A 72,089-nucleotide genomic window follows, 5' to 3' on the forward strand; every position below is an offset into this window, starting at 1 on the left:
GAAAGAAAGAATCGTTCGGCAGTATATGGTGAAGTCCTCTGAATCGAGCATCTATCAATACTCGGAGACACACAGTAGACCAAAGGAATTACTATTAGGTGTAGAGCACAGTAGAAGTGAAAGCGGTAAGTTCATCGACATTTGACCACAACTGTAGATCAATATCTTTTAGATTACAAAACAAAGAAATAATGGACGTCTTATATCCATGTGGAGAGAACAGATCCAATGACTAATGGAAAGACTATCAAGAAACATGCAGCAATAATAACATGATATAGCAATGGAAGCTAAAATTACCAACCAGAAGACAATAAGAACTTGCACCAACTCTACCCTAGTAAGAAAAAAAAAGTAAAGAAAAAAAAGAAGCCTAACTGTAAAACGAGACCCAAAAAATAAGAGGCAGCAGGTACAGAAAATAACATCATAAAAAAAAAACACAAACAATGGAGATAAGGCATCGAGGGGTTACGGGAAGCGCCAGAGTCATGGAATTTCAACACTTGCTCAGATAGTGATCTCAGTGTACTGCTCGCCGCGCCATCGTCCATCCACCACCACCATCACCACCACTACCACCACCACCACCGCCACTGCCCCTCCTACCTCCATTCGTGACCCTCCACCCCGATGCTTCCCACACACACACACACACACACACACACACACACACACACACACACACACACACACACACACACACACACAAAGCGAAACACATACACTAGACACATACAAGCATGCATACATACATGCATGCAAATACACAGACAGACAGACAGTCTCACATACACACACACACACACACACACACACACACACACACACACACACACACACACACACACACACACACACACACACACACACACACACACACACACACACACACACACACACACACACACACACACACACACACACACACACACACACACACACACACACACACACACACACACACACATTTGGAACGTAATGATAATGAGAGAAACAAAGTCTTGATAAATGAAGGAGGGTTAGCTACTTAGTTGCGAGGACAAGGAAGGGTTCAAGAGGAAAAGGCGGAGGAGGAGGAGGAGGAGGAGGAGGAGGAGGAGGAGGAGGAGGAGGAGGAGGAGGAGGAGGAGGAGGAGGAGGAGGAAGGAGGGAGGGATGGAGGAAGGGAGAGGTAGGAGACTTCAGGGGACGGCAGGTGCTGGCTACCTCAGAAAATCTACAAAACATTGCAAGAACATCTCACTCTCCATTTTAAACCCTTCCCTTCACGAATCCATCATCTTCTGAGCCCTGGAAAGCACATATTAAGTTTACCGTGTGGTTCAAAAACGCATAGCAAGACTCGGGGTGTGATGGGCAGAGCGAGACGAGGCAGACAACAGAGAAAAGCATTGAACACAACTTCACCATCAGACATCGTGCAGTATCCGCTAGTGAGAGTGACATTGACCTTGTTGTGGGCGAAGCGGGAAGGGGAGCACCGGGGGAGGGACGGAGGGAGGGTTGGGGACGGGGAATAGAGGACTGGAGAGGTAGGAAGGGTAGTAGTAGTAGTAGGAGGAGTAGGAGGAGGAGGAGGAGGAGGAGAACGAAGAAGAGGAAGAGAAGGATGGTGGGAGGGATGGAGGGAGGGAGGTAGGTAGGTAGGAAGGAAGGGTTGCCTACTGCCATTACCACCAGTGTTTTCTCCTTTCAAATCACGCTTCCTGCTTCCTGCGTCACCAGCGGCGTGGGGAGGGGGACAAAATTCACGAATATCGAAGCGAAGGTATCAAGGTGTTTTATGTGGACAGGTGCAGCGAGGGAGGGACAGGAAGGTGTATTGCAGGGAGTAAATGAGGATGAGACAATGGTCGGAAAGGGGACGGGGAGCCAGGGAGCAGAGAGAGAGAGAGAGAGAGAGAGAGAGAGAGAGAGAGAGAGAGAGAGAGAGAGAGAGAGAGAGAGAGAGAGAGAGAGAGAGAGAGAGAGAGAGAGAGAGAGAGAGAGAGAGAGCAGAGGAGGAAAAGACTCGCCGCTGCCTCCACCGTTGCTCCGTTTGGTCAGCATTGCACAAGGGAGAGGGAGAGAGAGAGGGAGAGGGAGACGGAGAGAAGGAAGAGCTAACGAGGAAGGGATGGAAGGAGGAAGAGAAAAGAGAGGAAGTTGAAGGAGAATGAAGGAAGACACGATACGGATGAGATATAAAAGATAAAATACAGGAAGAGGAGGAGGAAGAGATCAGTAAAAAAAAGAGGATAGAATGGAACAAAGGCTACAGACAGAGCCGAAAATATAACATAAGGGGATAAAGAAAGTAAAAGTATAATTGGACGCCGCACTGAGAGAGAGAGAGAGAGAGAGAGAGAGAGAGAGAGAGAGAGAGAGAGAGAGAGAGAGAGAGAGAGAGAGAGAGAGAGAGAGAGAGAGAGAGAGAGAGAGAGAGAGAGAGAGAGAGAGAGAGAGAGAGAGAGAGAGAGAGAGAGAGAGAGAGAGAGAGAGTACTATATGAAAAGAAATGTAAAATGAAGTACAGGAAAGTGAAACGTGATAAATGAAGAGTAAAGAGGAGGAGGAGGAAGAGGAGGAGGAGGAGGAGGAGGAGGAGGAGGAGGAGGAGGAGGAGGAGGAGGAGGAGGAGGAGGAGGAGGAGGAGGAGGAGGAGGAGAAGGAGAAGGAGAAGGAGAAGGAGAAATAGAAGGAGAAGGAGAAGGAGAAGGAGAAGGAGGAGGAGGAGGAGGCGGAGGCAGAGGCAGAGGCGGAAGAGGACAAGGAGGAGGAGGAGGAGGAAGAAGAGAAGGAGGGAGAAAAGGAGGAGAAGAAGGAGGAGGATATTATAAGAGAAACCACTTTTAATTACTGATCAAAAAGGTAGAGCAGTATAGTATGATAGGAAGAGAGAAAGAAGAGGAAGAGGTCGAGGAGCATGAGGTGGAAACAAAGCACCTAATTCAATAAAGAAAATAAATGAAATGAGGTGAAAACAAGGCAAGTAGTAACATTATATAGAACTGAAGTGAATTATCAATGAATTATAAGAATATGAAAAAAAAATGTGTTGAATCGAGAAACATGAAAATATAAAAAAAGTGCTGAATCAATGAACATGAAATATAATATAGCTACATTAACTCCTCCAATATTGAGACATATTTTTACAATTAAACTATTTTATTGACGTTAGGAAGGGTCTATGGAGGTCAGAAGATTAATGACCACTGTCGTCACTATTCTAATCTCCCATATAAGTTTTTGAAGGTGTAAAAAATCACCAAATAGTAAGCGGAATGAATAAGGAAATGCGTCATGGTACTGAAGGGGTTAAGTGCATGAAGGTCAATGAAAGATAACCCGTGTCGAATGAAGGAGTACGAAACTGGTCTGTGTTGAGTAAAGAAACAGGAAAAATCATCAGTGTTAAACCAAAGAACACTACAAATAATCAGTGTTGAATCAAAGAACATTAGAGATAATATGTTCTGAATCAAGAAACATTAAAAACAATCAGTGTTGAGTTAAGAAATAGCGAAAAACAATCTGTGTTCAATCAAGGAAAATGAAAAATAAAGTATCAAATCAAGGATGAGAATAGCAGTGCATAGGTGAAATTTCCAGTCACCCTTACCGCCAGACCAAGCATCCCAGCCCAGCCTCGCTCCAGGACATGCCGCGGCCACTCCCACACCCACACCACACAAGGCACCGAGTGGCTGTCATTACCTCCACCCCTGACTTACGAGTCCTCGAAGCGCTTCTCGAATGTCCCCAAAAGAAGGAAAATCGTGCGGAGAAATTATTTAACGGCAGGACTGTTATGGGGAAAAAACTTCCGATCGTAAAGTGAAGTGAAAGAGATTATATACAATTAGGAAAGTATTAGGTAGTGGGATAACGGCTCGCTGACGTGGACAGAAAGGTGTGGTCTTCCAAGATCAGCAAAAATAGCAGCAAATAAGGTAACAGTGTTTATATAGTGACGGTCATGGTACCTGAAGGTTGCATTGTTGTACTTTGGCAACACTGCATCTGAATCCATCTACGCCATACAATTTCGGAATACTTTTAAAGAAAATATGTTGGTTGAATACACCATCTATCCATTCACACTCAAAACTAATTGTATTTAGCGGTATTTCACATCGCTGTATGATTTATATGTATATGTATATGGTAACGGTGATAGGTATTCTTGTACGCATTCATGGGATAAGCCGTGATGATAATGGGTTGATTGCCAGAGTGCGATGATTCATCTTTCAATACCCCCATGACCACAACTACTACATAATACTTCTGACCTTATTCCTAAACGTAACATTCTCTCATCATGTATATTTTCAAAGAACACAAAGAAGGCATAATCAATGAGGCCGTCATGTATATTTTCTTCCTAGCGATGATATAGAATACTTCTGAAAACAATCACTAGAGTCTTGGAGTACCCTTGAAAGTTTCCAGTAACTTCCACAGTAAAGGGTGTTGAAAAGTCGACAAAATAAGACGGAGAAATGATTATGAACACATCCTTTTATCTCAAGGTTACAAGTCCTCAGCGTGTACTGGTAAATTTGTAACGCAAGTACAGGTTTTAGACTTTGTAAAGCCTTAAAGATACCTGACGATACCTTCCGGCAACGCAAGCAGGAGCGAGGGCGTGGCAGGGAGGCCGCCGCCCATCTTACGCCTTGCTGCTCCACTTGTCCAGCCAGGAAGGTGTGGATACTGATTTTATTCACTTTGCATGAGACTAATATAAGTAATTAAGTCCTCCAGCTCCCGAATCCCACAATAATCATCCACAGGAAAGGCAAGGGGCACACACCCACACGAAAGCGCACTCAGTCACACACACACACACACACACACACACACACACACACACACACACACACACACACACACACACACACACACAATCAATACTACTCCACCAACAGTTGAGCAGCTCGACCTTCGATTCAGCAAGACCGTTGCAGATAATTTATATGTGTGTGTGTGTGTTTGTGTGTGTGTGTGTGTGTGTGTGTGTGTGTGTGTGTGTGTGTGTGTGTGTGTGTGTGTGTGTGTGTGTGTGTGTGTGTGTGTGTGTGTGTGTGGGGGGGCACGAAAATTTTACGTTTATCTATTAATGGGCTTGACTTTTGAGTTCATCACTAAAAACGACTAATAAAACAAAAATATAAAATGATCAACACATGTACCCTAACTTCCATAAGGGAAAAAAAAGAACAAAAACAACAGCAGTAACTCAAGCAGAAAAGAAAGGAACTGAATGCGCGGTAAAACAACTTTAAATCGAATTTCTTAACACTACAATATTCACCGTAGCTTATCATTACAATCTTTTCTATATATGTCGGACGAAAAGAAAGATTTACAGTCATAATCGGACATTGAGCAACACACCACACTCCCTTCCTTTGTGCACTGCGTCTTTCCTCATTCATAAGACCTCTCTCTCATCCGCTCACCAACATTTATCAGCTTTTAAAGATTGTCAGCAGATCACGAGACTTTAAATTGAGGGGAACCTATAAAACATACTTCAGTCTTACATTCTCTCAACTGATAAGAGTCAACCGATAATAAAGTTCTATGAGGAAATTTCTACCGGATCAGAGTCTTAATAAGATTGAGGCAGAATATAAACGATAGTGGGAGCTAATAAAACATGTTACTGGAGTTTTCATCACTGCTGTTACCCACACGTTTTAATCTTACGTCCTTCCATACAGTAAGACGTAGCCAGTTTTTTTTTTTTTTTTACGTCTAGAGCTGCAAAAATTTTATAGAATGAAAGGTCCACTGAACATACCAGTCACAATGCAGTACAATGATAGAATAAAGGTAATCCAAATTCGAGATTTTTGAAGTACTTCTCTTGAAGCAGTTATCAGGATATATAAAGAGACTATCAGTAAATCAGAGAATTTATAGTAGAGAGAACGTAAAGCACAGAGGGAGTGGATGCAGCAAGTCACTGGAGTTTTCACCATGACTATTTTTCACATGCTTCTCTATTAAATCCTCTCATCTGCTAAGACTCAGCCAGTTATCAGGCTCTGTGAATAGACCATCACAGGATCAGAGGTCATAAGATTGAGGGAGCACAACAGCACAGCAGGAGTTTAACAGGTTACTTGACTTCTGACCACGAACATCTATCACCTCCTGTACCCTCCACCACCTTACCTCACTTCATCCCCCCGCATTGCCTCATTACATCTATATAAACACATATTTCTACGACAACCTATTACATTGAGAGAGGCCAGCTGCTTTCATTATCAACTTCTATCATTACCCTCGTCCTGTTAATCATTTTCTCCACTCTGTAATCGCTGCTATTATGTCGACCATTATGATAGCCACAACACGCTTTTACTCGCTCCCTCACATTACGTCCTCACAAGCAAAGGTTGGCAGAGCAGGGCGCCTATCAAATGCCCGCCATCATCCTCTCAGCAGGGTATTATATAAATCATTGGTGCTATTATTAGTATGTTCGAGTAAGAAGCCACATAGGAACCCATTGTGTTGCTTAAACGGTGATAATGATGAAATGATAGTAGTGGTAGTGGTGGTGGTGGTGGTGGTAGTAGTGGTGGTGGTGGTGGTGGTGCAAATAATAATAAAAATAATGATAATGATGATGAAGACGTTGATGATGATGATAGTAATAACAATAACAATAATAATAACAACACCAAAGAAACAACAACAATAGGAAAAGCAGCAACACCACCACCACCACCATCACCAATACTAACAGTAGTAACAGTAGCCTCAAACCTAACCTAACCTACCACAAGTGATTAATCTTTTTCCCAGACTTTCCAAACACACACACACACACACACACACACACACACACACACACACACACACACACACACACACACACACACACACCTGAGCCTTTTATTTATTACCTGACTGGAAGCGTTTACCTGCCAAGCTAGCGCCACCTGCTGTGTGCCCCGAGGCTGCGTGTGGCCAGGGACAAGAGTGAGGCACGCGAGGCCACAACACACACCCGAGTAACAATAATCAGTAAGCGTTCTAATTTCAAATAGACAACAAGCCTTCGCATTACACAGTGTAAGGCCAAATTGCTAACACTGCTGCGCGAGGTGGAAGGTGGAGTGTTTAGTACGTAAGGAAAGGATGATGCGTAGTTCTTCGTGGTAGTTGAGGGATTTTGAATGGAGTTTATCGTCGAAATTACTTTGTGGTTTGTTGTTGTCATATAGTGAAATGGAAGACGAGGAGGAGGAGGAAGGGAAGAAGAAAAGGTGAGGCTGAATAATAATAATAGGTAGGAAGGAAAAACAAGAAAGGAAGGAAGGAAGGGAGGAAGGAAGGAAGGGAAAAAGAAATAAAAACAAGGAAAAAAAAACTTAAGAAAGATGAAATACGAATAAAAAATAATAGTAGAAAGCAACAAAGAAGAAGGATGGCAACTAAAAAAGAGAGAGAGAAAAAAAGAAAAGAAAACAAAACCAACATGAACAACAAATAACAACAGCACCACTACTACCACCACCACCACTAACAACAACAACAGCATTAGCAATAGGAGGAGAAGCAAGAGTAAGAGGAAAAGTAAGAATCTGGATCGCAAGTATTTCCTCTCCTTTGTGTTGAGGGCGACCACCCGACGCCAGGAGAGGAAAAACAGTCTTTCCAATAATTCTATGAGGTGAACCTTAACGTCATGCTCTTTCTTGGACCCGACAGCCCCTCGTAAATCAACTTTCGGCGTGAGCGTGCAGTGTGAGAGCGAGGTGTCTCCTGGAGTGAGAGAGAGAGAGAGAGAGAGAGAGAGAGAGAGAGAGAGAGAGAGAGAGAGAGAGAGAGAGAGAGAGAGAGAGAGAGAGAGAGAGAGAGAGAGAGAGAGAGAGAGAGAGAGAGAGAGAGAGAGAGAGAGAGTAAAGAGGGATGGAGGTATCGAAGGTGTGGTGTAAAGGGGTGGTTTAAGGTAAGTGTGTGTGTGTGTGTGTGTTAGAATGAAAGAATGAGAAGGTCCATGACACTCTCTCTCTCTCTCTCTCTCTCTCTCTCTCTCTCAACGTGGGTTCGTGTATGTACGTAGAACAATGATCCATGAGAAAATGTGTGTGTGTGTGTGTGTGTGTGTGTGTGTGTGTGTGTGTGTGTGTGTGTGTGTGTGTGTGTGTGTGTGTGTGTGTGTGTGTGTGTGTGTGTGTGTGTCTGTGTGTGTGTGTGTGTGTGTGTGTGTGTGTGTGTGTGTGTGTGTGTGTGTGTGTGTGTGTGTGTGTGTGTGTGTGTGTGTGTGTGTTAACGAGACGAATTTTCCTCCTACATTAAAACAGGTGAGCAAGTTTACCTGAATAAAAACAAAACAATCATGGTTATCTTTATCTTTTCCTCCTAGCTGCTCTTTTTTTCGTACCCATGACCTTTAACCCATTCATTACTACTCACAATATTCAAACCTCGCATATCTGTCGCTACATGGAATAAAAAAATAAAAAAATGTACCACTAGAGATTAGCGTGTTACGGGTTAAGGGGACGAGAATAAGGGCAGTGGGACAAGGTATGGTTGGGAATGTTTGATAATGGGTGGGAGTCGGGTAAAGGTGGTGGTGAGGGTCAATAATACAGAAGGATGAATAAAAGTGGACGGAATAGTGTGCTAGGTTAAGGTGGGTATTGAAAAAAAAACCGCTTTGATCTCTCACCACGATAATTTCTAAAGGCCACTGAGATTCGATACTGATTCGAGTTTTCAAGAGTGTTTCTCCTGTTCATAATGTAGAAATATCATCAATGTCTCACTGCAACCATAAAAATACATTTGAAAACCTATGTAACTTCAACAACGGCCTTCGAAGAATTACCGGAGTGAGTAGAATTATATGCCGCTGACCATACTAATTCGGCTTCTCAAGAGGGTTTCTCCTGTTCATAATGTAGAAATCTTATCAATCTCTCACTGAAACAATGAAAATACACTTGAAAACCTACCTAACTTCAACAAGGGGCTTTGGAGAGTTACCGGAGTGTGCGTAGAATTGTATCTTAAGAATCAAGGTACCCAGAAAAAGGACTAAACTTTGGTCTTGTTATTGGAGGAGCTGGAATGGCCCGGCAAACAAACAGCGGGCGTCGCGTGCTTACATAACTGTGCCTGTGTCTGGAAGAAGGCGGTGGCGGCGGCCGGCGATGTGCTTGGATGGACATGTTGCAGCTTCTGACGAGCCACTGAAGGGTTATTTCCTCCTGAACGAGCCGTAACACTCACTCACTCTCATACTCTGCCACTCCGCCTCCCGTCACGTTCTCACTCTCACTCCTTTACTTTCACTTGTACTCCTTTACTTGGTCCTTTTATATTATTCTTTTATATCTACTCTTGAATTCATCTTCTTATCTCTCAATCTGCCTTTATTTATCTATTTATTTGTTTACCTACCTACCTACTTATCTATCTATCTATCTATCTTCAGGAGGCTTTGCACAGGAATATGATTGTGCTTTACATACAAAGTTGAAATCACTGCATTTTTCTCTCATCTAATCTGTCGAGACCGCGCCACATTTCATACGTCACATTTCCTACAAGACACATCTTCTACAAATCTAGCTGTTTTTAGAGTAGTGACATATTTCTAACAATGATCCGCAGGAATACTGCATATCTTCTACACACAGTAGGCATAGGATACGAGTATATGGTGGATGGTAAGATGCTGTGTAAGAAATATGACCACTTATGTGTAGGGCATTTGGCAGTACAATATTTATAGTACATTTGTAGGAGAGGTGACTCCTACACTTATACTGTCATATCTCCTACAAACACTAGAAATGATCATCGGCAAGTAGAATATGGATGCATACGAGATAAAACTGTAGAAACTGGAAAGCACATTAATTAAAATGGAACTTTTTATTTCTTATTAAGATGATTAAAACATCTTACAAAGGCACTTTTAAATGAAAACCTTATGCCTGTCATCAATGTCAGTACAGGTGGAGCATATTGCAGGATTGTTATTATCTACTGCTGACACAAGGATTGTCACGCAATTTGCTCAAGTGGAAAGTGAATCTTGCTCCAGGGGCAGTAGTAAGTACAAGATTATGCCGTCTGTCTGAACGCACATATAAGAAGCTAGAGAAGTGCGCCCTACAACGTGTATAGATTCTTGTGTGTAGGAGATATTCTGTATCATTGTAGGATTTGTAACAGAACAGATTTTTAAGTGTAGTAAACATGTCACTAATCTAAAACGGCTAAAGTTGCAGTGGTCTATAGGGTAATCAGTTGTTCTGTGGGAAATGTGATGGATACTTATTTTTGTGTAGGAAATATGACCATCTATGTGCAGGACATGTGACAGTACTCCAATTATTGTAGATTTGTAGGAGAAATGACTACTTCCCTCGAGACCCACCTACGTAGTACAATTTTGTATATCTATTTATGATATAATCTACGATATTACGTCAATACATTTCATTACCATCATAAATCACAATGTCCTTATTTCTGGTACTATAAATTTGTATATTTATATGCTAGTCTATTATCTATTCATTCACTTATTCAACACTGCTAATAAAAACATTTAAAACAAGCTATTATGTTGCTCTTCAGACTCAATTCAATGTCGCAAAAGAATTCTAAGAAGGAAGACTAATTTATTTTGCCGTCTTTATATCTCGCCAACAAATTAGTTCAGGTCCTGAGAAGATAAATGCATAGTGATTAACAAGACAGGTAAAATATTCCATAGTTTACTAATGAAATGATTCAAAATGAAGATGTAGCTCCCTGTATAACATCTTGAACTAAATTGAGAGCAGCCTAAGCTGTTCAGTCTGACACACTAATGATTTTAGTAAGACAACCTGCCTCTCATATAAACACAAGGCCTGCTTCAGTGGAATGATAATTAGGGCTTCTGCAGCCCAACGAGTGCTTGGTATCTCAAAGTTAAAGTTGGACAGGTTTAATTTTTTCTTACTCAAGCACCCTAACAAGTTTAGCAACATCCTATTACGTACTTTGTGTTTTCTAATTCCCGCCAAGTTCGTGATCTTCAGCCTTGTTCCTGATGTTTGGTGCTCTGATTGTTGATCTACACATAAATAATTTGTTTATTTGTTCAGAGCAAGGTTTAGATTCATTCAAACAGTGCTTCTACATTTCCATCAGCACACTATGCATAGTGATGATGCGACAGACACTATGATGATGTTCACGCAAGGTTTATTTGCTCTCCGTGTTACATTGAGCTCACAGAATATCAAACGGGAAGAAACAAATATGATGTTAAAAAGTGATTCCTCGCTTCTTGTAGCACATTAAAGATAAGAGACACTTGACAATGTGGCAAACACCATAATGATGATCAAACAAAAATGTTCTAGACATCAGAAACTATACTTAGCAATGGCTGGATTGGCCGAGGAAGTGTTTATATAAGAGAGTCAAGAAAAAAAGAAAAGAAAAAAAGCATGGACACATACCCCTTTCCGATAGTAACAAGAGTTAGTACATTAAAAAAAGGCGTTGAATTTATTTTTCTGGGAATAACTTATCTCATACTACACAGTTTTCTTACTTGTCACTTTTAACTCCCTAGCAAAAAATTCACACATCAATTATACTGATGAACGATGACTTCAGAATACAATACAACGTGATGTGCATGTGGACGTGGCCACGAAGGGCAGGATTTAGAGTTAACAATGGACAGGTGAAAACATTACCTGAAGAAGGCGGTGAAGGAGAAGTGGTGATGCTGGAGAAGGTGAGAAGAGTGTAGAGGTGTTTTTGGTGGAGACAGATGAGGAAAACTACGAAGGAAATCAAGTAAATGAAGGACACATGAAGGAAGAAGGTAATGCCAAATACAATGGAGACTGAAGTTTAATACGAAAAAAATTGTTATGGCGGTTACATTAAACGATTGGAAAAAAAAAAAAAATGGGCGTGGGCAAATTATGGGATGGCATTTAGACAAGTTAGTGAGGCGACATCACAAGATTCGCTTCAATGATTTGTGAAAGAAAAATAATATCTGGAGACACTTTTATCTTACTGCAAAATGGCTGTCAGCGTATGTATGTACGAGTATGTATGTATGTATGTAAGTATTCATGTATGTATGCTTATAGTCTGCTTACATTACATACATTGGACGGCAAGCTTTAAGTAGAATTATCGTTGCCCCTGTAAATAAGTATACATATGATTAGTTGTCTGTCCCATCACCAATATGCATTCTCCTTCGCTTCTCGGTCCTAGCAAGCAGTGAGCATCGTATATAAATTAATTATCTTTCCTATAAGCAAAAATATAAATAACCACCCTTCGTTTCTATCAATACAAATACAATAATTTCTCCTTCCTCTCAAAAATAAATAACTTCTTAATCCTATCAGCAAGAATGCAGTAATATTTCAAGAATGTAGTAATTTTTCCCTATCAAAACTACCGTCACTTCTTGTTCCTATAATCACAAATAATGGCGTGATACATTAGGCAAAGACCACATTGCATAAATTCAAATTCATACACAATACTGTCTTTCTTCACCGCATCCGTCTTTCCGCCCAGACGCTGCTCGGGAAAAGAAAATTGTCGCAGTATGTTGTAGAGGGTATGAGGAAAGTTTGTGGCAGCATCAGGTGGAAGGGTTTAGGAGTTATCGTCAAGCAACCTCTGGGTTATAAGAATGCCAGTACTCCTAGCGGCGACACACGAAGACACACTGACTTCTCCTTCCAATCAGCAAGAACACGGTAATTTCATCCTATCGAAAAGTACGCAGCCTCTTCTCGCTCCTGTCAGCAAAAATACAGTCAGTTTTCGTTTCTATTCCCAAAAATACTTCACTTTTCATTCCCCTAAGATAAAAACAGTCACTTCTCGCTCTTATCACCATATAGTGATTTCTAATTCCTATTAATAAAAATAGTCACCTCTCATTACTATTATCATTAACATAGTCATTTTTTTTTCTAACCATCAGCAAGGATACAATAATTTCTTCTGATCCATAAATATACAATCTTTTCTTCTTCTTATCTGCAAAATATGATCACTTTTATTTATTGTCATCAGGAATACAGTCACTTACTAACATGTATACAGTCTTTTCTTATTTCCACAATTCGTTCATAAAGAAAATATACAGTCACTTCTTCCTCTCTTCTCATCTCCACAACTTGTTCTTAAAAGAGAATATACAGTCACTTCTCCTTCCTCTATTTTCACTTCCACTATTCATTCCTAAAAGAAAAATTACAGTCACTTCTCCTTCCTATCAACAAAATACAGTCACTTCTAGTTTTCATGAACAATACAGTACATTTTCCTTCTTATAAACCAAAATACAGCCATTTTTAGTTCCTGTAGAAAAATACAATCACTTACCATTCCTGTCAACAATATATAATCACTCCTTCCCTCCATCAGTAAGAATGCAATGTTTTCTCTTGTTCCCATAAAAGGATATAGAGCCATTCCTAATTTCTGTAAAAAAAATAATCACTCCTCGCTATTGTTAATGATAATACAACCAATTTTCACACTTATGAAGACGTCAGCAATATATAATCACTCCTTCCCTCCATCAGCAAGAATGCAATGTTTTCTCTTGTTCCCATAAGAGGATATAGAGCCATTCCTAATCCCTATCGAAAATACAGTCACTTCTCGTTATTGCTAATGAAAGTACAGCCAATTTTCACACTTATCAAAACGTCAGCAATATACAATCACTTCTTCCCTTCGTCAGCAAGAATACAATATTTCCTTTTGTTCTCACAAGAGGATATAGAGCCATTCCTAATCCCTATCGAAAAATACACTAATTTCTCGCTTTTGTTAATGAAAATACAGCTAATTTTCACACTTATCTAGACGCATGCGTGGAATCACCAGCAGACGATCATTTGAAACCAATGCATGGGTGTTTAAAGTATCCGGAATGTTTTTTTTTTCCTGCTGCCATTCTTTACAGAAGTCAGTTACAGATAACGAAAACTTTATTTGAGCGGATGATTTAAGTGCAGAAGAATGTCCACGGATCGAGTTACAATTGTGGGGTATGACATCAAGTTTCCTCGGCTTTTATCTATCTATTTTTTCTGCTCTTTAATGACAGCTCAAAGTTCAGCCTCGTGTTTGAGACAGAAATCTACTAATGGCTTAATACTGTTTTCTTTTTTATTAAGAATAAATAAATAAATAAATAAATATATATATATATATATATATATATATATATATATATATATATATATATATATATATATATATATATATATATATATATATATATATATATAAATTAACGGATTATCACATTTTATTTCTCTCTCTCTCTCTCTCTCTCTCTCTCTCTCTCTCTCTCTCTCTCTCTCTCTCTCTCTCTCTCTCTCTCTCTCTCTCTCTCTCTCTCTCTCTCTCTCTCTCTCTCTCTCTCTCTCTCTCTCTCTCTCTCTCTCTCTCTCTCTCTCTCTCTCTCTCTCTCTCTCTCTCTCTCTCTCTCTCTCTCTCTCTCTCTCTCTCTCTCTCTCTCTCTCTCTCTCTCTCTCTCTCTCTCTCTCTCTCTCTCTCTCTCTCTCTCTCTCTCTCTCTCTCTCTCTCTCTCTCTCTCTCTCTCTCTCTCTCTCTCTCTCTCTCAGAAATATGAACATGATTAATATTTTCGTGTTCTCGACCCAACAGACACGACAGATGAGGTGTAAGTGTGTGTCTTGCTTCGTCTGTCTGTGTGTGTGTGTGTGTGTGTGTGTGTGTGTGTGTGTGTGTGTGTGTGTGTGTGTGTGTGTGTGTGTGTGTGTGTGTGTGTGTGTGTCCCTTTAGGCCCCCCTTCTGACTGTCGCCTCTATAAAACATCAGTCCTTAAGGCCGCGTGTTATCGAAATATCATCTCAAATAATTTAATTAGCTGAATGCCTCCCTCCCACTGCGCGTCCCTCACTCCCTTGTGGCCGTAAAAAAAAAAGGCGCCGTTGGGTGTGGGGCGTGACATTTTATTCGCCGTCAATCCGCCTTTGGTCGCATCTCACCAACACTATGCTGGCTCAGACATCACAGAAAGGATACGCATATGACTGTTTGGGTCAGTGCAGAGGAGAATGACTGGGAAGGTCCAAAGCAAGCGTAATATTCCTGATGCGAGGAGAATGAATGATTCCCAACCTGTGCTACGCGTACCACTAGTGGTACGCGAAGGCTTTGCAGGTGCTACATGAGCAATTTCGGGATCATATACGATTTTTAATTCAATCAAATGAATGAGTTTTTCAGAAAAAATGGTTATTGCCTTACACAAGATAATCTGTCTGCTATCTATCAGCTGGTAGAGAAGAAACAGATGCATCACACACATTAAATTGAGTTGTGTTCCTTGTTGCTAGTTCATTTGTGTTTTACTTGCGAATAAATATATATTTGCTGGAATTGAGTTTTCTGGAACCAGGTGATACGCGGGGACTGTTCGGGACCTCCAAGTGGTACTCGCTCAGGAAAAGTTTGGGAACTCTAGAGGTACAGATTAAGATTCTGTGTAATTAAGGTATATAAGCGTTATAAGAGATATATCGTAAAGGTGATAACATAAGCGGTAAGACTTGAAGTAATGCGATGAAGCTTGATAATGTTAGACTTAAAAGAAATAAGAAAAATCAAATATTAATAAATGACTACAAAAGAGAAGATGCAAGGAATGCAAAATATTCCTTAAAGAAGGACATTCAGTATAGATTTTAAATCCATATTCTATAGAAAGTCCTTGATTGACTCGAGGTTTGATGGAGTTATTTTAGATACATAATAGATATAAGAAGAGTGGTATAAACAAAGTGTTTCTGATTAGTAATGAAGCCAGATAAGGCTAGGACCAAAAGAAGAAGCAGGAAAGAAATGATTCCCAAATACGATTGCAGGTGACTTGAAAAGACTCAGTAAGCAGACGGTCCGTTACGAGTCAAAACGAAGCTTTCAAGTCTTGCAAAAATTGATAGAAGTTGCCACGTGCAGGTGTACTGGCTTCCAGGAATTCTTATGTTCTGATGTCCTTCAATAGCAAGTGAATCTGACACCACAAGGAACGGTCTGGACGAGGATATATATGTGAAAAAAAAAAAAAATTCCCCCAAGTACCCACACAATTAAGAGCCGACAATTCAAGTACATCCATGCGACAGACATTCAAGCTGACAGGAACAAAACATAGATACTAAAGACTTGGAGAAAAAAAAGATTGCACTCACCGACACGTATCCTAACGCCCTCACGCCCCTTCATGTGACGTAAAGGAGCGGAGCCGAAGGTCGGTCGTTCAGATCTACAAGGAGGAAAAAAAAAAAAAAGGGAATTAACCTTTACCTGTCGTCAGCGTGCAGATAATGTGGAGAAATTAGTATAGCAGTGACACATATGTTAGCCTTCATATCTACAAAACATGAGAATAAAAATAGCAGTAATGTAATAAATACTGTTGTGATAATAATGACTAAGATGATAATGGTACATATCAGTAGAATAGAAGTATTGGTGATTGCATAGGGATTATGATGATGATTAAGACAACAATAATAATATAATAGATGCATTTGTGATCTCAGTCATCATCGTGGTGACACCTGTAGCCACCTTAGTAATACCTGCAACACACAGTCAGGTGATGAAACACACCATTCAGTGAAACAAGTTACAAATTTGGCTCACCACCCACGGCTTCTCAGCCAAATGCCGCCCCGCCCTAAGTTACGCCCTACGCAGCTCGGTTCCCGCCTCTCATGTCCACCCATCCGTGGATCACACTGACGTTGTAACGCCACAGCAAGGGCCTCGTGGTGCTGCTGGTGCCATGGTAACGGTGACGGTGACGTGCGTATGACGTCCAGATGGCTACGTTGCTGGCATTTGCTAAGTAGTAGGACTTAAGTTTAGTGGTACATCACACAACTGGTGTCTTCAGTATACTGGTGATACTAAGGAGCTGGTGAGACCTGGGTGTTTGTCTTGCCACTCTCCCATTACGGGCTGACTGACTAGTGCCGCGGCCCGAAGGTTATGGATTCGTTCATTGTAGTATCAGGGGGGAGAGGTGGTGCCCTGTGGTAACTTGAGCCAGTGTTATCTGACCTTGTGTTGCGGCCCTATAACTCAATCAGTAGCCAATGTGCACTTCCCCACACCAAGAGGACTGTTCTTGGTTCGACTAATTTATACACAAGCGAACAAGTTCCAATCTGGTTCTTACAAGTTGTTTTTCCCCTTTGGTAACTAATTAATTCAAGACAGCACCTTCTCGCCTCACTTCAATCCAGGTGAATAATGCATCGCTTTATTCTCATTACGACGACGGCACACTAATCTACTTAAGAATATAGGAGCATGATAAAAATTGCAAGAGGCCATCATGACTACGCGTGGCAGTTCCGTTATGAAAACAGAGACATCTACGCATCTCTTATAACCAAAAATTTATCCAATTCTCAAAAGCTTACAACTGACTCTTCACAAACAACCTGATGAATCTATTGTAGTGACTCACTAATCCTTGTAAACTAATTTTGAACTTTGACAATATACCTTTGGTGGGAGCTTTATCAATTTCACTTTTATTTTAGTTAACAGACATCTGCAAGTAACGATGATTGGACTAAATAATGAGTTCAAGATTGATAAAATTAGAATAAAAAAGAAGACGATTGAATTGGTAGTCAAACAGAGCAATAGATGAATAGTTTTAAAAAGACACAGGGATCGATTTGTTAGTACTGAATCATTAGAAACTTCATATGAAGACTGGATACATTTGTGAATGATAAATACGTAGATATGTTTCATGCACGGACAACTATGTGATGATTTCATGCAATTTCCTTTATTTTTCTAATGTTTTAATGACTACTGAGACTAATTCATTCATCCACCAATCTTTCTGAACGCAATCTTAAGTTCCTAAAGTAACAGTTCTCTTGTGTGACTGTTGCCCTTCTTTTCACTTTAATTTTCGCTTTAGTTATGAGCGTGAATTACATTAATCACTCTTTTCCACGTCTTTCAAATCAGCGCTCCCAGTTCATCCTATATTCTCGTTAAAGTCCAGCATCAGTTATCATCTTAAAGCACATGAACTACTCTTTTTAACATCTTGACTAGCATCTACCATTCATCCTTTATTCTAGTTAACATCACTAAACTATATCAACTCCTCTCACGTCTCTTGAAATATTGCCTTCTATTCATAATTACTTTAGTTAGTAACCCTTCCAATAATTAACCTAAGCTACATTATTCTCTTTCCGCGTCCCCTGAACCAGCGCTTTTCTTTCACCCCTTTCCTAAGTGATGCTGTGAATCGCCACACTCCTAAAACCAGAAACAACCCCGTGGGAAGACTGCAACACTTGTACTGGGATGTCACCTTCCCTTCACCTTCAGAAAAGTTGGCTGAACTCAAATTGCTGCAACGAGGGAGGAGGTGGAGATAAGGGAGGGAGAGAGAGAGAGAGAGAGAGAGAGAGAGAGAGAGAGAGAGAGAGAGAGAGAGAGAGAGAGAGAGAGAGAGAGAGAGAGAGAGAGAGAGAGAGAGAGAGAGAGAGAGAGAGAGAGAGAGAGAGAGAGAGAGAGAGAGAGAGAGAGAGAGAGAAGGAGGAAGCGGTACAGGAGAGGGGTGAGGAGTTGCATGGAGGAAGAGAGAGACAGGAAGTTGGAGGGGAAGGCTCAGATGGAGAGGGAGAGAAAGAAAGGAAGGGAGAAGCAGGAGGTAGTAGGAGACGTAAGAAAAATATGATGGACACACACGAACATTAGGAATAAGGAGACTGCCAAGAGATCAGCTAATCTACACGAAGGTTCTCCTGAGGACATACAATTTGGCATCTGCAGTCTTTCCCCAACACATGAAGGGAAACTTAAGGTGTTGATGATAGAACAAAACAAGAAAGACCAGCAAGAGAGGAAGACAAAATTAACCAGGCAGTGAGGATATTTAAGGGGAGTGAAGGGAAACGAGAAAAATATGGACGTAGAAGTAATTGGGCAAAGGAGATAAAAAAAAAAAAGAGAGGTAGGAGAGGATGAAAAGACGAAGGTTAAGGTGTTGGTGATAGAGCAGAACAAGAAAGACTAGAAGAGGTGAACAAATTAACCAGGCAATGAGGAAATTAAAAAGAAGTAATGGATAGCGGGAAAAAAGATGGAACTAGAAGAGTGTGGGAAAGAAAGTTGAAAAGAAAAGTAGGAAAGGATGAAATTATAAAACTTGAAAAAAAAATTAAGGAATTGGAGAAGGATGGATACAAAGACGACGATGACGACAACGAGAACGGCAATAAAGGATGAAAAAAGACTTAGGAAGAGGAGGAGGAAGAGGAGAAGAAAGATGAAGAGGAAGAGGAAGAGTAAGAAGAGGAAGAGGAGTAGGAGGCGATGAAGAAGGGGGCCCAATCACTTACTGGAGCAGGATACGCTTGTTAAGTCCAGTGGCTATGAAGACAAAGTGCAGACCGCTTCCTCACACACACACACACACACACACACACACACACACACACACACACACACACACACACACACACACACACACACGTCACTAACCCTCAAAATCCACAACATTCCGCGTCTCATTTACTAACGTCTTCCAGCTGCACACCTCGCCCTTCACTCTCGCCTACGATGGAGAGAGAGAGAGAGAGAGAGAGAGAGAGAGAGAGAGAGAGAGAGAGAGAGAGAGAGAGAGAGAGAGAGAGAGAGAGAGAGAGACTAAACACGATCATCAAACATTCATGACTTGGGTCCGTATTGACAAACGTTTCCTCGTCTTATCTTAATAACTTTTAACAAGGTTCATGGAGTTTGTTGCTTGTTTTTAGGAGTGCTTCCATGATTCTGGTAATAGATTCAGGAGCATTACTCATTATCACCAACAAAAACACCATGAGAACCAGATTAATAATTTACGTGGCCTCCAAATTTGAAGTCTTGTTAAAAGCCCAAAGCGTTTATTAATATAACATCTCACTATCTATTTTCAATCAAGGAGTGGTTCAACCCTAGAAAAGAAAGACTGGAAAAAAAAGCTTCTCAAGTTGTTAATGGCTAAAAATTACATTCAGAATGATTATCACACATTACAAGCAATATCTTAAAAACCTTCCTTTAGAAACAGTTCATGTAATAAGCAATTTATCTGGTTTCTTTCCTCCTCTCAGTGTTAAGGAAATGAAATATCTGATGAGGGAACAATCAGAGGGAGCCTTCGACCTGTATGCAGTGTCTTGAAAAATCTCCCTTTTGGTACAGCTCACGTCACAGTATACTATTCACCTGCTGTCTCTCCTGTGCAGTGTTAAAAAATATGTGATGATCTAGGCCTCCAGTGACAACCAGCGCTGTATATCTTTGTGTGCGTACGTAGTGTCGCTCTCTCCTCTGAACGGTACCTAACGTGACACACTGCAGCGGGACAAGGAAGGCTTGGGATGCTAGTTGCACATTAAAGTTCCCCATGGTACTGAAAGCGGCGCACAGTGGGAGGGGGGGGGATGAGTCATGGAGTCTGCGTGTCCGTCTGTCTGTCTGTCTATGTTTCTTTTTCCTTATGTATGTTTGTCTGCGTTTCTCGTTCTGTCTGTTTCTTTGTTCCTGTCCATTTGTCTGTGTTTCTTTGTCTCTGGTTCCCTCGGTCTGTCTGTCTGCTTCTTCATCTATTTGTCTGTTTATTTATCTATTTGTATTTTCGTCTCACTCTCTCTCTCTCTCTCTCTCTCTCTCTCTCTCTCTCTCTCTCTCTCTCTCTCTCTCTCTCTCTCTCTCTCTCTCTCTCTCTCTCTCTCTCTCTCATGCGAAGGAAGGAAGAAAACTACAAAAAGTGAAGTACAAAACCAAGCCAAGCCTCACTGACTGCTACAAGGCTAGAGGTGTGACGCCGCATGTCTGGGAAAGGCGGGGGGAAAAAATCAATATTAAGTAACAGTTGAGTCAGTGAAAAAAAAAAAAACTTGAAACTTGAAACGGTAACCAAGGATGCTTTGCTCGGCGTGTGTATTACTTCATTACTTGGAGAGACATTCACTTGGGAAAAGACTGCAGAGGATGATAACCAGAACTATAGTGACTTGGAATTATTATTTTTTTTTGTATGTGAGAGGTAAAAGGTAATACAAGCAGCTAAAAAGAGGTAAAAGAGGTAAAGGTATCAGAAACAGCTAAGATGAGGTAAGAGGTAAAAGGTATCAGAAACAGCCCAAAAGAGGTGAGAGGTAAAAGGTATCAGAAACAGCTAAAAATAGGTAAAAGAGGTAAAAGGTAACAGAAACAGCTAAGAAGAATTAAGAGGATCCGATGACGATGTAAGTCCCAGAAGAGAATAAAAGAAAGGAATATTTAAACTTCAAGAGGAAAAATGTCTTTAAACTAAACACCTTCCGAACTACATCCAGTCATCCATTAGTTAATTACAGTAGTAAGAAAAAAATGATTAACAGAGCTAAAAAAAAAAAAAAGAGCTGATAGTCTAAAAGAATTATAAAAGTTACGAGGAAAAATTACACTAGCGAAAAAAAAAACTAAACGACTTATAACCCTTTGATATCGAAAAGAAAAATCCTCCTTAACGTTATCGAAACCCTTCAGTGGCAATCCAGACCCTGAAGAAAAGGATCAAACTGTATTTTGTTTTCCACCAGAGAATTGACTTCAATGTTGCTTACGGTTTGTGGACTTTTACTGAGAGCGCAAGTGAGTCTAACGGCTTTCCTGTCTGTCTGTATGTGTGTCTGACTGTCGGACACCTACTTCTCTCTCTCTCTCTCTCTCTCTCTCTCTCTCTCTCTCTCTCTCTCTCTCTCTCTCTCTCTCTCTCTCTCTCTCTCTCTCTCTCTCTCTCTCTCTCTCTCTCTCTCTCTCTCCCTGTCTATCTCTTTATCTATGTATTTATCCATCTACCCATTCATTCACCCATATATTTGTCTATCTATTTACCTATCAACCTATCTATTTATATATGAATTTATCTAACTCCATAGCTATTTATCGTCTTACCTATAAGTCTGTCTATTCATCTATCTATACAGCGATCTCTCTCCTATTAAGACAAACACGCACCTCCCCATTCACCTCCTCGTAAGTCTGCACGTGAGCCACACTTCCATTACACAAGAACATGACGCCCTAGATTCAAGCATTATATCATTTTCCCTCTTGTTACTTTCCCTTTCCTCCCTCTTGTTGATGGCTACTCTCTCATTCTCTTTCTCGCTCTCCGCCACTCCCTCCTACTATGGGCCTCCTTTATTTTTCTCGTATATCAGTTTCCGTCTTGCTACTTTCCCTTTTCTCCCTCTTGTTGATGGTTCGTCTCTCCCTCTCCCTCTCTCTGCCACTCCCTTCCACACTGGTACTCCTTTAATTTTACCGGCAATGAGCTCCAATCAGTCAGCCATTTTTCCTCCTCCTCTTTTTCCTCCTCCTCCTCTTCCTCCTCTCTACCTTTCATTCATCCCGTGAGATCTGTGAACTCACGGAAAGTAACGGGGACTGACCACTACACACATACATACACAAACATACATACACGTGCACACATCTTACTTCTACCCATGTAAGCACTGTAGTCTCCCATGAACACTTCTGAAAGTATTAATAGGGATTGAAGGGATGAATGAAACGTTTGTACTGGGAATGAATGGAATATGTATTTGTTTGTGTATAAATGTTTGGGTGTGTGTTTTGTCCGTCTGTTTGTATGTAGGAGTTTATGAAGTGAATATATATTTAGCGTTCAATGTAAATCTGTCTTTTTTATTCATCTTTTTGTCTATTATGTTTGTTTTAATGACTTTCTGTTTGTCTGTCTCTGTGTTTCAGTTTTTGTGTCTATGTTCAATATTTATCCGTCAATCTCTCTCTCTCTCTCTCTCTCTCTCTCTCTCTCTCTCTCTCTCTCTCTCTCTGTCCCTGGGTGTCCCCGTTACTCTTTACACAATGTCTGGGTTCATTATCTGGCGAGGACACGGGGATGAGGGGGGGGGTGAACATCAGTATTGTCCTCACCCCCTTCCCCCTACACCCTCTTTCCCCTCACTCAAGTCCTATTGCTTCTAATGGTCCCCTAGTGATTGGTGGTGGTGGTGGTCTGTATGTGCATGTGTGTGAATGTAAGAGGAGGAAAAAGATAAACGGTTATATGATTTATTGTCCCCCTTGCAAACTGTGATGATGCCTATCGGTAAATATACAGTAATGGTATTATTGATTATAATCCACGTCCAATTCTCAAGAAGGACGAGGAGGAAAAGAAGTGGTAGTAGTAGTAGTACTGGTAGTGGTGGTATTGGTGGTGGTGGTGGTGGTGGTGGTAGTGGTGGTGGTGGTGGTGGTGGTGGTAGTAGTAGTAGTAGTAGTAGTAGTAGTAGTAGTAGTAGTAGTAGTAGTAGTAGTAGTAGGTCGCGGTTGTTAAAGATTGTACAGTATTTTAGGGACCACAAAGGAATAAGTACAGAAGGAGGAAGAGGAGGAAGAAGAAGAGGCGAAGGAGCAAAAGAAAATGGAGGGAGAAGAGGGTACTCCACCTCTGCCTACTACTACTACTACTACTACTACTACTACTACTACTACTACTACTACTACTACTACCACCACTACAATCACGACAACCACCATCACTACCAATACCGCCATCATCATGCGCATTTTTTACCGCACCAATCATCCAAGCACAACACCACACACACACACACACACACACACACACACACACACACACACACACACACACACACACACACACAGTTGAGCAGGAGATGTGGCCTTCCATTCTTGCAAGCCGGCAAGGACACAAGAGGTAGACCTACAGTGGGTTGGCGCGTAGTACCTATTATCCACCTGGTGAACGGTACAAAGTTTGAGGGCCTCCGTCTGACGCGATTCGAGAAGGGAACTTAGTGGGTCTGAGGTGGATACAGTCTGCTCTTACTGTTCATTGCCACCGCCGCTGACAGTAAGAGTAACAGTAGTAATAAGAGTATTAATAAAAAAGGTAGGTTTGGGACTGTTACTGTTGCTGTTTCTGCTGCTGGTGCTGCTGGTGCTATCAATATTACTACTACTACTACGACGACGACAACGATGACTACAGCTACCATAATAATTACACTCACTACTAATATTACTGATACTACTACTACTACTACTACTACTACTACTATGGTTACCAATAGTAATAATAATGATAATAATGATAATAATAATAATAATAATAATAATAATAATAATAATAATAATAATAATAATAATAATAATAATAATAATAATAATAATAATAATAATAATAATAATAATAATAATAATAATAATAATAATAATAATAATAATAATAATAATAATAATAATAATAATAATAATAATAATAATAATAATAATAATAATAATAATAATAATAATAATAATAATAATAATAATAATAATAATAATAATAATAATAATAATAGTAATGATAATAGTAATAATAATAATGATAATAATAATAATAATAATAATAATAATAATAATAATAATAATAATAATAATAATAATAATAATAAAGATAATGATGACCATAAAATTATGATAAGAAAAACTACACCACCATCACCACAACATAATATATCATATATAAATATTCACACATCATTGCCGTCCATTCAGATGTCTTTTCATTATCAGTCATTATTCTTGTCTGCCTGTCTGTCAGCATGTTTGTTTGTCAACTCTTTTCCTTGTTCTCGGGAGTTCTCATGGGACTGACATTGCTTCAACTCGATTCACCTATTCCACGACATCATCACCATTACAAAAAATGAATAAATAAATGGATAAATTTATATATATATATATATATATATATATATATATATATATATATATATATATATATATATATATATATATATATACTGGGCCTATTAGTTTATCGGGTACTACGGTGCAAAACGCGTATCTCTATCACAAGCAAGCTTGCTTTTCCCTCATAGTCTCATGCAACCTTTGAAGTATCTGTTTTCATAGTACGGCTTCTGGAATAGCACTATGGCCTAAAAGAATATTATCATCTCACACCCTCTCTTTCTACCACCTTTTCATTGTGTCCATGCCATTTTCTTTTGATTTGTTTTCTTGATATTCTTTTTAAAAAATACTCTGAACATAGATTTCTTAAGTGCGATATGGAACAACTTACATCAATAAAAGCACCACAGAACATCTTTAGAAGTGCAAACAAGGAAAAAAGGATTAAAAATATTTCCCTCCAATATACAGTGCAACGTTTAGAAAGGCTGCAGAACAAATAGGAATCCCTCAAATGACACTGTCAAAAAGCAACGATAAGCCAAGTAGCACAGGAAAGGTTAATGAAGGATGACAGTATTAGTGCAGGTGGGGAAAAAGCCATCAGCCGGACCACCAACCCTTCAAACCCCCATCTGTGGACAAAATTCACTCAGTTAAGTAAGCAATTAAATGACTGTATAATCGATTTTCTCTTGTCGTAGTGTCGAGGTCATGTGGCGCTGTAGAGGAAAATGAAGGTTTTAACTATGCATACAAACTGAAAGGAAATTTAAACGGAATAAAGATGAGGACACGAGGCATAGCGGTGCGTAAGAGGGAGGGAGGAAATTTTGAGAGGGAGAGTTAATTGAGTTTATGCCTATGGTAGATAATATCCTCTACATCGAGACACATTCTGAAATCCAGGGTGCCACAGTTTATCTCCACTAATATTCACCATGTATCAAGTTACCAATAAATCTGAAAGAAGGGTGAATAACAGGGTGAATTATGCGGTGAATGTCCTAATGGAGTTTGTGCCTGTAGTAGATGATAACCTCTACATCGAGACACATTCTGAAATCCAGGGTGCCGCAGTTTATCTCCCCTAATATTCCCCATGTATCAAGTTGCCAATAAATCTGAAAGAAGGATGAATAACAGGATGAATTAAGCCGCGAATGTCCTAGGTTGGAGTTGAGTAATAACTGAAGACTGTACTTAATTCCAAAACATACAATGAAACTCGGTATTCTTTTTCTATGAAAGGATTTACGATCGATGTTTAAAGTTAAGGAACAAATCGAAACAACTACTGTATTTATAACTTCCATACAATCGTAACTCATCTTTTTTTTCTTTTCTTATTTATACCAAGTGTGGTTTTCACGAGAATTTATGGACTAAAGGAGGTATTTTTGGGGGTTCCTCCAATCTCAAAGCCCATCCGCTAGGAAATCGTTACCCCGAGTGAGGAAGCCCAACCTACACTCAGACCGTGGATAGGATTCGAACCCGTGCGCTTGGAGACTCCTCGGATCCCAAAGCATGCATGGTACCACTTTACCACGGCGACGAAAAAAATGCAAGTCCACCAGCTGTCAAATCCTTCAAGGAACCACCAGAGCATGCAGAGAGCTTTAAATTAAGGTAAAGAATATAAAAAAAAAAACAGAAGAATGTTTACTATCAATCTTAAAACCTACAATGTGAAGAATCCCTCAATTGATATGAAGATGACAGGAAGGCATATTGGAAGACTTAAAGAAAAAATGGAAAGACTGCAGGAAAGTACACGCAAAGAAAAAAAAAAAGAGGATAACTAAGAATCCACCAATTGCCGATGTTTACAAAAGAGACAATCAGCCTGTCAGAGGACTTTGACCCAAGGAAAAAGGGGAAAACATATTAGAAGTGTTGGTTATTCTTCTACCGACAACCACCACACCTCATGTCCCGCAGAGAGTGAGAAAGACACGTCCCTCCCCTGCTGGAGTGTCAGTGATGATGTCACGTGCGCGGACCAGTCATCCGTGTGAAGCATAGAAAACAGTTTGTGACGGGCGGTTCTTTTTATTGTGAGACGCAAGATGAAGTCCGGTATTGTTAAACGAAGGGGAGAGTAAGGCAACCCGGAACTCCATTTTTTCCAAGCTAGATTAATTTGCCTGTTTTTCTCTCTCTTAGTGTGTTTTTGTTTAAACGCAGTGTAAATACAAGACCATTTTAACAACAGTTGTTCATCAGCAACATCTGAAAGGTAATTCTGGTCCATTAATCAAATTTTAGCTTGTTCTTCGTTACTCAGAATGTTTCAAGACGCTTCTCAAATTTTGGACAATCCTTTACTGACTATACTTTTTCTTCAGTGGGACTTTTTTTTTCTTTTACTTTTCTTGCCCTAGGCCGGAGCACCTCTTACGTACAAAAACATACGTTCATACATGGTCCCACGTTCTTATATTCTTACGTTCTTTTCACTACACCTTATCCTGAGGAGGCAGAACATAATAGCTGCCTTCCTCCACATCCATCACTCGTTTAATTCTCCCTCTACACGTCAAAGGAAATTCTCGTGTGTTTATTATTCTTCTTACCTGGAAAACGACACATGCACTTGAGGACACGGAGAGAAACCAGCTACACGACCATCAAGTATTAGGCGATGACGATCACAATGATAGTGACGATAATAAGAATGGAAATAATGTAAAGAGTGTTTGAGTAATAAAATAAATGTAAAAAATTGTAAGTGACGAGAGGGCGGACAAAAATTAAGTGGCAGCGGTTTCCTATCAAGCAGACTGAGCCGAAAAAGGCAGCTACGTGTATCCACATTATCCCACCGCTCATATTATTTTCTCGGTGCGCGTCGCCACACCCATGGTAGGGGCGCAGGGGGAATACCCGGGGAACACACACACACACACACACACACGCACACACACACACACACACACACACACACACACACACACACACACATGCACACAATACCGGTCCTAGGCATCAGTTAGATGTTTGATAAGAAAATAAAGCGATGACTACACTGTTGCTGCTAATATCACTGTTGCTGTTACTGTTGCTGTTACTGCTGTTGTTGCTATTACTATTACTATTTCTACAACTGCTAATATTACTACTATTTGTTAAGCTTAACTTGAATGATGGTAACGCCCTGGGAAACTCTAATAACCTCCACTAAAACCTGCAAAAATGAAGCCAAGAAAAGACAGCTAAGCGCAGAAGATTGCAGTGTAAGGATCTCTTCATCGTTTAACTCAGAAAGGTTTTGGTGTGTCGGCTTTTACAATTAGGAAAGTTGTGAGCCCTTTACCGAACGTCGCTTGATTCAGGGAAGGTAAGAACAAAGGGAAGGTTAGATACGGAGATATGTTGATGCTGGTTGTAAGATGTTGGCTTCCACGACACTTCTCATTATTCTGGGTGATATTTTGGATTGTTCTCTTTTGGGGCTGCATCTTTAGTGGGTCTTTTTGCTCTATGCCGCCCCTCTTTGTTTTTTTTTTGTTTTTGCCAAATACCCACTTGCATAAAAAAGCATAAATAAGTGAATACATTAGCCAATTAAAATAAAAATGCTGACTCGTACGTTCGCGTTAAACTGTAAATAAATAGATACATCAATTAATTAAGATACAAAATGGTGACTCCCACGTTCGCGTCAAACTGTAAATACCAAATGTTGAATACAATGTTAACGTTTGGCTTTTTTTCTATCATATATTTGCATCCTCCAGGAATTTTCATACAATTTCTTTTAGGTTATCGTTTTATGGAATTTCTTTTACAATTTTTGTATCTTTTTTGACAATATCTTTTATATTCTCGTTCAATAATATACATTAGTCTGTATTCTGAAATAAAATTAATTGTTATTATGATCATTATTATAACCGCAATTATAATATAGATGATCATTATCATCATTGTTGTTGTTATCATTATATATTAATTCAACAATGCACAGTCTAATGTTTATAAAAGATATTTTGATAATACGTTTTATTTTGTTAAGAGATGACTTACTTCCATTAAAACACGTCGTATTTTGCGTGGAATTTCACTTTAATCACCCGACAGCTGTGTCTTCTCAAACAGGATGAGATGCGGCGCACCTTTGAAGTGCACGAGTCGTTCCTAGTGATGGACAGGCAAGTAAAGGAGTGATCGAGTAATTAAATGTTTGGTCCTTCAGCTTTACACTTAAGTATGACTGTGGGGATAAACGGAATTACAAATGATGAAAGAGGAAAAATAAAACAGTTGAATCGGGGACGTAGAGAAGACAGAACACCTCGAAAACTTGTGTGTCGAGAGAAATACAAAAAGAAAAACTAAACACATGACATGAGAGAGTCAATGGATGAGAGAGTAAATTTTTCTTCTTACTATACTTCCTATTCTTGCACTTTCCCTTCCTTTCGACCAAAAACAAACAAAAAATAAATAAGTAACTACATAAATAGATGAATAAAAAGCTCAGTGAAAGAGACAGATGGAGAGATAGACTGGCGACAACTGACTGGCCTGGACATAAGATAACAGAGTATGGACAGAATTCAAAAGCGCACTCAGGGGACTTACGTGGCACCCGCTGGACGGGTATGATATCAAGTAGGTCAGTAGTAATATCGTAGACTGGAGACAACTGACTGGCTTGGGCATGAGATAAGAGGCATGGACAGAATTCAAAAGCGCACTCAAGGGACTTACATGATAAAGATTGGACGGGTATGATATCAAGTAGGTCAGTTGTAATATCGTATACAGCTACTCAGATTCATTAATGAGCCAGTTTTATATCATTCTTACTAACCTCACCAGTCCAAGAGCAGGCAATGGTAACCCTGTAATCGTTAGTACATAAATCAAAGTCGGAATAGGGATACAAAGGTGAAATAAGAAAGCAACATAAGTAAAATAGGAAAAGAAAAGTACGAAAAAGGAAGCAAAATAAGGAAAAGTGATGAAAATTAATGGAAAAGAATGAAATCAGTAGAAGAAAGCAAAAAAATCATAAATAAACAAAATGAATATCGTTAATCCAGTAACCTAAAAAGAAATAATAATATACCTACAAATTTAGTCATATTTTACTCTCATTTATCATTAGTGGAGGAGACACGAGGATGATGCTGGGGATGGATCTACTCGGGGAGGACAAAGAGAGGAAGAACTAAGGGAAGTTGTCTGAGTGAAGGGAGAGAAGCATGTGGTGGGTGTGCCTGATGAAAGAACAAAGGATCAAGGTAAAGAATAGTGATCTGCTGGGGCCACAAATGAGAGTATCGGAAAGAAGAGAAAGGAGAGAGAAAAAATATAATACTCCCTTTCCGAAATTAAATAGAGAAATAAATTGTGTTTGATGTTTTCGTATTTCTGAAGGCGCGTCGTAATTCGTGTCATATTAAAGCCTTTTTTATATACCTATTCTCTATCTCGGAAAGAAGAGAAAGGAGAAAAAAATATATAATATTCTCTTGCAGAAATTAGATAGAGAAATAACTTGTGTGTGATGTTTTCGTATTTTTGAAGGCGAGTCCTAATTCTTGTTGTATTGAAGCCTATAGTGTATACCTATTTTCTATCTATCTATATTTATCTACATATCAATCTTTCTGTTTTATCTGTCTGTCTATCTATCTATGTATCAAGCTATCTGTTTGTTGACCTATCTATATATCTATCTATTTATCTATACTCATCTATCTATATACCTACATATCTATTAATCTATCTATTCATCCATGCAACCAACAATCCATCCATCCACTGTCTATCTATCTCTTTACCTATCTATCTACCTATCTATCTATTTATCTATCCATCTATCTATTTCAATATTTCATCGTCTATACACTGGCTCTCTCTACTTCTCAAAATACAGGTCTTGTTTTTGAGAGACAAAGAATGGTAAAAAAAAAAAAAAAGGTAAGGAGATCCCAGCCTTCTATTCATACAGCACTTAATTAGTTGATAAGCTTGAGATATAAGAAACATTGCTTGAAAATGTAGCGGCGCATTTATAGAGAAGCAACAGCATTAATTGGTGATGATAATGGTAATGATAGCGACGGTGAAGATGATGGTGGTGATGATGATGATAAGATGATAATGAAGGAGAATGAAAGGGAGGGAAAAAGATAAGAAGGAAGAAGAAAAGATGAAAGAAAGTGAACAAAAAGCAGTAACAAAAATACATACCAATCTTTAAATGTTTCTCTCCTCTAATGAAGAAAAAGGCGCAACACGGTGAGATGAAGAAACAAGAATGTCCACTAGCAAAAAGTAGAAATAACTGAAATAAAGACTAAAATGATGAGAGTAAAAATTAGTGTCATCAGGAGGGAGAATTCTCAGCCATGCCGAGCGAGACCTGCCATTCATTCACACGGCGGGGAGAAGCGCGAGGCTGTGGTGGTGAAGGAGGCGGCTCAGATCTGAATATTGTGTTTGTAAATGAGTGACTGGTTTTTCGCTAAAAAAAAAAAAAAAATAAAATAAAGGAATTCATATGAAATTCTGCAAATAAATGTACTTGTGAAATCTGGTGAACATTACAACAAACAAATCCTTCGCAGACAATTAATATAAACGCTTATCATCAGTCATGGTGAATGAAGCAACACAGGTTTTCCAGCTTATTTTCCCAAGAGTAATTTTTTTCTTCTCTCCTAACTGTTTGGCGTCCCTTGAAAACGTGGTGTTTTTAACCTCACCGCGCCTTGCTGGGCACAGGCCGTAAATTAAGCACTTATAAACAATTGTCATTTGATCCTGGCATTTATAATTGTGAGTAAATCACGATTATAACAGTATTATTATATTTATTCAGCCTTCGAACAACTACATTACCATGACTTATTATGGCTTTATATATATATATATATATATATATATATATATATATATATATATATATATATATATATATATATATATATATATATATATATATATATATATATATATATATATATATATATATATATATATATATATATATATATATATATATATATATACATACGTCACATGGTGGCAAAGAATTGATTACCCAAAAGGACAGAAGGACTCTGGCATCAGGTGGTGGCTCGCGGCCTTCGGTAAGAAGAAAAATACAATATCACATGAAATGTTTTAGTTAAAACATCCCTTCTCAACTCAGAAATTCCTCCCTGAGTTTTAAAAATGTGGGAAATGTTTTCCTTAAGTAATTCATTATTCTTGTAGTTCGTATTCTCTCTCTCTCTCTCTCTCTCTCTCTCTCTCTCTCTCTCTCTCTCTCTCTCTCTCTCTCTCTCTCTCTCTCTCTCTCTCTCTCTCTCTCTCTCTCTCTCTCTCTCTCTCTCTCTCTCTGTGACTTTGTTTATCATTAAGGCATTTGATCGCGTGTTCGAACATTTCGGAGATATATCTATTTTTAACAAACACAAGCATAATCAGAATGGTTGCCAAGAATAATTGTATGAGTTTGGTGATAGTGCAACAAGAATCTTGCATCCCCAACAAGAAAAACACATATGCAAGAGCCATTAATCAACTGTATCATCTTAGATAGCAATTCTTAGAGGAGCTCAAATTGTTACACGATGCGGTGTCTTGTCACTACAGTGCCTTTAACGGTGTGTTGAGGTGAGGAGCGGGAACACTGTGCAGGTAAAGGGAAAATCACTTAGTCTTTCAACCACGTTTGGGTCAAAGAGGAGCAGCACACAGGGTTGAGGAGCAAGTGTAGATTTGACCCTCTGACAGCTGCACCTTCTCTTCATGTTTCATAAAATGTTGTAACTCAAGTTTAGAGCATACTTTGAAAATTCCCCAGCGGAGTAAAAGGAACAACCGAACAATTTGAACCATTTATTGCCTTTATTGTATGTTGTTCAGTACAATCGTGTTGTTGACCCAATTCTTTTATTGTCATTAACGTAAACCATGGAATTCTCTGTCTGCTTTTATATTTTCTCCTGCTTATAACAAAAGTCAGATTTCAAGAGACTTCTGAAATTAACTTTGCTTTTACTTTAGAATTGTAGTCTTAAGGGTGTTGCACATTCAGCCGCCCTTTCTTACTATAATTTTTTGTTGACTTTGCCCAGAGCCTGTCTTACATAAAAAATAAATTAAAAAATATCGAAGGGTTAACATGTCCATATCTCAACATTACGAACAGTTCAGCACCAAATAATTGTTGTCGTGTATCTCTTGCCACTAAGCTGCCACACCGCCACCCAGGGCTCCCGTAAATACAATCAAGGAAGAGGCTGATGGAGAGGAAAGTAAGTAAGGATAATCTGAAAGTGACGATTCTTAGCACCAAAGGAGGATGTATCCAGCCGAGCCACAAGCAAGACAGACAATTACTGATACTTTGCACGCCATCGCCGCCACCACCACCACCACCAACAGGTCCAACATTCCCAGCACAGCACACGTTACACTAATTCCTGCTGACGAAGAGTGTGGTATGTGCATTTGGTACTGAACATTGCTTGGTTATTGGGATCCATTCAGCTTTGATCGTCTTTGGTTAGTATTGAGATCTCTGAAGTAAATTGAGTCGCTGGACATAAAAAAAAAAAAAAAATGAGAATATGATAATAGAAATTTTTACTAAGCTTTCTAGACTCGCCACTCACATAGCTAGTGAGATGATAATAAACAAACTAAAGAACTATCTATTAATCACCTCACCAGGGCCACGAAGATCCTGCAAAATTGTAATGTAAAAAAGAAAATGATATGCAAGTAAATCAAATAAAACGTTCCGATCGGGTGTCTTGAAGGATTAGGAAGGCGTTCGTTGTTCTACGTACTGTACATTCCTAATCAATAAAGGTTTTATTCACAATGTCTGTGTTTTGAAACGGTTTGGCGTCTTATCTATGCAAAATCTTAATAGGTCTTTGTCTACTGGAGTTTTTCAAGAGTGCCTTCATGGTTTTAGTGATAGTTTGACATGTTTACGTTTATACCTTAATGAGGAAAGATCATCCAGGCAACCTCATCTAATAATCTCTGTGATTTTAGAGTTTCCAAAGGTGTCTTCATGATTCTAGCTTTAGTTTAATAAGAATTCCACGCCGTCATATTAAAAAAAACTCATATAATTAACCTAACTAACGATCTTCGTGGTTTTCGGCAACAATTCTAATGAAACAACAATGAATTTGAGTCTACTCCTTCATTGACTCTCCTCTACCTCCAACACCACCATTTTCCAATACTACACAGACATTACAACAACCAAAATTTGTCTCCAATGTGTGTGTGAATATAAAAAGTGTTAATTTAGTGTTGTGTCCATCTGTGTGTGTGTGTGTGTGTGTGTGTGTGTGTGTGTGTGTGTGTGTGTGTGTGTGTGTGTGTGTGTGTGTGTGTGTGTGTGTGTGTGTGTGTGTGTGTGTGTGTGTGTGTGTGTGTGTGTGTGTGTGTGTGTGTGTGTGTGTGTGTGTGTGTGTGTGTGTGTGTGTGTGTGTGTGTGCATGTGTGCGCGCGCGGGTGTATCAAGTATAGTCAAGGCCAACTAACCTTGACTGGTCCACCTCTCCTCAGCTCCCGACCTTCCTCAACTTGACTCTGCGTAGTTACCTGAAGCGCTCACACCTTGTTTTACAGTGCTGGTGAACCCTGTGGGAGTGAAGACATCATGAGCACCAGCACGAACATTGGACGCGGAGGGCAGGATGGGAAGCAATACTCTCCCATCCCTTCAGAAAATCGACAGGGTAAAGGACAGGCAATTACCGACCAGTTTTCTTCAACCTCGGCACCCGCTAGAATCCTGGAAGCTATAATTAGGAACGTGTTACCTCGCACAACCTTTACTTATTGCAGGCTTTAAAAGAGACAAGGTTGAGAGGTGACTTGTTCCCCACGATGAAGGAATAAGGAGATTTTTTCCCCAAGTTTACGTAGTCCTGCCGTTCTGTCCAGTCTCTTTAAAGTTTGCTACATTGATCGGCTTTTAATCGTGCCATGACACGCTGTAAGTTTTCTGTCGTTCTTACGTTCGTGTTCTTAAATGTTCTGGTTCTCTTGTCTTGAGTGTTTTCAAAGGCCACGGAGATCAGAAGTCAAGATTTCCAAGGTGTATTTCCCAGGGGAGATGAAGAAGCCTTGTGATTTCCACTACAGTCATGAAAATACCCTTGAAAATCCCATTAACTTCTACTAAGGTCTCTTGAAAATAATTGAATTAAATCGAGAAAATCTTTAAGAATACAAAAATTAATGACAACGAGATATCTTCGCAGGAGTGTTACTGGTTGTATTTATGGCGCATGTATATCATGAAATATTCTCCTTCAACTCTAAAATCGAGATATAAAGTATTTGTTTACAGCTAAACCGAAAACAAGAGAAAAATTATAAGAGGTTCACACTCTCATTGTTTATCTAATATGCAAGATTCACCAGAAAAAAATAACAAAAGAAAATTAATGAACAGATAGATAAAACTAATAAATAAAGGAGTTCACCACTTGTGCTGGCGGCCACCTGAACAGATGGCTGGCTGGGTGCTGACTGAGGTTTATTTGTTTCTGAAGCAGTCACGTGTCAGAAATATGTTCCAACCACCCAACCTTACTGCCGCTGTCGATCGAGCTTTGTCAAAAGAACTCGTTGTACTGTCTAAATAAATGCCTAAGTCAGAATTTATGGGTGAGTTCCACGAGGAGAGAAATGTCAAGATACAGTAAAATGTTGACTTTTCCGGCCATGAGCTGGGCTGTTCAGGTTTCTCTGACGTCAAATGATGACCGCAAGCGCACATCGACATCAGAGCAATGAGTGAGTTGTCTCACAATACAACGCCCTGATCACTGAATTCTTGTGTGTCAGTACCCATCTCAGCGGCGTCCAGATTAATCATTCTGCAAGAAAAATGGCGCTGCGTGTCTTGCAGCTTTGAGAGGAAGCAGTAGCGGGGCCGTATAACCTTACTTTTATTGAACTACAGTGGCTTACGTGCCTCAGGAGCCGCTGGTCGTTATCTGATAGTGGTTAATGTTTATGGTGTGCCAGTGAACCAACGCCTGAAGGTCCCGCACACGTTGCAGGGGCCAGCCTTGCCCTTGCTGGTGTTACTTATGAGAAAGGCAAGGTTGTAATTTGAGAACCAAAAGGGAAACAGGTTCTTACTTTTCTTTTCACCAACAGGTTCTAGTCGCCGCCAGATACTGCCTTACACCTCCGCCTCTAATGCCGTCACTGCCACTAACTCCTTCCTCACGAGTGGCGCACCTCCTGGTTAGAGACAATAAGGAGCAACAGATAACATTGACTGTGGGATCACACAGGCTGACCATCCTTTGCCAGTCTCTGGCTTCCCCAAGTCCTCACACGCCACACTGTACTCTTCCATCATTAATGAATGTACGGAGTGAACACACTTCTGTACATTCAAATTATAAGCACATAAGAATATAAAAGCTACGAGAAGCCGTTACACGTGTCAGTCCTTACAAGTGTTGTGCTTTCATCAGAAGGAAAAGTTAAATACTGAATTTAATTATTTCTAACAAAGTCTAGTAGAACACTGTATCTGTCAGAGGAATGCATCATATCTTCATACACGAGAGTGTTCGCTCAAACACACACACACACACACACACACACACACACATAATATATTGATAATTTATACATACCTCAAAAAATATGTCGAACATACACGAAAAAAATGAAAATGGCCGAGGTTGTCCAAATCAAATTAATATTTAGATGTTTATTAAATGCAAAAATAAAAGAAAAAATGATAAATAAATTAATAAATATAAATAGATAAAGAAATCAATAGGTAAGTATTTATATATACATACATACATATATATATATATATATATATATATATATATATATATATATATATATATATATATATATATATATATATATATATATATATATATATATATATATATATATATATATATATATATATATATATATAATATAGCAATTAAATACACAGAATTAATATCTTTAACCAGAATTCCATACAAATGTCTTGAGAAATGGATACATACTCAGAGGGTTCACTCCACAACATGGGAGAATTTTCATGATGACAAGCACAGGATGCCAGTGACAGGTTAATTTGGCACACAACGTTAGCAGCGCCTGCCTGCCTCGTGTACCTGTCGTGTTCTTCAAATCACCTTGGGAGTGGATGGCGATGAATGAAACATCATTACACAATCTTCTGGAGTAAATATAATCATAAACTTCAACTTACTTTTTGATTCATTAGATACTATACCGGGTACAATTTCTGCTTGATATGGCATAAGATTTTCCACTCACTCTCTCTCTCTCCTAGTTAATCCTAATCCCTAATAGGATAATACAGCAGTGAACCAGTACCTTCATCTTTCCTGCCTCTTTATTGACTAACTCATAACAACATAAGACTTAAGAAAATTACAAGAAAGCAGTTGGCCTACACTGGGCAGCTCCTGTATTCTTTACCATGAACGTCTCCCCCACCCTTGCCAACCTTTACGGAACTGTGCCTCACTTTGTATCTTCCTCCTGTGTATAACGTAAAGAGAGGGGCGCTTCAAGGCAATTCCTCTCAGGATTTCTTTTATCCTTTTTAATTCTTTACTTTGCATTTTGGAGGAGAGACAGCTTTTTTTTTTTTCAATTTACTAATGTCTACTTTTGGTCTCATTACCTTCAGCATAATAAGTAAAATAAGCAAAGTGAAAAAAAACCCGTCAATGTTGCTGTAATACATAAAAACACACAGCTTTTTTTTCATTTAACTAATTTCAACCTTTGGTCTTCTTACCTTCAGCATAATAAGTAAAATAAGAAAAGTGAAAAAAAACCGTCAATGTTGCTGTAATACATAAAAACACACCTGATCTAGCAGCGTTCACCAACGTATAATTTTCTCAAGAACGTTTAGCGGGAATACAGATCAGTTTCCAAAATAAAGTTATTTACAATCTAGACGCTGAACCTCAAATTTGGCTGTCAATCAATATTCTATGCAAATGAAGTAAAACAAAAACTAGATAGCACGCTAGGACCGGTGTGAGGAGCCCCCTGTACCATACACTCACATCAGGTTTTCATGTGGCCCACTGGCAGCGCTAGATCTTCGACTTGAATTGGTGATTGTTAAAAGAATCATGCAAAACTACGACCTAACCAAACTTCTTAGTTCTCTTTCATCGCATATGACTATCCAGCCTTACATAGAACCGTAGCAAAGTGAACCCAGGAAACTCGAAACTTATCTGTTCAATTATATCATATTTAAACACAGAATCTTAACTAACCTTTTATGTATCAGTATCATATATTACTGCAAGGACTATTGATTGTTAACTGTTGAAGAAACATATAAAATTGTACACTAAACTAGAACTTTATTTTCCTTCCAAATGAGTAAGCAACATGTCACAGTTATCAGGTTAATCATATTCTATTTATTTTTTCGATTATTCAGCAAGGTTTGCGTCTACACAAAACAGATAAATAAATAAAATAATAAACAAATAAAGACATTGATAAAAAAAATCCATTGAAAATTTCCTCTAAATTTACTGACATTTAAACAAGTTGAAAGAAAAAAAATATTGGTATAGAAATTATCTATTAATGGAAGAAGTGTGTTTCAAGTGTCTTATTATAATTGGATCTGAAATTGATATATGATTTTTATCTGTACTCCTAAAGAAACAGGAACTAATGTTCTTCTTTAACGCAAGGAATATGAAATAATCTTGAATCTCTTCCATCTTATGCTAAAAGTACAAATATAAATCTATGAAAGAATCACACTAAACTACCTTGAGAAAACTGGTACCTTATCTTTTCTACCGCTTTACATTAAACCAAGGAATATGAACCAACCACATGTCTCTTCCATAGTATAGCAAAACCACGAACCAAAATTTTTTACCAATTGAAGAGTCACACTAAACTGCAAGCAGGATTTTCATCACTGAATTGTACTAATGCACGAAATATGACGTAACTTCTCATTTATTTTTAATTGTATTTTGAAGTACAGAATAAAAATCTTTATATATCGAATTATCAGGTAAAATTATATATAGAAATATTTCCCCTCGTCTTTTTCCAACGCATAATACCAAACCATGAATTATGAACTAACCTCTAGAGTCTCTTTAATATACGAAAAAAAAAGAATATTAATCTTTAACTATTGAAGAATCGCGTAGGAAGAAAATTACCACCTTATATCCTTTTCACTAAAGTACACCAAAGCAATGGAACATAACCTAACATCATATAAGTACCTACTCCATCGTATATCAAAAGCACAGAGGATTAACCTTTAAGTATTGAGGAATCACGTCAAACTGCACGCAGGAAACTAGCAACTTGCCTCTTATCAGCCTTCCATCGCATCGTATTAAAGTAAGGCATATGAACATCAACAAACACCTTCACAGCAATCCACTTTTTGCCAAGTAACGCGGGGGGTGTCCATTAAGGTGAGTTACTGTGCTGCAACAGTGTATATCAGGTGCGAAGTGGCATATTTCTCAAGCCAGGGAGGTGTAGAATTGAAAGAATAATGGAATCAACAACATTATTCATAGGAACATGTATAATTAATTATAATGGATGCGTGGTGGCTGGCCAAAGCGACACAAAGGTTGGGGGTGACTGGGGAGTGCAGGTGAGAGGAAGGGCGTGAGGTAAGTAAGGACAGGTACAGTACACCCACTCAGTCTGCCGGAACATGATGTAAAGCCGCCCGTCACCTTCACTGAGACTGATGACTAACACTGCTATTCACGTCTGCCTCGCATTTTTCATTGAGTTTAAAACGATTTCACCGTAACTAGGCACATTCGTCTTTGTCACTAAACAATTTAGACACATTTATTCTTTTTTTCCCTGCTATCTTCAGACATTATACTGACTAGAAATTTCAAATCTATTTTATTAATCACCTTATTTCACGCAGACTAATAAAAAAATAATGATTTGTTTTCTAGCGTTTTCCATGACTAAATATCGCTATAAAAGCGTTAATTACTATTTCTACCCCTTCTTTCCACCAGCATGTCACTCGCTCCACACTCTTTACAGCACCAGCCATCCTCCACACTCCATTCCGTCACAGGGGAAAACGGTGGACCTGCTACTACTCCCTCTCATGACATTAACTTTTTTCGAAGCGAAAGTTGCATACTAATGAGCTTTCTTTCAATATGTATTAGGCACCTTTAGACGTCCTTGTCAAGCATAAAATAAACCTGACAAACTACTGGAAAGTTTATTTAATTGAAGTCAACAATGATAATAAGAAGAATGAATCTTGAAAAATAAAAATAGCAGAAACAATAAAATTAATCAATTCACAGAACTGCCACCGTGACAACAACAGTTATGTACATACATGCACACACATGAACAACATCCAACACATACACACATACAAAGTCCAAGTCTGCGCGCGCACACACAAAAAAAACAACAACAATATATAAGAAAGCCCAGCAATAAAGCGATCCTACCCAATTATAACTGAATATAGATTATAAGCAATACTGCCGCGAAGATCAGAGGCTTGGTGGGCCCCAGCAGTGATTAATGCCTTCTGTGACGATCATCTGGACGCACAAATACTTAAGCATTTATAATACGACCAGTTGTCAGGTAATTTTCTCTTCTTGTAATATATAGTACTTAGTTTCTCCACCTCGCCGAGACCAGTATTTTGAAACGCCTTGGAAACCTCAATGCACTACAATGCTAAATACAAAGGTCACCGAGGTTTTTACACTCCCATTTACTGGCTGCTGATGCCTCTTGACATGTAACAATTTACAAAAAGTCTTGTATTCTTATTTTTTTCTCCTATCTTAACATTTATATTCAAAGGCTACAGTAATCATTAAAATGGGTAATTATTTTTACACTTACAAAATTTACAAAAACTAAAATCTACATTTGCTTAGAGGAGGTACAAGAATAGATTCTTAAATTTCATGGTAGAGTGTCTCGTACTTAGTTTTGTAAAGAGGTGGTCAAACAATTGGTGAACTTGGAATTGACAGTCAAAGGATCAGAGAACTTAGATTTGAGGGAAAGCACTAAACACAGTGGAAATAAGTCCAGGAATATCACTCGCCTTCTGACCATCTCGTCTCTCATCCTTAGTTTCAGGAGACTGTCAACAGATCAAAGGAATTAATTCTTTCATCGCAATAATTCACAGCACTAAAAGCAATGTGTGGTGTTTTATAAGCATCTACAAAAACGAGAAAGGAATAAAAAGAATACAATTTGCAATTTCCAGTCGCTATGATATTTGGAGATAGCCGTCAAAGGAGAAATATGGCTCACAGCAACTAGTGATGCAGGAAAGGTGTGACAAATAACAATGAAGTGGGTTGAAATTGAAAGCAAAACAGCAAAAGGAGACCCAGTGAAAATTGATGAAAAGACTACACAATTTGGGACTGCAGCTGTACCGTCTCATTCTTACCTAAAGCTTCAACCCTCCTTTCCTCTTAAATTTCTCTCGCAAAGGGGTACGTTACGACTAAACACCCGAGCCTTTGTCACTCCTTTACCGCATACCTGAATCACTTCTTGCCGCCTTCTTGAGTCAGGGTCCTCTAATGTTTCAGCGTCTTACCTTCAATAGTTTCAAAGACTGGAGTAAGGAGGAGACTTCGAGACACAAGACACTTCTCCACATAACTCTGAATTTATCTCTTTCGGAGCCTGGCATCGTGTGTGTGTGTGTGTGTGTGTGTGTGTGTGTGTGTGTGTGTGTGTGTGTGTGTGTGTGTGTGTGTGTGTGTGTGTGTGTGTGTGTGTGTGTGTGTGTGTGTGTGTGTGCAAGTGTGTGTATTTTACAAGTTTTTGCTACCCTTAGCCAAAACCGTATCGTGATTTCCAAAAGCGCTTTCATGATTGTAGGGATAGTTCAGCAAATTCTGCACTATTATTAGAAAGAAGACATCAAGAAGTCGACTAATCATCTGTGTGGCTTCTGAAAATAACCCTCATGCGAGAACAGGACGTTTAAGAATACGAGCTTTAAAACTGAAATTTATCTGACTTAAACCCCATTGCTTTGAGTCCGAACCTGCTCCTGCTTCATAAAATACAACCTTATCTATTCTACTTGTGTTACGCCTAGCACCCGCTGCTCAAGATCTCTATCAAACTGCCTCGCACTTCAGGACTTTCAGAGGATGCAGCTGAAGTTTTTTTTTTTCTTTCATGCAACCCATTAGTGGAAAGTTTTCATAACGTTAAAGTTTTATTTAAGTGGTGGTGGTCGTGGTGCTTTTTGAGGTTGTGGTGGCGGTGGTAGTGGTGGTGGTGGTGAAGTAGATGGAGGCAGTAAAGGTATTGGTGTAGTAAAGGTGGGAGTGGTGGTGGTATAGTGGTAGTAGTAGTAGTAGTAGTAGTAGTAGTAGTAGTAGTAGTAGTAGTAGTGGTGGTGGTGGTGGTGGTGGTGGTGGTGGTGGTGGTGGTGGTGGTGGTGGTGGTGGTGGTGGTGGTGATGGAGTGGTAGTAGTAGTAGTAGTAGTAGTAGTAGTAGTAGTAGTAGTGAAGGTGGTGGTAGTGGTGGTGATAACAGCAGCAGCAATGGTATTTGTGGCTAATAGTTCGCTTTCATGATCACAAACCTCTATCATGATATTACCTGGTCGCATTACAACATTTTCCATTTACAAAAAAAAAAAAAAATGCAATACAGACAATATCATATCACACAGGCATTTCCAGTAATATTTTTCTTACCCTGCTCACAAACCAGAAGACAGCCTATGAGCCAGTTATTCCATTAACATCCATCACTACCACCATCACGACGAACACCATAATCATCACCACCATCACAGGAACATAAGAACTTACGACCCACGCAAAGCAGCTCCTGTGTACAGACGACTCATCCTGTGCCATCCTCCTTACATTAATCCAAATTCCTTTTAAAACTATGTAATATGTCAGTACTAAATTTGGTTCACTCGTATACAACCTTATTACCTTATTACAATTACTTAATGCTTATACTACTATTATTACTACTATTACTACTTCTACTTCTATTACTACTAATAATAATAATTCTACTACTACTATTACTACTACTACTACTACTACTACTACTACTACTACTACTATAGATGTAGAAGAGAAAGGGACCACAAGGAAGCACTCCGGACAACAGGTGGAGGGTGGAAGCAGCAGGAAGCGACAGGTGAGCAGACCTACAAACTAAGGAAGAAGACCAGCGGGCCACTCCCTCCCATCACGAGGTCAAAGGGAAGGTGAGTTTCCGACGCACGCCACACCTGCTCCCACACACCTGAACCTGCTGCCCTGCCTGTCTCTCTCACACACACATACATACATACACACACCTGCCTCGCCTAGGGCACTCGTTTGTTCCTGTTTGGCGCACCCTCACTTGCGTTCCTCGTGTGTCATCTCTGAGTTACAACACTAAAAGATTAGACAAATTTATGAATGGGGTTTTTTAAATGAAAATAGGTAGATAAGCTTTTTTTCTTTGTTTTTATACAGGGAATGCCACGTGTAGAGCTGATGGCTTCTTGTAGCTTCCTTTGCTTTTGTTCCTAAGTACTATTTATGTTCTAAGTTGTCTCCTCTCATCACACTTCTTTGCTAAACTGGATGTCTGTCAAATTACCGGCTAATCCACTTATTTGTACTCCAACCAGCCTAACACACACACAAGCCACTCTCACTCCACTGGAAGCTGCTCAAGCACCACGTCACACACCAAACCACTCTATGCTGGGAACGAACACCGCGCTGCAGGTGAAAGGAAGTGAACGTTTTCGCTTTAATGCAGAGGTAGTGACACGGGAACAGAAAACGGGAATAAAAGCTTACAGGAACGAAATGATCAGAGATATAAAAGATAAGAACGGAACAGAGAACAAAGAAAAGGTGATTCAAGGTAGAATAGAACCAAAGGAAGGAATTGATTAAGTTGCTTCCACAGAGACAAGGAAAAAGATACAAGACTTATCAGTTCGTCAGGATTTCCTCTAATTTTTGCAGAAGGGGGGGCGAAGCAGGAGGTGCGAAAGGTGGTGCAAGGAGAGGCAGTGTTGTGTATGGACAACACAAGAGCCATGCTGGTTAATGGAAGCAGTTAATGTAAAGGTCAAAAGGAGGGGCAGCATCTCAAGCAATGGTTGCAGTGGTGGTGGTGGTAGCAGTAACTGTGGTGCTGCTTCGTCATGGTAGTGGATTGAATTTTAGTATTGTTAGGTAACTTTAACCTTTCAGAGCAAAACTGTTTTTTTCCCATATTCATCTACGTCTTCACAAAAGTATTAAGGCAACTAGTATAAAATGAATTTCTTATCAAAGTAACAAATAATCCTTTGATTGATAATGACAAGCTAGTATTTTTTTTTTATCAACGCCATACTTTTACTATACAGGAAATAAAACCATATATCATTGAATAGTTAAAAGGCTTGAACTGATGCATCACTCATTCCACTACCAGCTGTCACTTAAAAATACTGCACACTACAGCATTTCACTAAGACTGAGAAGAAATCATAACAGACTATTCGTGATGACTACTATAACATTAATACCTCCTATGGGAAAAGTAATAATATCTTTTTCATATTCCACTACCTACTTCTCTCTAGGGGACGAAGAAGTGAATTAATAGTACTTATCACCTGTTCTTTAAAATTATACTCTATATCAATAATGACTAAGCCTGAGTGGAAGCTATACCGGTGATTGCCATAGCGTTAGTGACCACGGTGGGAACAGTAATAATAGTGTCCCCCTGCCTCATATCCTTCCTCTCTACCTGACAAAGGATTGTATCTTGAGAAGCAATAGTGTTAAGTGGCAAAGCATTAATAACCACCACAGCGATAGTGACAGTCGTGATACATATCCCATTCTTTCCCGTTTTCCTTCCATTTTGCACAGGACAAAAGAATGCATGAGTATTACAGCCTCTGTGCCGTGAGGAAGCGAAGGACAACAAAGGCAGCGGAAGCGAGGCCGGCGTTTTACTGACTCACATCTCAACTCCACATCTTCCTCGAACTCATGATTAGCTTCTCCGTTATACGCTGCGTTCCACACCCCCAACCTCGAGCCCCGCCACTTCACCCCTTCCCCCTCGAGTTCCACCATTCCACCTCCTCCCCCTAGAACCCCTCCACTCCACCTCCTCCCCCTCGGAACCCACGTTACTCCACACTCCTGACTCACGTGTGGCATTCCCTGAAAGAGTGAGGAAACACCCTGAGATGTGACTTTGACTGCATGAATGTGTGAAGGGGGAAGAGGTGTGTGTGTGTGTGTGTGTGTGTGTGTGTGTGTGTGTGTGTGTGTGTGTGTGTGTGTGTGTGTGTGTGTGTGTGTGTGTGTTGTAAATTTTATTGTTAAACACGAGAAACGAGGAAGAAAGAATGGAGAAGTAACAGGAATGAAGGTCGAATGTAAAGAGTGGAAGGAATGATAGAAGGAAGAATGGATGGACGGATGGATGGACGGATGGAATGAAGGAAGAAAGAAAACCATTTGGTATGTTAAAGAGGAAGAAAAGTACTATTGCTGAGATGAATAAAAGCAAATCTCATATCTTAGAATATTAATAAGCAAAGTAAAACATAAATGATTACGTAACTCTGAGTACTTTAAAACCTAACCCAACTTAACCTAACTTAATCAAGATAGGGTAAGACAGAAAATATATGAAAAAATAAACAAGAAAATAAACAAATTAATTTTTTTTTTTTTCAAGTACCGACGTAATTTCTGGAAGAGCAGCAAGGTGCAAAAATGAGATGGAAAAACGAAACTCTCCGGAGCTGAAAGAAAAGAGACAAAAAATAAATAATACAAAAAAAATAAACAAATAGTTAAATAAAAAGAATGGATAAGTAAAATAAATTATAGAAAAAGGCAAATAAGTAAATAATACAAAATTGGTCACTAGACAAATAAAATTAATGGATACGTTAAATAACTAACCCATTAACTGTTTTATTATTACCTGATTGAAAAAGAAATCATTTAATGTGGCTGGTACGTACAAAGACTAATTAAACGCCTGTAGTCACACACAGTTCTGACCTTACACCAAAGACTTCACAAGTTCTAAAGGCCAGACGTGGGTTAATAAAATTTGATGCTGAAGGGAACGTTACTCGTCCTTCTGCCAGTGTCTCCTGTGCTTCATTTTTTTTATGTTCGCTGTCACTGCGGTGCCATGTTACTTAGGGAGGATATAGATGGCGGTGGCGGTGGTAGCGATCTTCCAGTCACTTCATTATGTTATCTTTGGTTTAATATGAGGACGACCTTCACTAGACCATTGTGTGTGTGTGTGTGTGTGTGTGTGTGTGTGTGTGTGTGTGTGTGTGTGTGTGTGTGTGTGTGTGTGTGTGTTGCCGGAATGCATGATTCATATTCAGCTATGTAACTTCTGTTCTACCTACCTACCTATCTACGCACACAAACGAGAGACAAACACTCCAGTGACATGCTAACACACATTCACACCTTTTCATTAACGAGTCGCAAGGATTTGAGATCTGATGGTTTTTTTTTCATAATAATCAAAGATCTGACTGTATAAACATCGAAGCTGCAGAAAAACAAGGGTTGGGATAAAACGCTGCGATATTTTGTCTTTTATCGTAGATCGCTCTTAATATTTTTATACATAAAAGAACAAGTTTCTCTTTATGAACGGAGTCTTTAAAAATTTTCTTCGTCTCATCACTTCCATTCAAAACTCTGACATGGGAATTATTAGAAGTTGCCAGAGATTTTTATGATTTCGGTGATAGTTCATTAAGATTTATGTACTATCAATAAGATCAATTCTCATAAAAACAATATTAATCGTATAATTTTACCGTTTTTTTTTCTTAAATTGGCGTTATAGGAATGAAATCAAAGAATATAAGTGTACAGTATTTATTGAGTCTCATTCGTTAGTAAGTCTGCGCTAACACTTTCACTGTCAGGCATATCATTTATCAATACATTGTAGAGAAACTTACCACAATATAAAAGCCAGCAGAGGATACAAGGATAACTAAACTCTCTTTAGAATCATTAGACAATATTCGGTTACTATAAAGCTTAAATCTATATGATTAAGTGACTTGTTATGAGACAATGGCTGTGTCGGCGACAGTGAGCGAGCAAGGCGTGCTGTGGGGTCTCGTCTTGGAGATAATATGATGGTAATGGGCAACCTTGGCGGCCAATGAAGGTAAGGTATATTATTGGTTTCACATTGGCTCTATCCAGGCGTGAAGACCACACACACACACACACACACACACACACACACACACACACACACACACACACACACACACACACAAACACACACACACACACAAGGCTAATGATCAGCTCTTACACGTGGCAATATCTGAGATCTTAGTTCGAATACCACCAATCTATCATAGAGTGACCAAAGATTACCTACATTCTTCCTCTGGGGAGCTTTGACATATTCTTTACTATCTGGCATATTTCTCCTTAATCATTAGCTACTTTAGGACACCGTTTCTTGTTCTACAACTGCGTTCAAACATAGTATCGTCCGAAAATTGCAAGAATATATCATGTTTTACTCTCTTCTAAAGATTTAATAAATTACGTTTAGTGCTGGGAATTGTTGCATGCATGTCGCACTGAAAAGGTTAATTAATGGGCTGTGTCAGTCTCTGCGAGGGAGTTGTCCTAAGAAATCAGTCTATCTAACTAAGGAAAGAGGCTGATTAACTAAACTTCCATATTTTTTTTTTTTAATGTTATGACCTATAGCGCCTGTAGGTGTACTTAAAGAGTACGTAAAGGAAGCGCTGTTCAGCTTCCACCCATTAGTGGCGCAGGAAATTCTATTTATAGTGGCACCCATTTTAGGGCCCGTATTACCACCCAAGCGCATCTTTGGTGTAACTACCTAGAGTCTGAGTATCATGGTTACATGTGGGTAACTTAAACCACTCGACAAAATAATGTCATAGTTTTAAAGGCTGTACGTGGTGGGATTCGAACATACGCGTGTACGTCTGTCCGATCCCACGCTCACCACCTTATCCACTACGCCACTAATTAAGCCTTATAGAAGAGTTGCAGCAGAAATACTTCCCAGTGCTATTGACTAAGAACATAAACACACGCAGGCAGGCACGGACACACACACACACACACACACACACACACACACACACACACACACACACACACACACACACACACACACACTTCGACCCTGTATTTCTTTCTTTACATGCCGTCTTAATAACTTTGTGCCTTGAATCCATCACTGGTACATGAATACGCTATGAAAATCCATCTGCCTTTCCTTTGTTATTCTTACCTCAGTCTCTCACCACACCATAAAGGCGAGGTACGAAAGAGTTACCTTTTTTTCCCTTTTTATATTTTTGTCCTTGTCCCTTTTTTCAGTTCATCACTCACCAAAGAAGAAATAATACCACCACCATTTTCATACCATCTTTCATAATATCTTCTTACCTTCACTCAATATGAATCTCAATAAAAACAACTATCTTACTTTATCCTTCCATTTTCATTTTCATTCCATCTCCCTTCCTTCATCCCACCAACAACTTATATCAAGGAATCAAGCCATCCGTCCTTCCTTTTTCCACTTCGATCAGATCATCACACCCTACAAAACAAAAAAATTTAAACCTCCCTTTAATGTGCTATTCTATCCCCAGAGCGACTGACTCATAGAGGAAAGGACCAGCAGGAACACTCATTAAGATTAACTATCCTTTAGGACTGAACATTCTCCCTCTTCCCTCCTTTTTTTTGTGGCACCATAACAGCTGACTATTTTTTTTAGTATCCTTTGTGTTGCTGCCTTAAGCCTCACTCACTCCCTCACTCCTCTAAGCATAAAAAAAAGAGCTTCAAGGCAAATGTCCCAACTTTCTCTAGTTAGTTAGTGTCTGGCGCGAATGGCGGAGGAAGACAAAGGGATATTCATGAATGAGAGTGGAGGAAGACGAGGAAGAGGACAAAGAGGAGGAGGAGGAGGAGGAGGAGGAGGAGGAGGAGGAGGAGGAGGAGGAGGAGGAGGAGGAGGAGAGGAAGGTGGCAATAAAGGGAGTATGAAGAGAAGTGGAGGGAAAGAGGAGGGAAAGGTAAAGGTCGTGAAATTTTGGAGATCATCGTTGATTTAGTATTTTGAGTTGCCAGAGAGAGAGAGAGAGAGAGAGAGAGAGAGAGAGAGAGAGAGAGAGGTGGTGGTGGTGGTGGTGGTGGTGGTGGTGGTGGTGGCTGCGGCGGCGCGGTGATGTGATTCACATAATGAGGGAGAACCCACCGACGCTTCCCGCAGGAGAGGTCAACGATCTGGGCGCGGAAGGAAATTCTCTGGGCGGGCAGGGCTGGGAGAGGGAAGGGGACAGGGGGACCGAGGACTGGGTGGGACGGGAAGTGTGGGCGGGGACTGGACGGGCGTGCGGGCGGTGCGTACGGAAGCAATACGTCTACTTGATATGTCTACCTGATATCTTCAGCACCCGAGCCTCACGTGAACCGAGGAGAGATAAGGGGGGATGATGAATGGCTAACACGCTCCCCCCCACACACACAACACAACAAACACACAACACACACAACAAACACACACAAACACACACACACACAAACACACAACACACAACACAACACACACACACACACACACACACACACACACACACACACACACACACACACACACACACACACGCAAAGACACACGCACTTCAGTTACCAATCCTAAATTACTCAAGTGAACGAGTGAGGCGAGGCTTAAATGAAAGACGAGGAGCGAATGAACCTAACTAAAGACAAAGGAGGGGCAGAAGCAGAGGGAGAAGAAGAAGAAGAAGAAGAAGAGGGAGAAGGAGAAGGAGAAGGAGAAGGAGAAGGAGCAGGAGGAGGAAAGGTAACCATGCACCCGCTAACTGACACAGGAACCGCAAACTTAACGGAAAAGAAGAAAAAATATCAAGAACACATTACTTCAAGCCGAGGAACACTGAGGTAAAACACGAGTGGCTTTGACTTGAGAGGGAAGAGATAGGAGCGAGTCACGGAAGACAGGTGTGGCTGGGACCAGGAGTGAACGTCCATTCAGACTGAGAGGCAAGGGAGGAGATGAGGCTGGAGTGGGTGTCCTGGGGCGGAGGTGCGTGTGGTCAGGTTTTCATGATGCTGAGAGGGAAGAAGGAGGAAGGAGAGGAGAAGGAAGGAGAGGAGAAGCAGGAGGAGGAGGAGGAGGAGGAGGAGGAGGAGGAGGAGGAGGAGGAGGAAGAGGAGGGCAGGGAACGGCGGGCCTTCGTGCTGTGAGGAAGCCTGAGGGTGGTTGGCTGGTCTCAGAATCCAAATAGAGTGTGTTGGTTGAGGACTAAGACGGATGGTGCGTGTGAGCAGCGAGCAACAGGAAGGAAGGATAAGGGAGGGGAGGACGTGACGGGAAGAAGCAGAACCGCAGAGAGGGAAAATAATGAAGGAGGGATTTGTGGTGATGATGGAATAGGAAACAGGATGGGAAATGAAGGAATGAGATGATGCAGTAGGCATAAATGAAGGCGGGAGAAACAAAGAAAGAATGATAGAGAAGATGGCTTGCACGAAGAGGTGTTGTAAACTGATGAGTGATACACAAGTACAAACTCAAAAAAAAGAAAAAAAAGAAAAGAAAAGAGGAAGATAAAGTGAAGTTAAATAAATTCTTTTCAGATGAAGTATATAAAGGAAAACATTTATCTTTCAAATTTATAAGTACATTTCTTCAACATTCTCTACCCACACACACACATACACACACACACACACACACACACACACACACACACACACACACACACACACATGAATTCCCACTACATCATCTCTTATATTCCCCAAAGCAAGGCGACCAACACCAGCGGAATCTTTCACAGCGCTGATGGAGACACAGGTGCACGGCAATGACCTGTTATGGGCACCTGAACCAGCAAACAACACAACCCCGTTGGTATACAAAGCCTCTCAATACCTTTCTCGGAATCTACCGGTGTTCGTCCCCGTGCACGGATGGGTACGGACACGCGACCAGCACGAAGGTAAATACGTAGCAAGGCCGAGTGAAAATTCCAGTTTGAAGACGTAGAAATGTTTAGTGCGTAATGAAATTTAAGCCAGTAATCTTAAACACTTTATTCTCTTATCAGTGTTGCTTTTAAAGTCACAAAGATGGTTAGTTAGTTTCTTATGAGCATGTTTCTCTTTTTCTTTTGAGAGCACAGAGTCTACTTTAAACAATCACTAAAATCAAGAAATCAGCCCCGAAAGCCCCAGTAACTTCCACAAGGATTAGTTAAAAGCAGTTTGGTTTAGACATTAAAACGTTTAAGAATAGGGATCGTACACTGGCGTCTCGAATTCCTGCGTTTTAGTTTCGGAGTTACGCGCTAAAACTCACACACCATTGGTCAGACGGATATGGAACCTGACACGTACACTCGTAACATTATATTACCATTCCCTTGCATCTTTCTCAGTCCACCCTGGGATTTCTGTTGCGCGATGGAGTTACGTTACGTTGGTGCGTCTGAGGGAACTTCACACTCAAAACAGTGCAAGATTCGTTACATGAGGAGTCCACACATCAAGGGAGCTCGTATGCAAATAAACCTGCATATCAAAACAACAATAATAGCGTCACGTAGACACCACGAATGACCTTCCTTGTTGGACCTGATGGCGAGTCAATCCTTCACTCCTTCATCCGTTAGTCCAGACATCAATGAGAGACGAGTATTCTATTTATTTTTTTCTTGCAAGAATATCAATGATAGATAAACATGCAGATTAAAACAAGACGACCGTTGCACACATACTTCAAATACACGACCTTTCTCAAATGATTAGAAGGGCATTCAATTCTTCAGTCATCACATGTAAGTTCAGAGGTTTTCTTCTTATCAACTCCTCTGCTTTGACTGACTATCTTCAGCTTCTTTCACAACGCTGCAGTGTTACATCTCTTGCCATCTTTTACCGCTATTTTCATGCCAACTGCTATTCTGATTCGTGCTAACTGCTGTCTCGCTGCACAAGACTTTCTTCATTCTCTCACCCCCTATTATCTCCTCCTCCCTAATGCAAGAGTTAACTCAGTATTCTCAGTCATTCATCCTTTATTTTGGTAAACCTTGGAACTCCCTGCTTGCTTCTGTATTGTCACCTTCCTATGATTTGAACTCTTTCAAAAGGGAGGTTTCAAAACAGTTATCCTTTATTTTTTACCAACTCTTTCGATGCAATGTGGGAACCAGCACTTCAGTAACCCTTTTTATTGTTTTTGTTGCTCTTGGCCCCTTCTACATAAAAAGAAAATATTAGAGACACGCGAGTAAGGAAAAAATAAAACAATAATAAATAGCAAAAACGTTGCACAAACATCACAACCGACCTGCCTTGGGTTACGAGAGAGGCAGTCAATCCTTTAATTCATCATCCATAAGTACCGAGACATCAAAGAACAACTGGAATGCAAATGGACGCGAATGCAAACCAACTTCAAATTATAGGAACACAAAAAAAGCGACATACAAACACCACAGACACATGACCTTCCTCAGGTGGGTCAGAGGGACACTCTATCCGTCACACATGCGTCCAGACATGAAGACATCAAAGAGAGACGCGAATGCAAATCAAACTGCGCATTAAAACAGCAGGCGAAAATCACACAGCACAGGAACTCGGGTAGCGGAGGGACACAGAAGGAGGAGGAGGAGGAGGAAGCGGTGGTATAAAAACTAGCAGACGTCTCAGTGCAGATAAGACACACGTGAATTAAGATTTATGCCTCGTGCTTATGTAACGTTATTTTAAATGAGAGAGAGAGAGAGAGAGAGAGAGAGAGAGAGAGAGAGAGAGAGAGAGAGAGAGAGAGAGAGAGAGAGAGAGAGAGAGAGAGAGAGAGAGAGAGAGAGAGAGAGAGAGAGAGAGAGAGAGAGAGAGAGAGAGAGAGAGAGAGAGAGAGAGAGAGAGAGAGAGAGAGAGAGAGAGAGAGAGAGAGAGAGAGAGAGAGAGAGAGAGAGAGAGAGAGTAATTGGCAGTATAAAGATATATACAAAATGCCTGCTATATATATTTCTTTAATACATTCCTAGAGGACAGAGATGAAAAAAAGGTCTTTGAATAGAGCTAACGATGAAGAAAATGAAGGTAAGAAAGTAAATTTTAGTGACTAATATGTATGAAAGAGAGAGAAAAAAAAAGCGAATAGCATGAAAAATATATATACGACTGCCTGCTACTACATACAACTTCCAATATATTGCTACTGAACAAAGACGACAATAGACTCTTTGTATAATGAAAATAAAGAAAATATTGCAGGTGAGAGGGTAAATCTCGAGGACTGATCTGGCTCCGTCTCTTTGAAGGCTGGTGGAGAGTGTAAACCTGTGTTGTGTTACAAATTAACACACTGCCAAGGCCCACTAATGTACTTCAAGGATATGCAGAGAGGTACAAGAGACACACAGGAGGAGTTTCAGATTAAAACGCTTCGGTAAAGGACACGTGCGAGGGCATTGCAAGGACCATCTAATTCCATGACATCACCAGCCTTTCCTATTCGGGTTAAAATTAAGTGATTTGACCCATTTCTAATGTTAGTCAAATACAGTCATTTCGCTACGTATATTGTCTAATGTTTGAATTTTCTAGTTTCATTTAGTTTCCAGTGACTAAGTTCTATGGCTATTCTCATCAGTCATTAAGTATTTAACTGCATCTAATAGTAATATGGTTAAAATCTCTATTTTCATTCAGTGCTGGCTCTATAAAAGGAATATTTCATAAAGTTCCAAGAGGTTAGATACGCTTACACACACACACACACACATACACACACACACACACACACACACACACACACACACACACACACACACACACACACACACATACACTTCACAAGCTTCACAAGCCAGAAGACCGGGGTTCGATTCCCCGGCCGGGTGGAGATATTTGGGTGTGTCTCCTTTCACGTGTAGCCCCTGTTCACCTAGCAATGAGTAGGTACGGGATGTAAATCGAGGAGTTGTGACCTTGTTGTCCCGGTGTGTGGTGTGTGCCTGGTCTCAGGCCTCTCCGAAGATCGGAAATAATGAGCTCTGAGCTCGTTCCGTAGGGTAACGTCTGGCTGTCTCGTCAGAGACTGCAACAGATCAAACAGTGAAACACACACACACACACACACACACACACACACACACACACACACACACACACACACACACACTGAGGGATTTTATGAGCAATGAGGTGATTAGTAAACCGCCGAAGCAAGAGTTAATGTGGGTATAACAAAACCATTAACTTACTAATAAACAAAATATATGAGTCGTTCTAGGACATGAGAAGAATATAAGGAAAGCTGCAAGAAGCCAAAAAGTCTATACATTCGTTAAAAAATATATATTTCTGAAAAGTATGTCTACCTAAATGTATTATACAGTGTGGAAAATAAATCTTTAGTTTCTTTATATTAAAGTTTCCTGTTGTCTTGGCATTGACAGTCTGATTACTAAGTCTACTCCAGTCATCTACTTCTCTATATGGGAGTCTCTATTTTCCTCTCTCTCTCTCTCTCTCTCTCTCTCTCTCTCTCTCTCTCTCTCTCTCTCTCTCTCTCTCTTATTTAACGTTATCAAGCTTGAAGCCATTACTTACACACAGTTACATTGGTCATGGTATACACTTCATGCCGGGTAAATAAATCTAGCATCCGTTAATAACCTCCACACATCGTAGTAGACACGGTGCTATCATAATGGATACCAAATAAAAAAAACGAAAAAGGAGAGAAAAAAATAAATTTACAATTCTAATAGATGGGGTGGTGAAGGACATTATTTTGTAAGGTAAGTTCAACACCACTCCACGACCTCCTGACCTCCTGCCACTTAATTAAATCTAACATCAATGAATAATTTCCCTACGTACGAGCAGACACAATACTAGTAACTTAAAAAAACAAAGCCAAATAATAAAAAAAAATAGAAAAGAATTAATAAATAGAGTGTTGAAGGACATTCCTAAACTATCCCCAAAACTACTTCACAAACCCTGAATTGAAAAAAAAAAGAGTAAAGAAAGACAATAAAAATATAATGTAAAGTAAAGAACATTCCTAAACAAAGTCCAGCATCTCCCCACACCCTGAAGACGCAGTTAGACGAAAATTTAATATACTACGTCCTCTGTGTGAATACAAGGACCGACCGTACCGCTGGACCTTGCACACCGTTACGCTGGTTTCACAGGCAGCACCATAACTAACCTGGGCGTGGGTCTTCATTGCAAGGCGCAGTAATTGGCCGTAGAATTAAACCTTGCATTGGTTTGCATGAAGTTTTATAATAGCCACTGCCTTACTCCAAATAATGTCCCTGTATGAAATATACATTCCTATTCCCATCCATCGTATTCATTCATTAATTCATCTCATCTTCTTTTAAAGCTCACTAATGGCTCAGGAATAACTACTTATATAGTCCTAATTACTAGTTTATTTCATCTAGGTACTAATCTGGTTAAGACTCAGCTTCCTGCTTATCTTCTGTCTCTTACAAACTTGATTGTATTGAAACACTACTCAAATATTCTGATTAAGAGACGATTTTTGATAGCTTTTTGTAATATTATATTGCATTGAAATTATGTGATTGGCAACATCTGATTCTTTTGGCTGAAGATTGGAGAGCATTATCAGGATTCGGAGGAGCACTCAGAGACCTTACCTGACATCCAACTGGTGAAAGTCAAGTTACGTAAGTCATGATATGACAGTGAATTAACTTCGTCTATAGAACCATTGCAAATTCAGACACCCATTATAATTCACCTCTAGGATCGTACTCTCAAGCATTTCATCATTTTATCTACGTAGACTACATTCAACAGGATGTAATGGAAAGTAATGGGATTTCCAAGAGTGTGTTCATGAATACAGTGATAGTTTAATAAGGATTCTTCACCTTCAGTGCAGAATAGACCGGTAAAAACCCCATAAGCCATCACTCTGGCCTTTGGAAACACCACAAGCTTTGAAAACTCAGTTATATTTGTTTCAGGATAGTAAGAAAATAATTTTTCGTGGCAGGATCTGTGGACAAGATATTGAAATGATAAGAAAAAAAACTTAAGTGCCTGTCTCTAAATTATTCGAACTTAAGCATTATTTTTTCTTAATGGATAGACTTGTAATCTTTTTTTTTTTTTAAGAGTCTTTTTATATTCATTAATTTTCAGTACTGACATCAATAATACCACATGGTTTTCTTCATTCGGATATTCAATTCTTTCGTGATTTACAGATGAAAGGTGGAAATGGATAGGCAGGTTTCATAAAGGGACTGACTGACACCTAGAGGCCTAATGACTTACTGATAAAGGGACTGACACGTGTAGGCCTAATGACTTCCTGCAGATCTACTTATTTTCTTCTTCTTTTGTTTTCGTAATAGCAAATCAAATATAGAACACCTCAGGAACACAGAATTAATGGTGGGTGTGAGTCCAACTTGAAATATGAACAGCTATTGAGCGTAGCACTATCTAAATCATAATAATTGTAGACGCGCACTCAGTTGATGACCTTGCTTAGGATTCGAGGGAACAAGTCATGTTTTCTTGAAGAGTAACGTGCGGGGGTTTTCTTAATGGCCCCCTCCTCTCTCTCTCTCTCTCTCTCTCTCTCTCTCTCTCTCTCTCTCTCTCTCTCTCTCTTGTTTGCTTGTTATGAGTCGTAGTTTCCCATTTATCTTTTTTTTTTTTGTGTGTGTGCGGTCGTGTTGATTAAGGTGAGGCGAAGTAATACATATCTCACGCTTTTCCTTTCTTGGCACTAATGTGAGTGTCAGTCCATTACTATTACTTTGACTTTTGCTTTTATTTCTAGTATTATTCTATTAGTATCATTATTGTTATTATTATCATTATCGGTTATTATTATTATTATTATCATTATTATTATTATTATTATTATTATTTATTTATTTTTTTTTTTATTATTATTATTATCACTATTATTGTTACTATTATTATTATTATTATTATTATTATTATTATTATTATTATTATTATCATTATTATTATTATTATCATTATTATTATTATTATTATTATTATAATTATTATTACCACCATCGTCATCATCATCAACACCATTATCAATACAAAAACAAAAATAATAATGACAATGATGATATCACTATTACTACTACTACAACTACTACTACTACTACTACTATTACTACTACTATTACTACTACTGCTACTACTACTACCACAACTACTAGTACTATTACTATTATCATCACAACTGCAGCTGCTGCTGCTAACAACAGCAACAACAATAACAATAATGATAATAAGAACAACAACAAGCACAATAATTATAATAATAACAATAATAATAATAATAATAATAATAATAATAATAATAATAATAATGGTAACAATAATAGTAATAGTAAACACTAATAATAATGTATCGCAAATTAATCTCCATGACCAGCAATACAAGTAAAGTGCACACAAGTACCAGGTTTCCCTGTCGCCAGCCAGCATTATCTGCCATCACCACACAGACAAATCATAATGTTAATATTGACTGAATAAATTTCCTTCAATAATATCTTTGAGGCCTCTAATTTTCTCTTTTTTTATTTTATCACTTTTTTTTCCTATCAGGTTCACAAGGAATCATGCAGGCAGTGGTGGCTTTCCAGTCTGTCTTTAGCACGGTTGGAGAGGGCTGGCTGTAAATTACCATCCATTAAGATTCCAAGGCAGGGAAGTGCTCTGAAGCATGGACAAGGGCAGCCAGGGATCGCAACGTAAGGAAACACCCACCAAGCACCACCACCACCACCACCACCAAGAGCACTAAGAGTCGTTAACGTGATTTACAGGCGAGAGTTCCTTTCCTGCTGCATCATTCTGCGTACTGTCCTGAGCGGGATTCTGGGTCCACGTTCGTTTGTCTTTCCCTACTAACTTTTTTTTTTTTTTCGATGTTATTCTAATTTCTTGGATATTTTTTTTATACAACATGATTTTTTAAATAATATGTATTTTTTCTTTCTTATTCTATGATCATAAAGTATATGGTTATTTTTAGTGAACCGTGTAGAAGAGTCTTTTAAATGCTTATTTGCTTTTGTTTTTCTTGTGGTCATCTGCAGCTAACTAGTTTTTTTCTTTTTAACATTTCTATAGCAAAGTCCTTTTAATATTTTTTTTCATTGTAGCTACAACACACGAAACACATCTAGTCCGTTTTCTCTCTCTCTCTCTCTCTCTCTCTCTCTCTCTCTCTCTCTCTCTCTCTCTCTCTCTCTCTCTCTCTCTCTCTCTCTCTCTCTCTATATATATATATATATATATATATATATATATATATATATATATATATATATATATATATATATATATATATATCTCACTCTCTCTCTCTCCCATTATTATCTAGTACATATTCTAGACTCTTTATTTTTTGTACTACGTTGTTTTGCTGTACATATTTTAGTAACTACAAAAGACGAAACATATCTCCTATTCTCTGTTTTCTTCCTATGTATTCACATAAATGTTTCTACAGTGGTATAAATTTTAACCAGATAGGAACATACCAATAAGATAACTCAACGCCTCGATGTTTTGGAGGTTATTTTGAAAACTAGAGATAATTGAGGTTCTCAAACGTTCTCTCACTAAGAGTGAAGAGTTTTTTGTTGAGCTATCACTGGGATCATAAAAGCACCCCACTCAAACCACAATGGCTTCCACTAGACGCCGTTAAGAGTTGTCAGGACAAGATAATGAGACGTTTGGGAATGCGTACCACAAAATTTAAGTAGTCTTCCTTATTGTCTTTATCGTGCTTTGCATATTTCTCTCAACCGTGAACCATGAGTTCCCTGATCTTATGATAATCTGTCACCTGTCAGGATGGTTGTTAAAATCATTGACAGATCAAAATTTTATATATCCTTTTTTGACAATTCTCTTTCCCAGTGTACATTTTTTTTCGTTTTTTTTTTTTTTCCGCAGTGTTCTGAATGGTGTCAAATGATCAAAACGGCAAAAGAGTCAGAAGGGACGACATAATGAAAGAAGAAAGAAATAAAATCGTATTCCCATTTTTCTAAGCCCCCACGTGAACAAATTTATACACAACTCTCAATGTCGACAAAAGAACGACTACAATAGAAAGAGAATGAAGAAGAAAAAACATATAGGAAGAAAAATCAGCCTCGCATTCCTAGTTTTTAAGTTTTCACGCAAGCACTTTCATGTAGTATCTTCAAAACTGACAAAAAACAACTATAGCAACGGGAGGATCAAGAGGGAAGGTATGTAAAGCGAGAGTAGCTGTCCTCTAAATAACTCTGTGTGTCAGGATGGTGCTCAGCTCGCGGAACACAAACACGCCCCCTACAGCCGTCACGGGAGACAGGCCGCGTGATGGACAGTTCGAGGTGACTCCAAGCTCTGTAGGATTATGACACTTTCATGGCAGTGTGTGTGTGTGTGTGTGTGTGTGTGTGTGTGTGTGTATCGTAACTTAATATAGATCTTCTAGTTTTATTCAGTGTAATCATGTTCTATTTCACTATTATTATTATCATTATTATTATTATTATTATTATTATTATTATCATTATTATTATTATCATCATCATCATTATTATCATTATAATTGGTAGTGTGTTCTGTTATTTATGTTTAGTTTTATCGTACCATACTTTAATGTAAATGTTGTACTGAAGATTTGATAATCATGGAACATAGCGTAATTTATATTCACTATGTTTTATTTAGCCGATGTATTTTTGTTGTTAATAAAAATTCATCCGCGTGCGAGCGCCGATGTGTGTGTGTGTGTGTGTGTATGTTACCTTGGGATGTCAAAGCGCTGTTTTACGAGTGGCGTGTGGGGAGTGTTGGCGTGATTGTCTGTGGGCAAAGTGTTGTGGCTAAGGTTCAAAGAGCGGTGGAGTGGTTGCTGAGGGTAACAGTGGGCAGGGAGGGCGTTTGGCCGTCGACCACAGGTAGGATGACGGTGCGGGGCGGCAGGCTCAGCGAGGGACAAGTGCATGAATTGCCACCTGAAAATGACGCTCTGGACGGAACAACTTATTCAGTGATCGAAACAGGAGCATCACAAACACGCTGCACGCTAAGAGTAAAATAAGTAAATAAGAAGATAACGAGATACACAGACACGTGGAAATAAACGTGCGGAATGGCATCATCTACTTAGACGAGTTATCGATGCAGGAGCATCACAAATATAGCAAAGGCTTAGGATAAAAGAAAATGAACAAGTGAATAAAGGGATAAACAGACACGAGGAAACAAATACAAAGAGTGACCACGGATGGGTTGGAGCCCCAGGCATTTGGGCTCAGCTGAACACCGGAGGCTACGAGACGCGTAGAGGAATTCAAGGTTGTTAACTCTTACGTACAGTTTAACATAATCAAAATGTCAACAAGTGGCAGCGGAATCCTGGTGGGAGTACGTGTGGCTTTAGCTGCCGGCTGTGCTTGTGTTTTATACTTTCATACTTAACTATTACCACCAGCAGGCGCATCAACTGCCGCCACAGTCCTTGCAGTAGTGGGGTAGTCATGCGGGGTAGAATGCAACTACAAGCACACCTCATACTCATTTCCTCGTCATCACGTGTTTCCCAGTATCGATATTATTGCCTCACCGATACGACTATGAACACTAAGACTGTTCCCAACGACCTTCTGCCCCTACTCTTCAGCCTACGGGTGATTAATATGCTATACAGCAAAAACTTGGTGCTCGCTGCTCTAAGGAATAAAAAGAAAACAAAAATGATCATGGATACGGAAAATAAAGTCGCGTGGACACTGAGTTGCAGGAACGGCTACACAACGTTCATTTTTAGAGGATCAGTTACAGTCTGGTTAAAGCTTTAAGTGTGTGTGAAGGGGTGATGCATGGCTGGCTATCGTCCCTAATTGCCATTATCCATCACGAGCTAATTATTGCCCATACTGGTGAGGAAAATGTAGGTGCCACAACTCATACAAATACTTAAATTGATTATTAAAAAAATGGGGGCAGGTGCACAGAAACTTCAGGAAACCTGCAGCCTGTCCTAACCGCGCCGTGGCTGCCCCAACACATCTATTACTGGACCTGCATCAAGGATCTTAAATTCGAAGGCGTCTGGTTTTCACTCGCTCTGCTCTTTGTTACTGGTTTGGGGGCAAGTGAGGAGCGGCAGAGGATCAAGGAGTCTGGTTCAGTGCTCAGCGGCTCAGTTTACCTCTAATGTGTGTAACATTCGTCACAGGCTGGGAACATTGTTCGTGAAAAGCTGGGTAATAATATTGTCTGCATTGACTGACAGGCACCTCTCTGTACACATATGGAGTTATTTACCTATAAATTCTCTAGTTCACCTTCCAACTTCTTGTACTACTGATAAATTCTACCGGAGAAAGGGCTGTGCTGAAAGAGAAGCACTCAATGATGCGATTTCCTCGCCGAATCACGGAGGATACCTGTCCTGTGGGAATAGTGGAAGGACAGGAAGGACAGGACAAACGGCCAGGAAGGAAGGAAAAAGGAGGGAGGAGAGAAAGGAAACAAATTCAAGTTCCGGCTCCTCCCCCGCGCCGCTACGCCCCTGTACGAGCCCCAGGCCCCGCCCCGGGCACCAGGTATCGGGGTCATTTAACCTTCTGTATACGGGACCCGCGGCGTGGGAAGAAGTGCACAGTTTATTAAGTAAATATGAAGTGTTCTGACGCTTGTGCGAGATCTTTTCCTAGCGTATAGCCGTCAGTACGTGCTCATGTGCACAGAGTAACTCCTAACCTGCGCGATACACGGGGCTGCGCCGGCACGGGGCTGCAACACGCGCCTGGTTATGAAGAAACAAAGGGACTAAACTACTTGCGTTCAAAAAAAGACAAAAAGAAAAAAATCTCAGGTACATTCACCTCTGAGTGGTCAGACATTGTGAAAACGTTTGCGTGTTGGTGTAGAGTAAAGGTGAAGGTGCAGGTGATGAGGGGCTGAGGCTGCCTGGCTAGTAAGCCTTCCTCTGCCAACACAGCCTTGCGCATTCCTCCCTTCCTCTTGCTGGATTAAGTGTGTGTTGCACCAACGCTCGTGTGTGTGTGTGTGTGTGTGTGTGTGTGTGTGAGACGGCTGTGTTAGTGACCGAGTGACTAGTCCTGTGGGGGAGGGAGAGCGGGAGAAGGGTGGGACTGGAAGACAAGGAAGGGGGCGGGGGGACAGCATGGCGAGGGAGGAGCAACAAGCTGCCGCACAGCCGCGTTGCCTACGCCTTTCAGGGGGTGCTATGGCGAGGAAGAGGCACGCAGAACTAATGGGACACGAAGTGATAGTGAATAGCACCTCAAGATCGAGGTGACCCGGCGTGACGCGTAGCGGGTCACCAATGGGAGGCCTCTTGACCGCGGCCGGGTAGCGGTGGGCTTGGCACCTGGCCAGCAACATGTGGGAGGGGAGGCGAGGGCGCCAGCTACCACAGATTGAATTTTGCAGGACAGTTATCGGCTGGAGGAGGAAGGGGACACCGTGTTGAGTGGTGTGTGCGGTACGGTCGGCGTCACCTGTACACTCCTGTGCCGGAAATGATGTGAAGCTGGTGCTGAGAGTTGCACAAGTTGCAGGTGCTTCCTGTCCTGGCCGGCCGCAACACTCTCACTGGAGACGCCGTGCCCAGCCAACCGCAGCGCCAGAGAAAACGGCGCGCGTTGCTCCAGCACCGCCAGTCTGGCTGTCGCCGCCAACCGCGCAGGTAGTGGCTGCTCCGCTCAGCTCGCCCGCTGCCCAGGTGACTCGCCGCCCTCATTTGCCGCCCCTACCCAGGGTGACTTTCTCGGCTCACACGCCACGAGTCCGCCCTACCGCACCCTGAGTACGTCAGCCGCCCAGGCAGGCGTCGCTCCAGCATCCCCGCCACCATGCAGAACCTGGACGCTACAGGCACCACGATAGTGATCACCATCCTTCTGGAGGGCACCTAACACGCCCTTCCGCCCTTCTTTCATCCACCCACATCACTCATCACCGACATCATCATCTCATCCCCTGGACGCTCGCCGGCACCCGCCACACAGCGGCCGCCGGGTTCACGGTACAAGTTTGCCAAAACAACCTGTTATAACGAGCCATTGAAGGTACTGACCCCAGTGGACTCCCCGCCTCCCTTATACAGCAAGTAAACGTCACTTCAACTCCCGCCCGGCTGAAGTGAGAGGGAGTCAGGTCCGGTTCATCCCGTGCAGCGCCACTTGGTTGCTGTTGGCAATACCAGCAGAGCCAGGCAGCGGCAGCAGCCAGGAGATCACTCGGGCGTGGGACCTTGAGTTGCCCTTCAAGATGTTCGGCGAAGTAGACGCTTGGAGGATCAAGACAGTGCTGGTTGGTCTTCTCGCCCTCGCAGCCTCGGCAGGTAAGCCATTGTGCCTCGTGTTCTTCGTGTTAGCTTCACTATAAGGTAATCTTAAGTAGTAAACATTAAGTTGTCACACACATAAACACCTGAACGTTTGGGCAGTGGCGTGCAATGTGAGGAAGATCACGTGTTGGAGATCGTGGCTTTGACGCCGAGATCCCTGTGAGGTCACCGACGCTATGCAGTGCTGCACTAACAGACCAGATCAAGTGTGGGAGAGTGCCGGCGTTGGGATGACGTCCGGCGAATCTCACTCGTCGCTCGCGTAACTAAACGTCGGGGCTGCGTCACCACAACCACCAGAGGGGAACACACCATTGTTAGGGCCGCCTGTGTTGAGACGTGTCCCCGGGTAAACAATGCGTCTTTGGTCTGCCGTCAGTACGTGCATGCAGAGTGAGAGGAAGGAAAGTGCAGAGACCGAGAACATGTCAGGGAAAGCGGATTGCCTGCCTGACGAACGATGTTACAGTTGATGGTAAGAAGCTGGATAACCTGGTGGTTTATCAGTCTGGGAAAGGAAATATTCTGATCAACTTATGTGACATGAAGACCAAGAATAGGGAATCTAATATATCTGATGAATTATTACTTTCTTATTAAAACGAATATGCTTAATAGTTTAGATAGAAAAATAAAATTCTGTTCAGGAGGAAAAAAATAAAACTTGGGCAGAAGAGGTCAGTAGGTACACACATTGCAACACACTGGCGGCGCACCAAGCACACTCTTTCGAAAACGTGCAACGAACAAAATGCTGAGTAAAGGAGGGGAGGAGGGACGGAGGGAGGGAAAAATGAAGGGGTAATGTGGTGGACTGGTGGATGTCATGGTGCCCTGTGTTCAAGGTTAGACGCTCCTCCCTTTCCTCCTTCCCTCCCTCCCTTCCTTCCTCCCTCCCTCATCTTCCTCCTCCACCACCTCCTCCTCTTCCTCCTTCACTTCCTCTTGTCGACATTGAGAAGCGACCACTGGACACGCACGTTGGGCTTCAGACAGCAAAAACAAACAACAACAACAACAATAACACACAACAACAGCAAGAATGTGAAAGTAATGACTACGTAATACCTGTGTCAGATTTCTGTATGACGATCATGTAGTGTGTGTGTGTGTGTGTGTGTGTGTGTGTACATTTATGTATGAGACAGAGAGGAGGCGGTGAGAAGTGTCATCTTCAGTGCCGCCCAAGGTTACAGCGGTCACGATCACTATCATCATCAGCATCATCATCATCATATACCACGGCCCTCTGTCACTGCCCTTCTCCCTAGTACATCCTATCCACTCTGACCTTATTTTCATTCCTTACTCTCACATTTCACTCTCCGTGCACTCCACATTTAACACGTTTCGTCCTCTCATCTCCATTACATTTAATAGAGTGAGGAGGAAGCTGTTAGGGTTTTCAAGGGTGTTTTCATGACTCGAGTGAAAGTTCAACAAGGTTTCTGCACCATGAATGAGAAAAGCAGGCATGAAAACCCGAGTAATCATCTCTGTGGCCTTAGGAACGAGACCGGGTAAGAGAGGACATTGCTTTGTGAATACGTATTTAAGTATTATTGTTGTTTTTTTCAATTGTTATATTTTCTTTCTTATCCTGCCAGCTTCAATTTACATGTCAATAAGGAGATTTGAAGTCATTTATGAAGAGGGAGTGATGGATGGAAATATTGAGGCATTTTTATAACACAGGGAAAGCGCCACGTGCACACCTGATGGCTTCTTACAACATCCCTAATTATTCTTATTACGTTCTCATGTGCTACATATACACTTTCATTATTCATCACTTGGGTTACATAACTCTCTCTCTCTCTCTCTCTCTCTCTCTCTCTCTCTCTCTCTCTCTCTCTCTTAACAATTTCATTATTAATGTCCTTTTCTCTTTAATATGAGACATTAGCTCCCGGCCTACTTACTTTATTCTTTTCTTTTTATCTTTTTTGTCTACTTTCATTCCTTCCTTCTTCCTTTATTTTCACCAACTTTAAGCCGGACCTGAGTGGCGCATCCCATAACGCTCCCTCTCCTCTCCCCACGTCGGTAATGAGTATGCACCTTTGGAGGGCACAGGTGTCATTACTATTTTTACCTACTGTCTCATCCTCACACCTCTATCCCCCCCTTTTCTCTACCCTCACACCTCTCCTCCCCTCACACCTTCCATGCCCTCTATATGACATCCAAACTTCCCCTTCCTTCTCCTTACATTAGCCTCGCCTCTTCATCCCTCTTCCCCTCCCCATCTTCTCCCCTTCATGTAAAGTATCTCCTTCTCTTCTTCCTCCTCCTCCTCCTCCCACACTAGCATCACCATCATCATCTCCTCCTCCTCTTCCTCCTCCTCCTCCTATTCTTTCTCCCCCGTAATTACTTCAAGTCAATTTCTGTTTTCTTGTTATTATTCTTCCATTTCTTGTTTTCCCATTTACTTTGTCAGATTAATAATGTTTTTATACTTTATAATTTTATTCATATTTTTTTTTCTTTTAGATTTCGTTATTACATTTTTTTTCTTATTCTTCTTCCTCCTCATTCTTTTTCTTTCTTTCGTTCTTTCTTTGTTTCTTTCTTCATCTTTGTTTCGATCTGATTTTCATCTTTTTCTTTGTCTTCTTTTTTTTTTTTTTTTTCTTTCCTTCATTTCTTCATCTTTATTTAGTGATTCTTGGTTTTGTGTCGTTCTTGGTGTTACTTGTTCCTTTGTTTTTCTTTGTGATCAGATTTGTTGCTTCTTTTATTTTTATTCTTTTTTCTTCTCTTACCTTGAACTTCAAATCCATTCTGTTCCTTCTTCTCTCCCTTACACACACACACACACACACACACACACACACACACACACACACACACACACACACACACATTATTCTACGACTTATCATTACTATTATCTATATATTTTTTTTCTTTTCTGCCTACAGTTGTTCTCCTTCCTCTTCCTCTTCCTCTTCCTCTTCTCTCTCTTTCTTCCTTCTTCTAACATTTTATAGTTTGTTTATTGTTGTTTTTGTTGTTGCTGTTGTCTTCATCTTATTATTTTTATTATTACTATTATTATTATCTTCTATTATTATTATTACCCTCATTTTCTATTCTTTTTCTTATCATTACTGTAAAAAAAGGTAATCATGACAAATAACCACATTTATCATGGATTTATTTTTCCCCATCGTCATTGTCACACACCATTCTTCTCTTCCTCTTCCTCATCCCCTTCTTTTCTCCTCCTGTACTTCTTTCTCCTTCGTCTTTTTTTGTCTTCTCTATACCTGCACCTTCTCTTCCTTCTCTTCCTTCTCGTCTTTCTTCTCTCTTAACAAGTGCAGGGTACTGAGCGTAGGTAGAGATAATCCAAGCAATAGGTACACGATAGATAACGTGGCACTACGAAGTTCCAAGAATGAGAAAGATTTAGGAGTCATAGTTAGTTCCGATCTCGGTACAAGGAAGCAATGTATTGAGGCCAGGAATAAGGCGAATTGAGTATTGGGATTCATTTTTAGAAATGTTAAAAGCAGGTGTCCCGAAGTAATACTGAAATTATACTTGGCGCTGGTCAGGCCACATCTTGACTATGTGGTACAATTCTGGTCCCCACATTTTAGGAAGGACATAGCTCTGTTGGAGTCAGTGCAAAGGAGGATGACTAAAAAGATACAGGGAATGAGGGATATCCCCTATGAAGAGAGACTGAAAAAACTCAATTTGCATTCTTTAGAGAGACGTAGGTTAAGAGAAGACCTGATAGAAGTATTTAAGTGGTATAAGGGTTTTAACAGAGGGGACATGTAGTTCTTAGGATCAGTAGCGGGGACAGAACCAGAAATAATGGGTTTAAACTTAAAAAATTCAGGTTTAGGAAAGAAATGGGAAGAAACTGGTTTTCAAACAGAGTGGTTGATGAGTGGAACGGTCTCAGTGGTCATGTAGTCAGAGCTGAGTCAATAGGGAGCTTTAAAAGAAGGTTAGATAAGTTCATGGATGGGGATGATAAATGGAATTAGGTAGCTTCAACACACACGGACTGCCTCGTATAGGCCTGGCGGCCTCTTGCAGCTTCCCTCTTTTCTTACATTCTCCTATTCCTTCCGTTACTCTCTTTTTTGTACTTCCTCTTTGTCATTCTATTCTATCCGCACTTCCTTCATCTTCTTACTCTTCTTTGCTCCCCCTCCTCCTCCTCCTCCTCCTCCTCCTCCTTCTCTTCTTTCTCCTCTTCTTCCTCCTCTTCGTCCTCCTCCTCGTCCTCTAAGTCCCTACCATACGCCACAAGCACAGTAAAGATAAATGTCATCAGAAAAGCGACACTGAGACTGCTTGTTAGCTTACGACAAACCGCAAGCCGACCTGATTTTTAAGAGGGCGTGGTGCAGGTGACCGATGTGAAGGAAAGAGAAAGGAGTGAAGGAAGTCTATGAAGGAGAAAGAATAGAACAGGAAGGAAACGAAGAAGAGGAAATGGATGAATGAAGGAATATGAGATTGGAGGGAAAGTGAAGGGTCGGGAAGAATAGAAAATGAATGAAGGTGTGTATAAGAAGAGTTATGGAAGAAAGGAAGGTAAAGAGTAAAAGTGCGGTGTGTTTCACTGTTTGATCTGCTGCAGTCTCTGACGAGACAGCCAGACGTTACCCTACGGAACGAGCTCAGAGCTCATTATTTCCGATCTTCGGATAGACCTGAGACCAGACCTATCCGTGTGTGTGTGTGTGTGTGTGTGTGTGTGTGTGTGTGTGTGTGTGTGTGTGTGTGTGTATGTGTGTGTATGTGAGGAATGATTATAAAGGAGGTGCAAAAGAAGAAAGGATGATAAAGAAAATGCAGTTATACGAGAGAGAGAGAGAGAGAGAGAGAGAGAGAGAGAGAGAGAGAGATATGAAGTGTCCCTCAGCATAATCAATCCGTGTTGCAAACAAGAGCCGGAAGTGAGCAATTCTCTCTCTCTCTCTCTCTCTCTCTCTCTCTCTCTCTCTCTCTCTCTCTCTCTCTCTCATGTTGGCAATTCAAAACCTTAAATTCATGATCATCTCGGAAACTTTCACGAATTTTAACTCCCCTTCTTCTTCTTGTTCTTCTTGTTCTTCTTCTTTTTTCTCCTCTTCTTGTTCTTGTTCTTCTTCTTTTTCCACTTCTTCCTTTTTTTTCCTCCTCCTCCTCCTCCTCCTCCTCCTCGTCAGCCTAGCGGTCTGCAGTGCCCCGGGCCGCCGCTTTCCTACCTACAACTTATCACTGCCAGCGGGATGCCTCCTCACACACTGACCTTGCCAAAGTTTAAGGAAGACGCAGCGGCGCAGTGAGCAAGACACAGAAGAGTCGCAGAACACCGCAGAAAACACACTGTTTTAGCAATATCTACTTTTTTTTCTCTAGGTACCCGATCATTTTCTTCCATTGATATATTTTTGTTGGTCTTGGCTTGCTTCCTTTTTATAAATCACTGAAGGAAAGGCGATGCAGGGGAAGTGTGTAGTGAGATAGACTGGAGAAGGTGTGATGTGGGAAGGAAAGTTTAGGTTGAAGTGTGTATTGTAGTGTGTGGTGTGGGGATTGGTGTGGGAAGGGGTGGTATTTATGGGGGCGAGGTGTGTGTGTGTGTGTGTGTGTGTGTGTGTGTGTGCAGCCAGACACGTAGTGCATACATATACACACAGGGACAGAAAGACAGACAAACAGACAGACAGAGAGAGAGAGAGAGAGAGAGAGAGAGAGAGAGAGAGAGACGAAAACAGACATCAAACACAAACAGACAAGCAAACAAAACACGAAACAAAATAAAAAATATAAATAAAAACACCACAGCAACACAAACTACAATACATTTCACCTCCCCTCACCCCAACCCTCCCCCGCCCACAGAAAAGGTCGTTGAGAAAGAAAACCACGAAAATATAACACGCAACTCTTTCCACCCGCGACAGAGGTGACTGGGGGCGGCTGAAGATGGGGAAGGTGGGAGAGATGGGAGAGGAGACGGAGTGGGGGGAATACCGGGGGAGGGAAAAGGTGGAAGGGAGGGCTTAGTTGGGGGGGGGGGAGTAGAGGCGCAGACAAGCAATAAAGGAAAGGGCGCGGGAAGGACGTGGAAGAGAAGGCGGAAAGAACACGTGACCTTCACTTTTCCTTTCCTAAACGCTCGTGGTATTATGGCTTTCACTCTCGTTGTGGGGAGGAAGGAAGGGGGGGAAGAGGGTGAAAGGGAGAGGAGGAGCAGGGAGGGAGGGAAAGGGAAAGGAGGGTGGGGTGGCAGGAAGGAGGTAAGGAGGTAAGGAATGGGTTAAAAATAGGAGGAGGAGGAGGAGGAGATCGAGGGTACTACCTTGAAAGAGAGAGAGTGAAAGAAGGGGAGGAAATGAAAGAGAGTGGGTGGTGGCTTTCAGTGGGTTTAACTGATGAGAAAGAGGTGAGGGTATTAATGATGTGAAATGATAAATGTGTGTCAATGTCTCTTTCTATGTGATGGAAGGTGGTGACTGAGCATTCTAATCCTTCTTACACAATGAAAGCTCAGGTGTTGTCACGTTCTCGAGTAACGTCATAAAAAGAGACCTACATAATGCAATGGAACTGAAGAAAAAAAAAAAAAAAAACAAAGAACATAAGAATATAAGTCCAAGCATGGCAGTCTATCATGGTGGTAGTAGTAGTAGTAGTAGTAGTAGTAGTAGTAGTAGTAGTAGTAGTAGTAGTAGTAGTGGAAACGATAAAATAAAATCACACTAATAAAAAAATAAATAAAAACAACAAACATCATAATACGGACAATAACAAAAGCACCATATTTTTCCTCCTTTGTCCTCCGGTTTCTCTTTATTTTTCCTCTCCTGTACTCTTGTCCCCCGATATTTTTCCTCCCCTGTACTGGTTCCTCCTTGCTTTCCCTCCCCTGTACTCTGTTTCCTCCATATATTTCCTACCCTGTACTCTGGTTCCTTCGTATTTTTCCTCCCTATGTATTGTTTCCTCCGTATTTTCCCTCTGTACTCTCATTCCTCCGTATTTTCCTCCCCTGTCAATCCTTATTTGTCCTCTCCTGTACTCTGTTTCCTCCATATCTTTCCTCCTATGTACTGTTTCCTCCGTATTTTTCCTCCTCTGTACTCTTGTCCCTCTAGTAAATCTGTTCATCTACATCTGACCCGAGGTGGCCTGACCTGTCGTGGCGGGAGTCATAGTGAGTGAAAGTGTGAGGGTCAGGTCAAGTGGCAGAGGAGCCGCGCCACGCTTCCTTCTGCTCACTTGTTATTTGTCTCTGCCTCGTTTCTTGTACTTCCTCTCTCTCTCTCTCTCTCTCTCTCTCTCTCTCTCTCTCTCTCTCTCTCTCTCTCTCTCTCTCTCTCTCTCTCTCTCTCTCTCTCTCTCTCCAATGGAAATTAACATCGCTTCTCAAAGTCATTATGTATACAGTATGAAGAAGGAGTTTATATTTGTTCACTCAAGAGGGCTTTTTTTTTTTTTTTTTACGTTGTGTTGCCCTTGGCTGGCCTTCACTCCTACACAAAAAAATACATATATGTGCCTTTAGCTTTCTTTTGTTTCCATGTCTTCACTCTCTCTCTCTCTCTCTCTCTCTCTCTCTCTCTCTCTCTCTCTCTCTCTCTCTGGAGTGTGTGTGTGTGTCCTGATAGTAACATTACCACCGTTCAAACCCAATCATTGTACCGTATTGAAAATGATTATATGTATGCACAACTTCTGATCACTTTATTAGGTCCGTACGTCACTCATCTCTGTAATAACACCGCCCGAAAACAAATATTGAACGGTATGAAAAAATAAGTAAGAATATATGCAGGTTTAAGTTGCAACATTTCTTAAGTCACACAACAGCAGCAGCAAAGGGTGAAAAGAGAAAAGAGCAGCAGCCTGTTGGTAATACCGTATAAGAAAGGGTATTATTATATTTAGTTTCTGGTGGCTTTTTCTAAACACACACACACACACACACACACACACACACACACACAAAAACAACAACAATAACAACAAGAACATAAGGGAAGGAAGAGAAAAGCAACCTGCTGGTAGTCGCCCGTTGCGAAAGAAAAAGTGGAAACGCTGGTAATATATTTGCAGGAACCCCGTAATCGAAGGAGACAATAGAGGGAAGAAGCTTGTATATGATACCAGAGACAGCATTCCACCACCAACCAATCTACCCCCAACACACACACACACACACACACACACACACACACACACACACATCCCTCTCCCCGCCCCCTCCTCACTCTAACCCCACAAACACACACGTGAATGTAGGTGAGTGACAGGTTCTTGCGGTCACCATTGTTGTCTAAATATAGGCGCTCCCTTCAGGTAAGCAGCCGCCGGGGTCACCTGAGTGTAGACCTCAGAATAAACAGGGAACACGCCCGCTCTCCGCCCTCAGCCCGCTCCCAGCCTGACCTGCTCCTTGTCATGCTTGGGGTTTGTTGTCCTGGAGTTTGTGTGTGTTTCTGTTGTTGGTGGGTGTGATTGCCATTTTTGTTAGAATGGTGATAAAGAATAGCAAGGAGGAGGAAGACGATGAGATGGTAAAAGGGGAGATGAAGAAAAGAAACATCTACACCATCATCAACAATATACTACTACTACTACTACTACTACTACTACTACTAGTGCTGCTGCTGCTGCTGTCGTCGTCACAAGGATCACGTCATGCACACACTTCACAAGTTCTGGCCACCTG

At 40.5% G+C, this 72,089-nt stretch overlaps 1 protein-coding gene and 1 long non-coding RNA gene across 2 annotated transcripts in view; one reads left to right on the forward strand and one right to left on the reverse strand.

Annotated features, from left to right (window-relative positions):
- Positions 1–16,247: 16,247 nt before the first annotated feature.
- Positions 16,248–35,341, reverse strand: LOC123515082. Its single transcript, XR_006677768.1, has 3 exons — positions 35,304–35,341; positions 34,354–34,452; positions 16,248–16,321 (listed from the first exon to the last, which is right to left on the reverse strand). It is a non-coding gene; the product is annotated as an uncharacterized LOC123515082 (long non-coding RNA).
- A 27,166-nt stretch (positions 35,342–62,507) lies between these two features.
- The window catches only part of LOC123514944, a 13,282-nt gene continuing 3,700 nt past the window's right edge, over positions 62,508–72,089 (forward strand). The window contains exon 1 of the mRNA XM_045273215.1: positions 62,508–63,388. Within this exon, the coding sequence (XP_045129150.1) occupies positions 63,316–63,388 (73 nt within the window). The 5' untranslated portion in view covers positions 62,508–63,315. The remainder of the gene's footprint in view (positions 63,389–72,089) is intronic.

The sequence above is a fragment of the Portunus trituberculatus genome, chromosome 38 (genome assembly GCF_017591435.1).
Source record: "Portunus trituberculatus isolate SZX2019 chromosome 38, ASM1759143v1, whole genome shotgun sequence".
Taxonomy (NCBI): Eukaryota; Metazoa; Arthropoda; class Malacostraca; order Decapoda; family Portunidae; genus Portunus; species Portunus trituberculatus.